The sequence below is a fragment of the Marmota flaviventris genome, chromosome 5, assembly GCF_047511675.1.
Source record: "Marmota flaviventris isolate mMarFla1 chromosome 5, mMarFla1.hap1, whole genome shotgun sequence".
NCBI lineage: Eukaryota > Metazoa > Chordata > Mammalia > Rodentia > Sciuridae > Marmota > Marmota flaviventris.
Window position 1 is genome coordinate 35170671 of NC_092502.1, and position 72089 is coordinate 35242759.

Consider the following 72089-nt stretch of genomic DNA (forward strand, 5'->3'; position numbering starts at 1 on the left):
CATCTTCTCATATCCTATTGGCCAGAACTTAGTTGCAAGTATACACCAAGCTGCAAGGGAGGTTAAGGTAGATTGTATTATTTGCCTGCAATTCTCCCTCCATTCTCCTCTTTTGGCACTTCTTCAAGGTGAAGAATACTTCCTCACCCTACTGGTGTTGGGTTTTGGCCAGTGAAATGTGGACAGCAGTGATAGTATGCCAGCTGTGAGGTGACCCTTAAGAGGCCTGTGTTTCTGCTTGCCCTGCCCCACTGCCACCACTGCCACCCTCCATGAGAAGGGCCTTCACTAAGTTCAGAGCATAAGAGATAAATGGCACAGCCCTAAATTGGTTCAGAGCCTGAAGGAGAGCAATTTTGGTATTTGCTTGCTATGAGCTCAGTCTTAACTGAGGAGTTAGTTTTGCTGTTAAAGAAGGAAGGAATGAACATTTGTGGACTCAAAACATTTTGTAGGTATGAGAGTAGCCCCTCCACCTGCAGGGGACCCTTTAGAAGTTCAGAGCACAGCCTTACCAGCTGAGTTGCATGACGATAACATAAAAAGTATACTCTTCTAGGACTCTGTCATGAGTGTGGGGATGGAGATGGCTTGGCTGTCCTGAGGTCAGCCAGGAGACTGAGAGCAGACCAGGAGCACCTATGCCTGGAGGCCCCATGAGAATGAAGGGCAGGCTGAGAGTGGGAAGAACCATGGTAGTGGAAAGCTGGCTCAAAACAAAACAAAAAATAAAACCAAAACCAAAAACAAAAAACCTAACCCTGGTGCATTAACAAAACATGTTGGGGAAGTTTTTCCAGTGAGTGAAGAGGTGGTGCTAATAATAGAAGCTTGAAATAGCTATACACTTTAGTATATTAAATTGTTAATCCATGTTTGTTGCCAATATAGCTATAGAGAATGATGCTTTCCCAATTTGGGAAATGCATGCAAAAGATAATCAAGGCTTCTACCAGATCTATCAAAATTTACCTCTAGAAAATTATTTCTCCACAGTACATTGGTGTCTCAGTATTTCAGAACTCACTGTCTGTGGGTTGAATACAGCTTTTTAAAGAAACTAGCTCTCTACCTGTTGATGATTCTGCCAACAAGAATTTGGGTGTGAAGAAATGACATCACAGTTTTCCTACCTGGGAGATTGCTAGAGACATGCAAAATGTAAAAAGCTTGAGAGCACAGCAAGTTGGGTGTGAATATACAGTTACAGTGGATGAGTTAGTCCCTGATAAAGTAGTGGCTGCTTACATGAAAGTAGTTGAGGAAAATAAAAGTTTAACATCTTTCTTCAAATACGAATACATTCTAAATTTTACTTGATTTTTCTTGGTATTTATCTTTCTATTTAAAAACAATTTTCTGTAGTTGTACATGGACAGAATGCCTTTAATTTATTTGTTTATTTTTATGTGGTGCTGAGGATTGAACCCAGTGTCTCACACCTAGGCAAGCTCTCTGCCACTAAGCTACAGCCCCAGCTCATATCTTTCTATTTTTTATTATGAAAAATTTTGAACACTTAACAATGTCAAGAGAATAGAACCACAAATGCCTTCCACTTAGAGTCAATGGTGGTTAACGTTTTACCGTATCTTCTCTCCTCTCTCTCTTCACAAACATGTGGCACATACCATTTTTAAAAATAAATTGTCAATATGAAACCATGATACCTAGATGCTTTAGTACAAATCTCCTCAGAATAGACAATCTCCTATATGATCACCATACCCCCATCATACTTAAAAAATTTAACAATAATCCTATAATCACAACTGATATCCAAGTGGTATTTAAAATTTCCTAATAGTCCTCTAAAAAATTTATGTGTAATTTTCCTACATGATGTGATCAAGGTTCATGAGTTCCATCTGGAGGCTAATCTGAAAAATCTACCCCATTTTTACTTCTATGTGGTTTTAATTTATGACATTAACTTTTCAAGAATCTGGGCCAACTTACTGAAAGTTGCACATTCTTGGTTTGTTGATCATTGCCTGATGTTGTCTTTTAACTTCTAGGTTTAAGCCTGTATTTGCCTTAAAATGAAGTCCAGGTTGGAGCTTCTTCATGAGGTTTGGGTTGAACATTATTTGCAAGAATATTACATAGCCATCACATGAGAAGTCTCATATATTTGGTTTTTCCACAAGTAATGCTAAGGGTGACGACTTGGTTGAGAAAGTAACTGCCATATCTCCATGGGAAATCACCTTTGCCTGGAAACAGAGACTGAGGTGGAGTTTACATGATAATGCTTCATGGGTGATATAATCCTATGTAAGCAAGAAAGGGGAAAAAGAGGAATTGAGGCAGAGAAGAAGGGGGAAATGAGAAATGATCCATTGCCAAGTTGGCCATGGTTTCATAAACAGCACGGCTAGTCACTTTGGAGTACTGAGTAGCACCATTTCATCTTAGAAAACCTTTCCATGGAGGAGTGTTCACAGGATATTAATATACCTATTGCTTCTGGGTTGTTATTAGGTGCCTCTGAGCAGCACTGGGAAAGTCATGGTGTTTATGGCTTCTGTTGTGTTGGACTGAACATAGCAGCTGCTGCAGTTTCCATTATGGCAGATAAAATAACAATTTTGCCAAAGGCAGAGTGCCTATCATGGTGGGAATAAAGTGACATTGCTTTTACTCAGGAATCAGGGCAAGTGGGTTCTGAGGGACAGGGAGAGCAAAATGGAAGTAAGGAGTGGGTATAAATTTGATTCAGTACAAAACATTTTTGTCTTTGAAATTACTAAATGATCTGAGGTGTACTTTGCCCCTGTAGGAATAACCTGTTGCCTAGCTACTTTTCATTTGATGGTTTTAACACATTGATTATTCTTGCTTTGTAACAGTTATTACATTTGGAGATACAAGATATGAGGGCCAGTTATGTTTATCACCACTGGGGTGTGTCATCATTGCTTGCAGGCTCTTTAAAGAACACAATTAAATTATATATTTTATTCATACACACATATATACATATATATATATATATAATTTATATGATGAATTAGCATAAGTTCATATTGCTATTAAATTTAACTAATTAAAATTCATTTTTATATCATTTTCTTTTTATACTGAAAATGTCCTGGTTCCCAACAGCATTATGTATAGTCAGAGCATATTCAAGCTACCCCAAATAACTTTTTCTTTCATTGTTGGTTCAGTAATACATTTTATCTTATTTATTTTTTTGTGTAGTGCTAGAGATGGAACCCAGAACCTCACTCATGCTAGGCAATGCTATACATTGAACTGTGCCCCTACTCCGCATGGCTCCAGTGAACAATTTTATATAGAGTTGGGATGAAGTTTGTTTCTTTAAAGGTCCAATTTTAGAGCATTTTACTTTATAATTTACTTTTATTTCTGAATATATAAGATACATGGTTCAAAATCAACACTATAATAAGCTCAATCAAAGAAACGTTGCTCTCATTAATGCCCCTTCAGTCTATCTATAAGGGTAGGTAAAAATTTTCATTAGTTTCTAGTTTCCCCTTTCTTGTATTTCTTTTTGCAAAAATAAGAATATATATATATATATATATATATATATATATATATATATATATATATTTAGTTTCTCCTTTCTAACATAAAATGTGGCATGTCTACTCTGTTGTCTTGCTTTTTTCTCATAAAATATTCCAAAGAACCACTGAATATTAGTTCACCAATACCTTAAATGCTAAAATTCATTAACGTGTGTGTGTGTGTGTGTAAAGTAGACTATGCAAAGACAGAGTTTAAAAAAAAACTCAGTGGCTTTACAGATAAAGGGTTTTTTTTGCTCACATAAAGCCCTTTATGGATCAGGCAACCCTTCTTTGTCTTGTAGCTTCATTCCATAGAATAGGTGTCCTCTGTAGCAGCCTATTAGGCAAAATCCACTTACATGAACCCAGACTAAAAAGGGAAGTTGAAAATTTGATCTCCTGTTCATAAAGAGAAAACTGAAAAATGTAATTTGGTGAATAGTAGCATTGTCTCTGATACACTAGGTTTTACATTAATTATATCAAACTCTACAACAGCTCTGTAAATAAGTTAGCTACTTTCATTATTCCAATTTTATAGCTAAGAACATATATGTCTTTCAAAGTCATGTGTGTTCCTGTGTGTCAGGAGTCATATCATATCCAGGGGTATCTGCCTCCAAAGCCTGAATTTGTTCCAAATTCTGTGGCCACATGGTATTGTCTACCAACAAAGCATGGCAAATCTACTTCATCCATCCATAAATGTAAGATCTCCAACATTGGAGATTAGAGAAATTTATACAAAAAATAAATGTTGAGACTTAAGATTCATATTATGTTGTGTTTCCTAAATACAAAAAAGGGAAAGATAAAATTTAAATAAGTGATCATGAGGTAGTTCAAGAGTAGAGTGCTTACTAGATTGTGAGCCCCTGGGTTCCATCCTCAGTACCGCCAAAATAAATAGATAAACAAAGCACTAGTTGGATGTGGTGGTACACACTTGTAATAATACTAGTTATTTGGGAGACTGAGGCAGGTGAATTTGAAGTTCAAGACCAGCCTGAGCAACTTAGTGAGACCCTGTCTCAAAATCAAAATGATACATAACTGGAAACTCTGATTTAAATGAAACATTTAACACAGTTTTCAAAAATAATGCCTTGCAAATCTCAACATCACAGTAACAACTTCAAACATTTTGGACTGATTGTCCAGTTTATAAATATTGGTAACCAGTGTATAGAGCCACACACAGACACTCTGATCTCCTGTTAGAGTCTGCAAACAAGTCAAAATAACACCTGGCATTTTGCCAGGGGAATGTTAGAGTTTGTAAACAAGTCTGGATGGTGCCTGGCAAAATGCCAGAGGGAGTGGTTTGAGAAGTAACAAAAGCGAGCCATTAAGTGTAGAGATTCCTTATTGGTTGACTGATGTATCTAGTTCATGCTAATTAGATAAGCTCTGTGGAATGTATAAATACTGCTCCTGTCCTGCAATAAACGGCTCCTACTCCTGCTGTATCAACGTACACAAGTTGTTCGTCACCCCCCGGTTATTTTGCTGCAGCCGGACTGCAGCAATCTCCTAACATACCCCATCTCCCCACCTATCCTACTGTATGCTCCTGTACCCAAAATGCTAGCATTTTCTAGGTTCATGACCTATACATTGCAAGCAACTGTTGAAAACTCCTGAGCTACTGCTTATTTAGATTGCAAATCACAACAGCATGTAAAGATTTTTATTTATTTTCTCTTTGTTCCACAGCTCCTAAAGGAAAAAGAGACTCAGTGCTTGGAGAAGGCACTGTCATTGTGAAATAGTGACCAAACCCCAGAGTCTGCTGAGAAATGATGAGGCCCCAGCATTTAAGTGCCATCTTAAAAATGTTGAGATTCAACTTAGCATGTTGTCCTGTCACTGGAATTTCTAGACTTAGCAAAACAAAAACAAAAATCAGGATGCCCAATTAAATTTTAGTTTCAAATAAACCATGAAATAATTTTTAGTATGTTTCATGAAATAACAATTGCTTTTTATCTGAAGTTCAAATTTAAATGAACGTCTTGTATGTTATCTGACAACCCTCTGGGTGGCACAATCTGACCCTTTACTTTGAGGGTCTAAACCTAACTGTGGGCATTGCTGCTGGGAAGAAGGGGATGTCTGACATAGTCTCCTTCTGCTCTCATTGTTATTGTTGGTTACACACCCTTCATGGTTGGGCAGGGTTTCCTCATACAGCTGGCACCCTTTGAAACAGAATATTGGGTTGATAAGGTGGCCCAAACCCTGCCCCTCCTGTGTCCACTTGACCTTTGAGTTCTCCTAGAACCTTGGCATGCCAATCTTTGGGATACAGACTGTTTCACTGTCATCTTTACTCAGAGGCTAAAACCCTATTCTGTTGAACAAACCCCAGACTCTCCTTCCTGCAGGTTCCTGCTCCTACCAGTAATCCTTACTTTGAGGGAGGGCACCTCACAGGCAGGACAGAGAATCACTTCATTTCCCATTCCACTTCTTTAGAACCTACAGCACTAGCCTTCCTTCTACTTCCTCCTTCTTCCAATTGTATACATCCAAAAGACCTTTGTCATTCAGCAAATAATAATTAATTCAATCCCTGTTAAGCAAAAGCATCATTGTGGTTCAGGCTCACAAATCCAATTGTTTAATGGGCATGATTCTCAAAAACATATCAACTTCATTTCAATATTCCCCACAGAATTCACCATTCCCTTTGCCCTACTTGATAATTCTATCCTCCTTCTTCCATTATTACCATGTGGTAAATTATGGAGGTTAATGCAAGGAGTGCCCAGTCATGGCTTTCTCAAGGAAGATTTCTGATCCCCAGGCTAGGTCAGGATCTTTCAGGGTACTTCTAGAAGTTTGCAATTCTACATTACTTATGTATTCATGAGAGGTAGTGGTGATCATAGATGCCATGGTTTGGAGCAGATCTTGAATGTGAGCCTTGATTCTACTATTTACTTACTATGCAACTTTGAACAAGTTATATATATATATATTTTTTGTGATTCAGCTTCCTCATTGTCAATTGTAGTATCTAAATTATAAGGTCGTTGAAGGAATCAAATGAATTACTGTATATAAACCTATTGGGATTTTCTAAATGGCTGAGAACTAGATTACATGTCACATGAATTTAATTTGGAAGGGCACTTGAAGCATTTTGACTGAGCGTAAAGAAGGTAGTTCTCCAGCAAGAAATCAGGGTAAGATTACAAAAATAAAGTGAAAATGATGTGAAGGAGGTTAAAAAGCAACTGTCCCCTTCATTTTGGCAGCAGGGTAGATGATGGCACCATTCACACAGAACTCAGGAAGACAGGATTTTTATAGTGAGTGATGAATTTGTTTTCAAATATGCTATATTTGAGAGAGTTGCCTGAAGAGGCTCCTATGAGTCTGAATCTCAGGGAAAATCATCTTGGCTGGAGATACAGATATGGGATCTTCAGCATATTGGTTGTAGCTGAAGTCATGACAAGGGTAAAATTATGGATGGTCAATTAATAGACTAGGATGAAAACTAGAGTTCTGGAATATTCAAATATGCAAGTAAGAAAACCTGGTAAAGATAGAAAAGTCAAAATGATAGGACAGGAATATTATCTAGCCTTAAGAAGAAAACAAATTATGATATATATATTGCAATGTAGATGAATTTTGAGGACATTATGCCAAGGAAATAAACTAGCAAACCAAAAGATGAATACAGTATGAGGACCCTAGGGTAGAGAGTTTAAAGAATGATGGCTGCCAGTGGCTGGAGACAAAGAGAAATGGGGAGTTATTGTTTAATGGGCCTCATTTCAGTTTGGGAGGAAGAAGAGTTCTGGAAATTGGTTGCATAACAATCTGAATGTACTTGTCACTACTTAACTGTACACCTAAAAATGGTCAAGGTGGTAAATTTTATGTCTTGTGTATTTTACAACAAACATGTTTTTAAAATAATGGGAGAAAACTAGGAGCAATTAATGTCATAAAGTCAAACTAATAGAGAGATTTTAGAGCATAGTGATCTTCAGTGTCCAATGAAGTAGAAAAACCCTGGAAGTTAATAAGCATCGAGATTGGGCACCTACTAAAAACTAGATATTATTATCTCAAGACCCTGAGTCCCTGAGCAGTTCAGGAATACTGACAACTTGATTTATCAAGATAAGTCAATTAATGAAAAGAAGGGCCTATATTGGCTTTTTTTCTTACCATAATGGTTGGATCCAGGTCCTAGAAATGCAGCTCCAAGTGACAGTATGCCACCCCTGATGCAGCATAAAGGCACCAGGAGACCTTGGGCTACTTCTAAGTCTATAGATTAGTGTCTGAAAGCCACATACTTTTGTCATATTCAGGCAATGTGATTTACCTCATACAAACATGAGATTAGATTTGAGACAAATCAGGGCTGAATGTTTTGTAAGTATTTGACATTCCAACAGCTGTGTGAAATAGTTCCTCTTTTGAAAATCTTCATTTTATAGATGAGGAAATGGAGGTTTGGGTCTTATGGCATGTCAGTGGTGAAGTAAAGACCAGAACTCATGTCTTTGAGTCCGGCTTGATGAGAGAGACTCTACCAGAGAACACCAGACAATTTAGGTGATTTGAGTCTTCCCTTGAGCATAACTTTCTGAACTACTCTTCACCCTCTCCCTTCATCCTGGCTAGAGAGATAAATCAAGGAGAGGTTCAAAATGTCTCTTCCCTAAACGGTATCTTCTGGCAAATTGAACCAAGGATGAAAAATTAAGAAGCATGTAGATACTTAGAATGTCTCCTTTATTGCCAGTCCCCTACTGGTCCAGGCACCCCCCGCCCCCACGCCAAAAAGATCCCTGTACTCTTTAATTACCTTAAGTTTTCCCAAAGAAAAATTTTGACTTTCTGTCAAAGCATATTTGTGTGTTATAGTGTGGCCAAGTTAGTTCATGCCCTCAATAATTAGGACCTTTGGGCTGGGGATGTGGCTCAAGCAGTAGCGCACTCGCCTGGTATGCGTGCGGACTGGGTTCGATCCTCAGCACCACATACAAACAAAGATGTTGTGTCCACCGAAAGCTAAAAAATAAATATTAAAAAATTCTCTCTCTTAAAAAAATAATTAGGACCTTTGAACATGTCTCCTCCCCCATCATAAAATCATTTATTGTCTAAAACTGCTCACAAATGAATTATGTGACATGCTTATGAGCTTCTCTGCCTTCCTTCAGTTCAGGAGGTTTCCTAAACCTTTGGCTTAAGGCAAGGATAAATTTCACCTCTTGATTGAGGCTTCTCCAAATATCCCAATACCCAGGTCCTCAGCTCTGGGTTCTGAGTTCTGGGTCCTTGCAGGCCCTCCTCTGAGGTAGTGTTGTGAGGTTGTTGACACGTCTGCTTTTCCAATGGGCTGTGAGTAGCACACATTTATACCCTACTGCCCAGTGTCCAGCATGTGGGCCTAGTGTCAGAACATGAAGCAGTCTTGCTGCAGTTGGACTAGGATATATGTTGGGGTGGATGTTGTAATGTACAGACTATGGTCCTTAGTCCCTCCATTTACTTTGAACAACCTTTTTCAGTAATAGACTTTCTTCCCTCTGACTTCCAAGACTCAGCAAATCATGCTGCCCAGGTCACAATTCTGAGACTTTTTCTCTCTTCATTAACACTTACCCTAGACCGTTGTGCCAGGGCCATCTGGGTCTTCCAAAGTGGCATTAAACAAACACAAAAACACAAAATCACAAAAATTTAGTCATTGCTAATGTATAAACGGTTAAATTTATTGGGATAAATTTAAAATCCTGTATTAAAATCTAACAGCTTTTTATCAAACTCTATTATGTATGCTAATATTGGTAGGGGCATAAAGGATTAAGACACACAAGTTTCTGCATTTAAGAGTGATACTGGAAGACAAACTTTAATAAAATCTACTAGTCTCTTAAAAATAGAGACTAGTAGATTTTATTAAAGAGTTTAAAATAATTAGTAAAACTTCATATAATGATACTACTTCCTCATCTGTGGAATGACAGAGGATTTGACCAGGTTTTCTTCAAATATCCTTATTTGTTCCAAATAAATGACCAAATAGACCTTTCAAATTTTATATAACATGTTATTTACTATGTGCTAGATATTATTCTTAGTAACTCCTCCAATTTTCACAATTCTATGCAGTGGCTATTATAAATTTCTCATTTGGAGAAATGGGCAGAGAGGTTAAAAATTTGCTCAGGGACACACAGTTTTGTAGTGCAGCTGGCATTTGAACCATGACAGCAGGCTCTCAAATGTGCTCTTAACCACCATAGCATCTCTGTGAAGGCCTAAATTCATGCTTTCCTATACTTTTTAAGTGGGAAAACTAATTTTTTCTATTTTGTATTATGTCACAAACTTGGTCCTCTTACTTCAAACTGGTATAATTTACAATAGTTTCTACCATCTTCTTGGCTGCATCTCCTCTTTAGGGATTTTTCTTTTCTTTTTTTTTACTGGAATCAATACATTTCACTCAGATATTAGCAAAGTTCTGCCTCATCCAAGGCATCATAGTCCTTCTCTCCAAAACTTATAGGGTTAAGCCTTTGCCATTTTGTAACTCTCTTTGCTACCCTTCTCTTAATTTTGATTTCACACCCCCACCATCACCCCAAGGATTTCTAGTTTCTCTAAAAACTGAGTTTCTTCCATGGCTGCTCAAACTTTCACTTGAATTCTCTCCAGATACTGCTGTAGTGGGTGAAACTGAGGGACACAGAGAGACCAGGGATGGCTGTATGCAATGAATTTTAATACAAGGCAAGGAAAATTTGGTCCTGTGTACTGAGGTTTTAAGAAGAGAGTAGTATTTGAGCAGATAATACAGTCTGAAGTCTTTTGTGAGTTGGGCAGAGGTGGCACTCCAGGCTAATGGAGGGGAGATGAGTCTGAGGTCTCCACGTCCCATGTCCCTCAAGTCAATCATCCCTCCTGATCTCTTCCCTGAAATGAACTGTGTGTGATGTTCCAGATTTTTTTTTTTTTTTTGTACTAGGGTTTGAACCCAGTGGTACTTAACTATTGTGTCACATCCTCAGCCTCTTTGATTTATTATTTTGAGACAGGGTCTTGCTAAGTTGCTTAGGCTGGCTTTGAACTTGTGATCCTCCTGCCTCAGCCTTCCATGCTACTGGGATTACACACCTGGCTGGTGTTCCAGATCTTGACAAAGTCCAGAAAAACCTATATCAAGACAATATGTTTCTCTACATTGTGGACTGCAATCATTTTATAGATTACATCCATTTCTCTGCTAAAATTCCATTTGTTTTTCATCCACTCAAGAAAACGTATCAGAATGTAAGCGAGCTTAATAGGCCCACAAAATGACTTTGATTTATTTTGCAGGCTTAATCATCTGAAAAGGCCAGTTCTTTGTTGTAACTGTTTTCTCCAATGTACTTTTCAATTGCTCTTTCAGGAGGAGTTGCCTCAGATAGAAGGTGAAGGATCTGGTCAGGGTATATGATGGGTCTCTGGAGACAGAACCCAAATCCAAGCTCCCGACAGCAGATTGCAGATTAGAATCTAAAAAGTATAAACATTTTTTGAGCTTGGTTATATTTGAAGGGTTTATGTCTCCCAAACCAAGAGTGCCTCTTTTCTCTGGTTCCCTTCAAAGCACTGCTGATGAGATATTCCTAATTAATTTTACACCCCTCTAAACATTTCTTTACATCAGCACTTCTGAACTGACTTTGGTTCCCTATTTCTTTATTAATTCTTCAGAATGATTTTCCTTTTCAGTGACCTGCAATGTCCCAAAGGCAAAAAACAGGTCCATTTCTGATTGTTCCATGCACCCTCCTTCCCCACACAAGAGGCCCATATAGGAAAATTCAGTTGCCTGGCATCAGGAGGTTTCAAATATTCACTTGTTATTTGTCGAATAACCTCCACTGATAAAGCTGTTCTAAAAAAAAACACAGCAATTGGCAAATAAATGTAAATTCGGACAAATGGAAGAACCTGGTGATAGCCTGAATTTACATTACATAGCCTGAACAGACTGGCTTTCTCTATGACATAATCAGGAACCCCGGGAAAAGAAAGGGCCAGGTAAGAAATAGGAGCAGCTTCCTTAGGGAAAGGATGCTTAGACATTTCTCTGCTTACAAATGGAGACAGCATTTAGAGTGCACCCCATAAAAGCTCAATACACCGGTACCCTGGCACTTCTGATTGCTATCTGTGAATTTCTAAACGCTACTGATATTTACGTAGTTCTTTCTAGTTTTTAAAGGGGTTCCCACACCCAGGGCTTCATTTGATTCTTATGAATACTTTGCTGGGGTAAAGGACAGGTCTCATTATTCTTGCTGCAGAAGGGAAACCAAATCTCTGGAGCCCACAGAAATCAGAGGAACCAGGATCTGAGCCTGTAAGTAAATATTCATTGAATTGAACCAATATAGAAATATGAGTATTTTAAGGTAAACAGAATGTCTGCCCTTAAAAAGCTCATAATATAGTTGGGAAGAAATGCCCAAATTAAAAATAACAGTATGAGGATTAAATAAGGCAAGACCAAACACAAAACAGTAAATGCATCCTTTATTGTGAAATAAACTAAGAAAATGCTTTGATATTTTCGTGTACTTATATAACTTTCATCTCTTTATTGAACTGAAATTTCCAAGTATTCTCCACTGTCCCCTACTCCTAACCCAAGTTGCAGCTCAGTATTCTGGGTTTTATGTAGATTCACTGCATCTATTGTCTTCAGTTTGATACCTTAGCTATGGATATCTGGGTTTGTCACACTTCTTCAGTTCTATGTTTGCAGAACACAGGAGCTCCTGGTCAAAAAGAGCAAAAAAAAAATGAGACATAAAGGAAGGAATCTCAGGAAAAAATAACTGACCAGGCCAATGGAGAGAGTAAATAAGAAATCAGAACATGCCCAAGGTCAGGACTGTCTCTTCCTGATACTCAGAAGAAACATAAGTCTAATAATTATGTGCATGCTAATAGAGCCTTTAAAATTGGTATTTCCCCAAATCTAGAATGGCACTAGCACTACCAAATTCCCCTAAATGCCTCCTCCTTCATCTGGGGGATTGTGTAGCCTTCCACATAGAGACTGTCTCCTTATTCACTTCAATCAGGGCTATCCCATTGGCAAAAACAGATTCACAGCAGACAGAACCTCACACACGTGCTCATCAATAGATGAATGAGTAAAAAATTGTGGAATATACAAATAATAGAATGTTATTATATCACAGAAAGAAGTGCTGATTCACACTGTAACATAGGTAAATCCTGAAAACTATGTGAATAAGAGAAGCCAGACATATGCAATTCAGTCAAAATATCCAGAACAGAACAAATGATACAGACAGGAAATAAATCAGTAGTTCCTGGGGATAGGGCAGGGAGGAACAGGGAGTGGCTGCTAATAGATATGGTGTTTCTTTGTGAGTGATGAAAATATTCTGGAATTGGTGATGGCTGTACAACTCTAGGAATATATTAAAAACCACTAAGTGGTTAAAAAAAAAAGTGGACAATGTTAGAGTTTTACTTTGAATTTAAGGAGAGAACTGAATTATATTATTTATTTCCTTGGACAGGAAACATAGCTTCATACATGTGTGACAAGTGCTCAGAAATCAGAGGAACCAGGATATGAGCCTATAAGTAAATATTCATTGAATTGAACCAATATAGATATATGAGTATTTTAAGGTAAACAGAACGTCAGCCCTTAAAAACTCATAATATAGTTGGGAAGAAATGTCCAAATTAAAAATAACAGTATGAGGATTAAATAAGGCAAGACCAAACACAAAACATTAAATGCATCCTTTATTGTGAAATAAACTAAGAAAATGTTTTGATATTTCAGTGTACTTATATAACTTTTAGTTATATAAGCCACTGAGCCACAACTCCAGCCTGCATTATCTCATTTAAGGTTCACAATAATTGAATTAGTTTAAGGATTATCATGATCCTTACTGCACTCACAACAAAACTGAGTAATTAGCCAAAGAAAATACTTCAGTGAGTGGCAGAACTGGAATGAAAGAATCTTCAGATTTAAAGGGAAATGTATCCAGGAAAAATCAAATAATTAAGTCATTCTGGTACAGTTTACCGAAATTCAAAGATAAAGGGAGGAAGAGATCCAAGAGAACTAGAGGGAGGCTGTATTCCTTGTTGCTCTGTGACTTGGGATACAAGCAGATGAAATACTGTTTCTCTGAGAGACAGCCCTTGCTGCCCACTGATCCCCTGCTGTTTGCCCCTACTTTGTCCGCCAGCCCCTTTTCCAGTATATCACATGCCTTTTGGGTGCTGATCAGTGGCTACTTCCACTGACTGCCCGCTGGCTGCCCGTTTGCCTGCCTTTTACCTGCTCATCTATGCCTTTAGCCAGCCAAATGCCCACCCTTTGCTGGCAGACTGCCGGGCCCATTGCTGCCCAGAAGTCCATTGTCAGGGTACCTGCAGGTTAAGTTAGACGTGATTGCAGCCATCTTGGGAAACTGGCCAGGGCCTGGGAGTCTAGGGCCAAGGGGCCTGAAGGTTTGCTACTGCCACCACTGCATCTCAGGGCTGGCTGCCTCAGTCTGGAGATACTAGTCAGGTCCTAGAGATATATCATCAGGATACCTGTAGGTCTGGATGCACTTGCTGAGTGTGCTAGTAGCCGTGATCTGGCTGCCTCTTTGCAGGGTGGCTCCTTTGTGTGAGCACATCCCTGGTAGTCTTTCTGATAGTTGGAATAGCATTGAGATCTTGGGACTGCAGCAAGGCAGAGCCTGGGGAATCTGAAGCCCAGGTCCATCAGATTGCAGATGGGTCTGTGTGGGCCAGTCTGGGCCTGGCAAGCCTGTGGAAAGCCAGAGTCTTGGGGCAGTTCCCTGGGGTGGGGAGCACACAGGTTGGAGAAACTGGAAAGAACCAGGAATCCTGAAGTGCCCTGGGACAGAAGGGCCTAGCTACAAGTGCAAAGGTTAGAAGAGGGTATGAGGGCATCCTGCTATCAGACTGGGGAGCTACCATCAAACTTTAGAAAATCCCACCTATTGGCGGAAAAGAAAAGCTGAGAAAATTTTTGAAAGCCAATGGAAGCAACTGTTCAACTTTCCATAGAGACTTTCCTTTTTTTTTTCTTTCTTTTTCCCTTTTTCTCACATCTCTACCATGTATGAATTCAAATATTTTTCATGCATCAGTTTATTGAGGAGTGGGATGTCTGACTAGTATATCAAAGTTTGGTTTTGTATTCTTAAATTTTTACTTTAAAAAAAAAATCTATATTTTTTTCTTTCACTTCTGTCTCCCTGGATTCTCTTTCTCACTTCTCTCATGCTAAACAGCCAACCTCTACTAATTCCTTCTTTGCTCTTACTATAAATTTTTACCTCTATCTTCTCTCCTCCCTCATAAACATCACATCCTCCACTACTTCTGTTCCTTCTGTCCAGCATTTGAAATAGTAAACCCTTTTAGCAAACTTACTGTTTATATTGTAGACAATAATTGAACACATCATTTCTGTTTACTGAGACAAAACTGTAGCTCCTTAATAGGAGCTATTTGGTTTAAGGTTGTATATTGCTTGCATTGGGTGCTGTTAATATTGGTCTCCCCCTCAAAGGTGAGGTACTAGAAGCCTGCAGGGACACTATAAGAAACTGTACTGCCTCAGATTCATACCGCTAGATGGACACAAAAACAACTTGAAAAAACAAGAGAACAAAGCACCTCAATCAAACCAAGATGTTCCAGCAACAGAATCCATAGACAACATAGTAGAAGAAATGCCAGAGAAGAAGTTTAGAAAGTACATAGTTAGACTGATCTTTGAAATAAAGGATGGTATCAGAGAGAAAATACAGGAAGTAAAAGATCACTTCAATAAAGGGGCAGATATTATAAAAAGGAACCAAGCAGAAATCCTCAAAATGAAGAAAACAATAAATCAAATTAAAAATTCAATGGAAAGCATCACCAAGAAACTAGTTGGTCCACTGAAAAAATAAATAAAATTGATAAACCTGTAGCCACGCTAACAAAGAGAACAATGCAAGCGTGGCTATGAGTTTAATTCAAATTACTAAAATTCATGATAGAAATATCAGGACAGACACTACTGAAAAACAAAGGATAATTAAAAACTATTTTGAGAATCTATACTCCAATAAAACAGAAAATCTTGAAGACATTGACAAATTTCTAGAGACATATGATCTACCCTAACTGAATCAGGAGGACATACCAATTTAAACAGATTAATTTCAAGCAATGAATTAGAAGATGTCTTCAAAAGCCTGCCTACTAAGAAAAGCCTAGGACCAGAAGGATTCTCAGCTGAGTTCTACAAGACTTTCAAAGAAGAATTAACACCAGTACTCTTCAAATTATTCCATGAAACAGAATAGGAGGGAACCCTTTCAAACTCAATTCTATAAAGCTAGTATCACCCTGATATCAAAACCAGACAAAGACACATCAAGGAAAGAAAACTTCAGACCGATATCCCTGATGAGCATAGATGCAAAAATTCTCAATAAAATTCTGGAAAATTGCATACAAAAACATCTTTAAAAGACAGTGAAACATGATCAAGTGGGGTTCACCCCAAGGATGCAAGGTTGGTTCAACATATGGAAATCAATAAATGTAATTCATCACACCAACAGACTTAAAGATAAGATATGATCATCTCAATAGATGCACAAAAAGCATTAGACAAAACACGGCACCTCTTCATGTTCAAAACACTAGAAAAACTAGGGATAGCAGGAACATACCTCAACATCGTAAAAGCTATCTATGTAAGCATGAGGCAAACATCATTCTAAAAGGAGAAAAACCAAAAGCATTCCCCATAAAAACTGTAACAAGACGGGGATGCCTGCTCTCACTACTTTTATTCAACATAGTCCTTGAAACTCTTGCTCTCACAAAAGAAATTAAAGGGATACGAACAGGAAAAGAAGAACTCAAACCATCACTATTTGCTGGCGACATGATTCTATACTTGGAGGATCCGAAAAATTCTACCAGAAAACTTCTGGAACTAATAAATGAATTCAGCGAAGTAGCAGGCTATAAAATCAATACTCATAAATCAAATGCATTCTTATACATCAATGAGGAATCCACTGAAAGAGAAATTAGGAAAACTACCCCATTCACAATATCCTCAAAAAAAAAAAAGAAAAAAAAACCCATCTGGGAATCAATCTAACAAAAGAAATGAAAGACCTCTACAATGAAAACTACAGAACACTAAAGAAAGAAATTGAAGAAGACCTTATAAGATGGAAAGATCTCCCATGCTCTTGGGTAGGCGGAATTAATATTGTCAAACAAGGCCATACTACCACAAGTGTTACATTTAATGCAATTCCTATTAGAATCTCAATGTCATTCTTCACAGAAATAGAAAAAGCAATCATGAAATTCATTTGGAAAAATTAGAGACCCAGAATAGCCAAAGCAAACCTTAGCAAAAAGAATGAAGAAGGAGACATGATCATAATGCCAAACCTAAAATGACACTACAGAGCTATAGAAGCAAAAACAGCATGGTATTGGCACCAAAACAGACATGTAAACCAATGGTACAGAAGACACAGAGATAAACCCACCTAAGTAAGATTATCTCACACTAGACAAAGGCACCAAAAACATACATTGGGGGGAAAGATAGCCCATTCAACAAATGATTCTAGGAAAACTGGAAATCCATATGTTGGAAAATGAAATTAAACCTCTCTTACCCTACACAAAAATCAACTCAAAGTTGATCAAAGACTTAGGCACTTGAACACAGACCCTGCGCCTAATAGAAGAAAAAAGTAGGACCAAATCTCCACCATGTCGGCCTAGGAACTGATTTTCTTTACAAGGCTCCTAAAGTGCAAGAAGTAGAATCAAGAATCAATAAATGGATTCAAACTAAAAAGCTGCTTCTCAGCAAAAGAGACAATTAATAACAAAAAGAGAAGGCCTACAGAATGGGAGAAAATCTTTAGCACATGCACCTCAGATAGAGCATTAATCTCCGGGATATATAAAGAATTCAAAAACTTAACACCCCAAACCAACCAAACTAACAACTAAAAAACCCCTCAAATAACCCAATCAATAAATGAGCTAAGGAACTGAACAGACACTTCTCAGAAGAAGATATACACTCAAATTAACAAACATGAAAAAAAATGTTTATCATCTCTACTAATTAGAGAAATCCAAGTCAAAACTACTTTAAGATTCCTTCTAATTCCCATCAGAATGGCAATTATCAAGAATACAAACAACAATAAATGTTAGTGAGGATGTAGGGAAAAAGGTATACTTACACATTAATAGCGGGACTGCAAATTGGTGCAACCCACTCTGGAAAGCAGTGTGGATATTCCTCAGAAAACTTGGAATGGAACCACAATTTGACACAGTTATCCCACTCCTTGTTTTATAACCAAATAATAAGCAGCATACTACAGTGACACAGCCTTATCAATGTTTGTAGCAGCTCAACTCACTATAGCTAGCAACTTTGGAATCAACGTAGATGCCCTACAACAGATAAATGTGGTACATATTCACATTCTTAAAGAGGGAGCTGGAGAATATCATGCTAAGCGAAATAAGCCAAACCCCAAAACCAAAGGCTGAATGTTTTCTCTGATAAGCAGATGCTAATCCATAATGGGGGGGGGGGGAGGTTAGGGAAGAATAAAGGAACTTTGGATTATGCAGAGGGGAGTGCTGGAAGGGGAGGGAGTGTGGGATGGAAGGATGGTGGAATGAGATGGATATTATTACCCTATATACATGTATGATTACACTATTGGTGTGACTCTGCACCATGTTCAGTCAGAGGAAGATAAATTGTGCTCTATTTGTGTACAGTGTGTCAAATACATTCTACTGTAATGTATAATTAATTAAAAAAATTAAATAAAAGATAAAGGGAAACTTACATGATCATTCTAACTGGAAAATTCAAGTTTCTCCCAAGGGAAGAAAAACAAAAGATCAACTTGACTTCAGATTTCTCCTCGGTATCAACTGGTGTTAAAGATCAGAAGGGCAATAAATCCTAAGGAAGAGAGGGCCCAAGACTTTCATGGTTGGCCTGTTGTCCTTCAAGAAGAAAGGTTGATACTGCTTTCACTTGTGCTTCAGGTTTGTCACCTAAGAAGCTTTCCAATGGTTCAGCAAATCGCAGGAAGGTCCTGGTCAGCAAGGCTTGGGTCTTGTGACACTCAATTTCCAGGATCTGGGCATGAGATGCCCAAACATCCCAGCTTGAGAAGAGACAGAGAGGCTTATCATGATCATGGAATAACTGGAAGGAACTTCATGAAAGTTTTTGTGATTGATTGAATATGGGAAGTTTATGGAAAACCACTGGGTTTCTGCCACAGCAACTGGCTGTATAACTAAGCCACTTCTTGGGAGAGGTCATGGATGGAACAGTCATAAGTTTAGCTTTGGGCACTTGAATTAGAGGTTTAAGGGGATCAGTGAGGAAACTAAGCTGAGATGTCCAGCAGGCAGGTGGATCAATGGGCCTGGAGGATAGAGGAAAAGGGTCTGGGAATGTGTATCTGGGTTTATTGGACACAAGTTGACAATGGAAGCCAGATGACTTCAGTGGGATCACCTGAAAAGAAAAGTATAAAATGAGAACTGAGTGACCAGAAAGAGCACAGGAAATCTCAGCATTTAAATGTCAGGCATAGGAAAAGAGGGAGAAGCTAGTTAGGAAGCAAGAAAGGAGTAGCCAGAGAGTAAGAAGGAAACTGAGGAGAAGTGTGATGGTATGCAAGTCAGGGGAGAAGCGTGTCAGAAGGAGAAGAGAATAGCTGAGTATGCTGAAGTTGCAAAGAGGCACAATAGGATGAAGAGATGAAATGAGTGTGGGTGTTTCCTTATGGGTCCAAATTTTAAAGATATTCCAGAATAAAAGAACAAATAGCAAATGTACATGCTGACTTCTGTACTTACAGAGTTCAGACTTAAACCTGTACAAAGAATACTACCCAGGTTAAGGAGAAGCCCAGGAAACTACAAGAGTACCTAGTTTCTCTAAACCAATACTATCTGAAAATCGCATGTCTGAAAAAAATATGTGTGAAAATATTCAAGAAAATATTTAAAAAATGAAAAGGTCAATGAAGAAAGGCTCTTAGTGCTTACTATTAGCTACACAGACAGAAATAGGTATCAGAACAGATAACAAACTGAAATGGAAAGTCCCCAATACATTAAATTGGTGGGCCATTTGGATGAGCCTCTTAGTCTCTGATTAACTTCTTTCTAGTTGGAGAGGTAGGAAATCTGGTTCCTTTGCAATTAGATTCAGCTTATTAGGTGTCCTTGAGTTAAATTTTGGAAGGCAGAAGAAAGGTGGGAGCCATTTTCCTACTGCTTCTGACAGAAACATGAAGCATCCACAGGAAGGAGGAACCCACTTGGTATAAACAGTCCTTTAGCCATGTTCTGCAGATATTCAATCCCTTTTGGCCACCCCAATCTAAATGATAACCTAGGAGATCCTGCCTTTTGAGACTTTGCCAACTGGTCCTTCAGGTGAAATAACTAATACACAAATTTCTAGCTTACTCTTAGGAGTTTATCCTAAAGGCAGAGCATAGTCAGACTTCTGCCCCAGCTGGTGTTGACTTTTTTTTATCTTCCCTAAAGCAAAGGGGGATAGTAAAACACCATGTCCCTGAAAGCTCCTTTTCTGTTCCCCAAAACCTCAGCAAATTAAGGGAACTGTCCTTTGTCCTTTAATATAATATGTATCTATACTTTCCATCCCATTTCTATTTCTGGGATGGAAAGTCTAGATACATATTATCTTAAAGGACAAAGGCTTTCTCTTAGGCACACTGGAAACAAGATAAGTTAATGTTATCTGTAGAAAGCTACTTTATTGCAAGTACCTTAGGACAGATGCTCCTGCAATGCTGGTCAGACAAGCAAACTAAGCAAGCCAATACTTATGATGTTACTGCTTGTGCAGCCTAATATATAAAACTGCTCTCTGGGTGAGTGCTGAATTGAGGGCACCATGGAAAGGATACACTAGAGTACTTACAAGCATAAGCTTGCAGAAAAACTTCAGGCTTAGTGTTATCTGGTAATATCCAGAGCACATAAACAAAAGGCAAATGACAAACTGGGAAAATAGCTGCAACACAGGTAACAAAAGGTTGATATTCTAGAAAGAGTTCTTGCAAATCAACAACAACAACAACAAAAAGATAAGCCCAAGTGGGTAAAAGATATGAGTAAGCAACTTTCAAATGCTTCAAAAATAAAAAAGTTGTACTTTACTAGTAATTAATAAAATAAATTTAAAACTACACTGCAAAACCATTTTTCTTAAAACTACACTGCAAAACCATTTTTCTATCTGATTAGAAAAGACAAAAAAGAAAAAAAAAACAACAAAACAGTGCTGGCAGGATGTGGAAAGAAGCTGGTGTCAAAGCAGTGCCACCTCTCTGTAGATATTTTGATAACATGCATCAAGAGCTTTCAACAATAATCACACCTTTTGACACTAGTTCCAGAACTTTATCTTCAAGATGTAATTAAGGATGTGTACAGAGACTTAGCTACAATTAATTTTATAAATGTGAAAAGCTGGAAATAACCCCAATGTATAAAAAGAAGGGAAATAATTATGCTACATCTGTAATAATGAGAAACCAGAGTCATTAAATGGCATGCAAAATGGAAAAATGTTCACCACATATATTAAGCTATACAAGCCAGTTGCAGTATAATTCCAAATATGCACAAATATGAACAGAATAAATGGGAAGGCTTGTTTATTTCTGGTTGCTGTGTTTACTATTTTTTCCATTTTGTTTATGGTTCACTAATTTTCCTCAATGAATGTACATTTCATTTATTATAATTAAAAAAACTCTAGCAATTATATGAAGGTAAAAAGGAAAGAAAGGGCATTAGTAAAATTTGAATTGACTGAAGTAAAACTGTAACAGATCACTAATCAGTAAATAAACAAATCATTAAGTATTAACATTTCTTTTGAATTAACTAGATTTAGTTTTTCTAGCATTAAAGGGAATAAGACCTCAAATATAAATTGACCTGAGGTACAGAAAATAAAATCACAATACAGGTATACCTATCTTTGAACTGTAAAACTGCTACCAGTTATGTATGTATGTGTGAATGTCTAAATATTTTAAAGGACATCCAATAAGTTGAAAACTGTGATTCCCTTTAGTAAGGTGGAATTAGAGGAGAAAGAAGAGATAAGTTTTCTTCACACAACTCCATGTATTTTGACTTGGTATAACAGGTATGCAAAAATCTAAGTAAAAAGTGCAGTTAAGATAAAAAAATGATGTTTATATACTTATGAAAATACTTAGAAACATGAAGTATGGTATGATGATTAAAATCATTAGCAATATACAGCAGGGAATCAAATATGCTTCCCCTCACGGAATTTAAATTCCAGTAGGGTGAGACAAACAATAAATAGTTAGAGTATGTTAGGAGGCCAAAGTGCTAAAAAAAAAAAAAAAGGAACTGCATAAGGGAAACTGTCAGTGTTGTGGGAAAGGAGCAAATTTATACAAGTTGGTTAGGGAAGGACTCACTGATAAAGTCTGAAAAAAAATCGAGGGTTGAGGTTGTGAGTGATGATGAATATCTAGAAGAGCTTCACAGAGAGGATAGAAAAAAAGGTAGGCCCAAAGAACTGTAATGAGGGCAGTGTGGTTGAGACAAGAGTAATTCAGAAGAGAGCAAGCCTGTCAGAAAGGTAAGAAAACCATTGAAAATGAGTTCTATAAGACACTGTAAGAACTTTGCCTCTACATATCAAGCAAAATAGGGATCTCCTATTGTGATTTTAAGCAGAGATATACCAGGATACCACTGGCTGCTGTGTGGAAACCTGGCTATGAGGTAAGGCAAAGACTCCTGGTTGTCTTGGTGAAGGGTGAAGGTAGCTGTGGAGATACTGTTGGGTCCTAGACATAATTTGAAGGTAAATCCAACAAAATTTCCAATCAGACTGGAAGCGAGATAATAAGAGGATGACTTTTTGGGTTTTGAGTAAATAGAGTTGTCATTAATTCAGACAGGAAAGATGGATGACTTAAGTAGGTCTGGAGTTGAGGGTAGAAAAGAAACTTATTTGTGGACTTGTTATTCTTGAGTGTAAGCAGTATATATTTTAAAAAATAATGTTCTTAATATTATGATGACATCTCTCCAAATACAAAATTCATTTCAGCACTCCTGGCCCAGCAACTATTAAATTTCCAGTGTGGAACACTTTCAAGTTAGTAACTTCCTGATCTAGAAAAATCACATGGATAGAAAATATGCAGAAGCTGGGAGCCTACCTTCTGTTCCAGTTTTCAAAAAGTGGGAAAAAGTAGAGGCTGCAAATACATCCACAATCTTGGCAAGACTCTAGAGCACGCTGCTGACAACATACAAGCTCCAAAAATTATTGGTGGCTGTCCATGGATTCAACTTGAAATCAAGAAAAAAAAAAAAAAAAAAAAAAGCAACAGGGCGATTTTGGAACTTGTAAATCCAGTATTTGAAGGAACATGTTTAAGGAACAGGTGGCACCTGATAATGGCAATACTGTGTATAGTGTTGTTACATAGGAGGTCAGCAATCCAGACTGTAAGGTTCAAGCACAGCATCTGTCCTGCAACCTTGGGCATAACTCTCGTTCTGGTGACGGTATTTGGAGTCCTGATCTCTGGGTATTCAGTCACTACTTGTAAAGAGCTCAGCACAGTGAGTGTACAGCGAAGGGCTATGAGAAGGGGGCTTCCTACTTTTTCTCTTTTTGTTAAGTATTCACACCCTTTCTCTTTCTAGACAAGGAAGATCCTGCCTAATGCAGAGATGCAGCGAGAAAAAAAAACAACGATAAGCAAAACAACTTTCCTCCGGTATTGCTACAGAGTTCTCAGCACAGGAATAGGTAAATACAGAACTCGCCAAGACAGACTGCATTCAGAAAGCCGAGCTGCACAAGGGGTTAGAAGCCAGGTCAGGCGAGCCGTTGCCAGGCAAAGTTAGGACGGAAGAATAGCGACAGGGTTACACAGCAGAAGCTCCGCCCCCGCTTCCGTGCACTCCGCCGCATCCCTTTCCCGCCCAAGTCCCGCCCACCAGGCAGTCAGAGCGTCAACGCTCGCGACAGGGTCCGCGACGCATGCGTTTTTGGTCTCGATCGGCTTGGCGTGACGCTCGCTCCTACTCTCGGCCAAAGTCTCTGCCCTGCCCCCTCTTGTACGACCGCTACCCTGAGCCCCAGCTTCGTTCTCACCCAGATCTGGCTCTGCCCAAACCTCGACTTCAATCCTGTGAACAGTGACTGTAGAACAACCTCCAGCACTGCAGACCCACGTCCCGCGCTCCCGTAGTGGCGGTGGTGATGGGCGGGGGTGGGGTGGGATAGAATAGGCGGGACGTGGGAAGGCAGCGGTTGCCTTGGGCCCACTTCCGGAGGACGGGCGGAAGTGGCTGCGGTGGATGGTGGGAGGGGGAAAGGAGCGCAAGGGGAGGGCCGGGCCGCCGGGGGTCGAGGGGGTGGGGCCTGGGCCCGCGGTGGGGACCAGGCCCAGGGCCCGGACTTCGACCCCGGGCGGGCCATGGTTTCCGGCCGACACAGGGTGGGCGGGATCCAGGTAACGACTCTACGCGCTAGAGAGAGGGTCGTCCTTGCGGCGGATCAATAGGGTTCGGACTATAGAGAGGGTTAGAGTGTCACCCCCTTGCCCCGTGAACACTGAACACGGGATTCTGAAGAGAAGGGTGGGAGGAGTTAAATTCCTGGTGGGGGGAGGGGAGGTTATGTGGATGCCACGCCCCTACAGGAAGGAAGTGTGTGTGTGTGTGTGTGTGTGTGTGTGTGTATGTGTGTGTGTGTGTTTAGGAGTAAACTTACGAGGGGGCAAAAAGGATGGGCTCTTGGAAGGTTTGGGCTTGGAGTCAGGCCTAAAACATTCCAGGAGAGTGCTTTCGGGAGTGGCCCTGTGAAAGAGTTTGATGGAGATTGGGAATTACATCCCTGACACAGTTTTGGAAGCAGAGGGGGAGGTGAGGGTTGAAGAAAAGAGAGCAAGGAGTGCATGTAGAAGGTACCTACATCTCGGAATGGAAATGATTTAGTTCAGTTGCAGAGAGCTGGCAGATTAAAACACTGAATACCCTAAGAAGCTTGAGAGATCCGATTAATATGTGGTACCTTAAATGAGTGGAGGACGTTCTTTTCTGCATTCCTTAGAAGACAGTTTCCCCCATTCAGTACTTTTGCTTACTTTTTTTGTACTGAGAATAGGTATGACTCTTATTCTGAGCCACATCTATGTGCCCATATTGATTAGGTGACTGTTTTGGGGTACAGTATGTGAATGAAGTAGATATTAAGGTATTTCTTAGTACCTTAAGGGATCTCAGTGGTGGAGCACTGAATGCACAAGGCCTTGGTTCAATCCCTAGCACCACAAAAAAACAACAAAACAAAACAAAAATAAAAGCCTTCTATAATCTTGTGTGGAGTATTTAAGGAAGGGTTTTTAATGATATACTAATGGAATATAATTCAGAAATGGAGGGGGAACTAGAAAGTCTTAGGAATCTATCCAGTATGGACTAGATTAGAGAGCATCTTAATGTTTAAATGTTCTGCAGGTTAATACAGATATCAACGGCCCGGGCCATGCAGGTTTTAAGGCCTGTTTCTTCTCATGAGTTCCAGCAGAAGACAGACGGAGGAGTCCTCAGGGTGGATGACTTTCCTTTCCTGAGCAAGAGATGCAATAATACTTGGAGTCTGTCCATCACTAGGCTCTGAGCTTAGTAAACCAGCTGAATGAAGGCATGTAACAGACCCCTGGGAGGGACATTGAAATCTGCAGTGGGGGGGGAGGGGCTTGGACACACCCCTTCCCCCCAGACTCCTCCTCCTCCTCAGAGTCCATTCAGCCATGGACTTTGGACCTGGATAAGAGGAAAAAGCTGCACTTTGTTTGGTGGATCTGATTTGGATTCTCGGTTTTGAAAATGGAGTGTTGGATGGGCATTTCATGATCTCCAGGGGAGCAACTGAGAAAAGAAAGGTAAGGTTCCTGTCTCATATCCCACTTAGTGTTTTGGTGCTCCTGTGCAGAAATGTTTGAATGGAAAACACTGGGGATTGGAGTCATTCAGGAAGTCAGGGCACCACCTGTGCCCTGGTGAGAATCCTTATCCTAATGAACTTCACCTCTCCTTTACTTTCCCCATTTGCAAACTTGTAGCCATCCTTTCCTTTCTGAGACCAGAGGGATACCTGGTAAAGAAGGTATTGTGAATAATTAGGATTGTGAAGTTAGGTATGCGGTTAGGCCAAGAACATGAAAAGAATCAGGCTTCTGAAGGGATATTGGATTAAATTACCTTTAAAGGTCTTTCCACCAGTGAGATAATAAATAGGATTTCAAGTCCATTTGGGGTAAGACTCTGAAATGTGTTGCCTAGACAGAGGCAGGCTGCTCTTTTTGGGGAGCTAACTAAATAAGGCAACTAGGTGCAATGGTGTATGCCTGAAATCCCAGCCATTTGGGAGGTTGGTAGGAGGATCTCAAGTTCAAGGCCAGCCTCAGCAATTTATTGGCCCTAAGCAACTTAGTGAGACCCTGTCTCAAAACAAATAAAAAAAGGGCTGGGGATTTAAGTGGTAAATTTCCACTGGGTTAAATCTGCAGTTACCTCTTCCCCCCAAAATAGGACAGTGAGGAGGGGCTAGAGGTAGGAAAGATAAATTGTTTCTTCCTCCTTCCTCTATAAGGGAATTTGGGACATGAAACCTCATAGAAAAAATAGAAAACCACCTACCTAAATTTGAGAATCAGTAGGTTTTGTGTTCTAGCTCTGACTTTCTGAGTCAATGTTCAACCCTACATATATTGATCAACTTCTGTTGTTTTCTTCACTTGAAAAATGTTGATAACTATCATGACAGGTCCCTCACAAGATTTACCAGAAGGAAATGAAATAATGATACATTTTGACAAGTACCAAGGCCATGACATATAAAACAGTAACATTGGCGTTCCTTGACATACCTGTTCGTTACAGTGAGAAAAATCTCTAATTAGGTGTTCTTTCTTATATTAAATTACCTTACTGGCAAAAGCCTTAGAAGACATCCTTAATTAAAAGCCTGCCCTGAATTTGTCTGTCTTACTGCTGTTAATACCTGGTACCATCATATTGTAGAAAAGGTGAATGGATTAAGGACTTAAATTTGAGCGATTATGTCAGCTACTGCACTGCCATAATGGTTCTCCATTTATTTCTACCGAGTACCTCTTTTTGGGGTAGAAAATTGAAGAGGGGTAGAGGGAAGTTTGCTGGGTTTCTGTTCGTGACTAAAAGGCTCAGGGGTCACTCCAGGAAAACTGGGTTGACTGGGCTACGCAAAATAACCACACAAGAGACACAAATACCTTTTTCTTTGAGGTCCCTGTGATGGCTCCTCTGACCTTAAGGGTCCACAGGAAGAGAGAGAGAGAGAGAACACACACACACACACACACACACACACACACAAGCTGACCCCTTTTATTGAGGAGAAGCTATTCAAATGAGGCAAGGGGTCAGGTTTCAGGGGGCTGAGTTCAGCTTCATGATGTCTGCTGTTAGCAGGTTGACTGACATCTAGGTAGGCCACACCCAAGGGCACAGTAAGAGAAGGGGACACACACAAGGCACTTCCATGGAACATTCTATCCTAAACAGGGCAAGGGGTAATATTACAAAGGAACAGGAGATCATAGCTCCACCCATGGGGCTGTAGGAAGACATGCTCAGGCACAAAGACACAGTCACTTGGAAGAGCCAAGAAGAGCTGGGCAGACTAGCAGCATGGGTGCCTGACTGCCACATCGCCCAGCAGGGGAGTTAACTCAGTCAAGGTTGGTCTCCCACAGAAGTTTAAATCTCAAGGGCCAAGTGTCTGTTTGGGAGATAGAGCTCTATTTCTTGGGGTGAATGCTGGTTCTTTCCTTCTTATGCCATATCCCTAGTCTTCTACTCTTTACAATGATAGGTTTTTTCAGACTGAATCTCTTAGCCATGTGTATTTCTGCAGACTGTCTCACTTAAAGCAAACCTGTTCATAGTAATCTTATCACTTCTTGCCCACACCTTCCTTGAACTCTGTTTACTTATGCCAAGTCTGCTAAGAAATAGTGACAACAAATAGTGGAAAGGAGAGGTGGCACATAGTGCTGGGAATTTTGAGATGGTAGAGAGAATGGTGGTCTGGGTCAGTATGGTGGTCTGGGCCAGGAAGTTTGTCTTCTGGAATTTCTTTGCTTCTTACTTACTGAGTAACAGCTGGGACTCACATTCAGTGGGGACTGGTAATAATAACTGAAAATCCAGTATTTATGCCTTACTTTCTTTATTAGATTTCTTTCTTTTTGCCCACTTTTCGCATTCTTCCTTGCCATAGGAATCCCTGCCTCCTCCCAGTGGCCTGAGGGCTGGGCAGGCCTGAGTGCCCGGATCACTGACCCTGAGGTGTTCTTCCTTTTCTGGATGTCTGGAGCATAGCCCCTTTGACACCAGCCTGCTATGTGGGAGGATATGTCACCTTTCACCAGCTTCACACAGCAAATTCCTGGTGCCAGTCTTTGCTTAGGCAGAGGGGATCACAGTGATCCTTTGGTTAGCCCCGGATGCTTTCTCAACTGTCTCTGGGGTTCATGCTGTGTAAGAAGGGTCCTCATTTTCCTACCTTAGAGTCTCTACTATCCTGTGAGTGCTTGTGAGCACCTCCAACCACTTGAAGTAACAAGAAGTATTGTATTTGTATAGTGTTGATGTCATGTGAAGAGTCCAAGCTGTTGTGTCAGTATTCCCTCACTGCTTTGTTGTGATGAAGACAGAGTGGCGATTATTTCTGCGTTTGAGGGGAAGCTACAGAAGCCCTTAAGCTGGAAGGGCTTGCCTGAGGGTGGAGTGGCGGACATTGAAATTGCCTGTGCAGTGCAGAGCTGCTTTTACAACATCTGATCTGACAAGGGCGGCTTAGTCTTGCTGCAAACTTCCAGGGAGAGAAACTCTGTGCCCTGTCTGACAGCCTTCCTGGTAAGACATTTCCTCCTTAGGGTAAACCAAAATTCCTCTCCTTTGTCAGAGCAATAGCTCTGCCCTCTACCCAACTCCTGCACAAGATGTTTCTCTCAAGACAACCATCCACCTTATTGCAGGGCCATCAGGATGCCAGGGCCTGGCACTCATGGGGACCAGTGATAGATGGTGTGTTTTTATGTATACCCTTCTTTATTTACAAAGGAATTGTAGATGGCTAACTAAAAGTTAGATTTCACAGGCATTGCTCATTGATTATTGTGTTAATCTCTTCTCTTTTCTTTGACTTTATAAGCTGGGTTTCTGTGCCTCTCTGGGGAGACATTTGCACGTAATCCAATCCCAGGCATATCTGCAGAATCCAGATACCTGGTCCCTTGTTTCTGCCCTTCTTTTCATGATAGCTTCTTCCCATGCAACCTCTATCAAGAGCCCAAGGGGTGTGTGTGTGTGTGTGTGTGTAGGATACTAGGTATTTTTAAAAAATTATTTATTTTTTAGTTGTAGTTGGACACAATACCTTTATTTTATTCATTTATTTTTATGTGGTGCTGAGGATCGAATCCAGGGTCTCGAACGTGAGAGGCGAGTACTCTACCGCTGAGCCCCAGCCCCAGCCTGCCCTTTTTATTTTCTATTTTTAAGGGGCATGGGATTGGATTATGTGCAAATGGAATAGGAGGATCTGGTTATAGAATAAGATAGAATGAATAGGGGCAATATATTCTCTTGACCACCCCACCCTACTACCACCAAAAGAGAGCTAGACAAACAGAGAAAGAATAAAAAGAAAATTGTTCTAAGTTGCTAAGGCTGGCAACTTGTGATCTTCCAGCCTCAGCTTCCTCAGGCCTGTGCCATTACTTCTGGCCCAAGGCCTCCTTTTCCCAGGTCATTTTGGCACTCATTTTCCTGGCTTCTTACCTCTCGGACCAAATGTTTCCCTTTTTTTTTTTTCTCATTCAAGAATTTATTTCATTCTCAAATGAAGGACTCCAGAGAGTGGGGGAGTTATGCAAATATAGCACAGCCCTCCTTTATCTCTAGCCATCTTGTTTCCCATCCACCTGCCTTACATGGAGGAGTATTATGATTAGAGGTGGGAATGACAAGATGTGGGCTATTCAGTCTTCCCCAACCTTTCAGCACCTGATTATGTCTGTCCATTCTCCTGGAACGTGGTTTTAGTTTCTTAATCTACAGATCAGTTTACCAACCTTTAACACGTTTAGGAACTTCATTGTTTTCCTTCATACTTTTGACACTGAGTGTGATGTGTAGGGCCCCTGTGTCCCTTAATTCCCTTCATAAGGAAAGTGTAGAGAGAGGGCAGAGGTACAGAGATGCTGGCCTCTGCCTGGCACATGAGCCTGGTCTTGAGTTTCCTGTCACAGTCCAGACTGTCAGCTAAACCAGAGATCATAGATACACACATATCCACACATAGTCAAGCCTCATTGATGTGTCAGCTCTTCTCTTATTGTACTCCTTCAGGGCAGGACTCCAGCTGCTACAATGGAGATTTCTCTGGCACCCCATTGTGTTCCTGTCATGCTGGGCACACAGCCATCTCAGAGAACAGTAGCACTAAGCATGCATGAGGGGAGAGAATGAGTGCTAGGTTTGGAGGCAGGAATGCCTGGGTCTAAAATCTGGCCATGGTGCTCACTAAGGGTTGTGACCTCCAGCAAGTTAGTGCTTACCCTAAGCCTCAATCTCCTATCTGTAGAATAGAGATTATGTTGTATACTCTGAAGAGCTGCTAGAAGAGTTAGGAGAGGCCGAGGGAGAGGTCTTGCCTGTGGAGGCCTTTATGCCTGGTGATTCCTTATAGTTTTGTTTTAGCTCTTCACTTACATGCAGGGGCCATTAAGATAAGTCCATCCTTTTGGTTCTTCAGAACTCTGCATTATTCTTGGCTTCATATAGAAACAACTTATCGAACACACACTGGAGTTCTAGGCTGCCTTGTGCTCTAGATCACCTTGGAGAAACATGTAGGCAGGGGAGGGTCTGATGTCATTGGAGTGTGTCCTGGTGACATAACGGTGGTCCTTCTCTGGAAAGTTACCCACAGAGCAGCTAGTAGTTAGTTATCAGCTCCCCACTCTCACTTCTTAGGGTGAGGGGTGGGTGGTGGTGAACTGAGGCCTCTGCAAAGGGTCACCCAGGGAAGGTTGTTGGTGGAAGGGAGTCAGGCTTATGTTGTGGACAGAGCAGGGACTCCCAGACACCTCTAAATTACAGAATGGCTCATTGTGGTGCCTGGCTTTTACTGGAGTGGCCTGTCATTGAATCCAGTACTCAGGCTTTAGATAAATTCTCTCTCTGCTCTGGATCCACTGCTGACTCCTCAGTAAGCCCTGCAAACTCTGGTCTTCATCTTTTCTCCACCCTTGTGACTCAAGTCACAGTTATTTGTTACTGAATTTCCTTCCTTTGATTGGCCTGAGTCCTGAATCCCTCCTTCACCTTCCCTTTAGGTTTCTTCTGAAATATCAAAGGGACACTGACTTTTAGGCTTTTCTGGGGGTACTTTCCATATCTTTTTTACATGGCAACCACAAAAGCCTGTGCCTGTGATTTATTCCTTCTCTTCTTAGGTCTGATGGTCCCAGCAGGCAAGCCTGTGTCTCTGCTTTTTCACTCAGAACTAACCACTTTCAGTCTCCATCCCCCAAAGGAAAAAAAAAACAAGAAAGAAACAACAACTGGCTCTCACAGTGCCTTTGGCAGCAGGTGTTTCCTCCCTGACTTCCTTTTGACACCCGGGTTCCTGTATCACCAGCCCCTCTTGTTTTTCCAACCTAGACTCTGAAGCCTCTCTGGAGTTGTGGGTAGAGCTGGCTTCCAAATCCTTGGGCTTTGTTTGGCGAATGCCCTGTTTGGGGTGCTCTGCTTACCTGGGGCACACCCTTTGAAACCTTATAACACCAGTTTTGCTGTTTCTCCAAACTCCACAAAGCTCTGGACACTAGAGCAGTTGAGGAAGAGACACCAGCGGAAGTCTGGAGTACAGGGATCTTTTAAGTGTGGATGAGGTCAGGTATCAGCTCTTGAGGAGTTGCGACTGCAAGTAGGGAAAGGCTTAAAAGTAAGTTATTTTTATGTCCACCCCTGAAATTGGGGACCTAGGAAAAGGTGATGTGCAGATCTTGCGGGTGATTGGAAAGTCTGGTAGAGGAGGAGGGCCCAGGAAGGCAGGGTCAGGGCGGGCCCTCTCGAGGCGGGGCGGAGAGCAGCGGCTGGCCCCGCCCTCCCTGGGGAAGGGCCACGTTGCCCGCCCGGGAGTCCGGCCCCGGCGCGCAGCAGGAAGGGCTGGTGAGGCGAAAGGGGACGTCAGCTGCGCGAGCGCCTGGGACGCGCCGGGGCACCGGGCTCGCTCCCCGCGTCCCGGGCGGGCCAAGTTTAAGGCTAGGAAGTTGGTAAGTAAGAGTGTGGGAACGCCGGCGTCCTTCAGTTCTAAGGCTTATCCTAGGGAGGGAACTGAGGAAGGCCCTGCGGGCGTAGAGGGACTCTCCAAGGGAGCGAACTCCGGGTGTTGCCCAAAGTCCGGGTAGTGCTGAGAGCCCCTGCGAGAGGGGCTTGCCTCGGGACTTGTCTGGGCCGACTTAAGTGCTGGCTGTGCTTCAGTCTCCCCTGAGCCGGGAAGTCGAACTCTGTTCAGCTTTTGGAATCCCGGGGCCTCCAGCTGTTGGAGGGAGGGCAGAGTGGGGAGGCTGTTGTGAAATTCCGCCGCCGGGCGACCGTGGGTGCGGGGCTGGGCGGAGGTGGGATCGCTGCCGTGGGTTTGGGGAACAGGAAGTGACCTTCTCCCACTCCCCCCCAAAACACCCCAAACGTCCTTTCCACAAGTTTCTACCGGTGGTTTTTGCTCAGCCAGAAGGAAAAATTGAACCAATGTTGAAATATGTTAGAAAACTTTTTTCTACTTGCTTGCTAATGTGTGTGAATTAGGGACCTCCTGCCTTACAGAGCTTGGAGCAGAGGGATTGTAGCTGGCCGGATCAGTGTCCCCTTAGAAGCATGAACCCAAGGGTGAAGCTTTACTTGGATTAACCTTTGCTTCTGTAATGTGTTTAGTCTTTACTTTGAATATCACTGGCAGATAATGTTCAGCTTTATTTTCTGTCATTTAAAATGCTTCTCAGATGCTGGCATCCTCCAGGGTCTTCCTCCCGTCTCAAATCACTGCTGCCTCATTTCTTCACATTAAGGAAAACCTTATTCGGTGTCCTGTTCTCACAGAAAGTGAGAGTACTGTAGTATGCCCAGCCTTGGTGGAATGCAAAGGTTAAACTTATTTCCTGTTTGAGGGATTGGGGAAATTGTCACTCATCATCTTCTAGTCAGTCATGAAGGACCTTGGAGATGACCAGCTCAACCCTGAACTTTACAGATGAGGGACAAGTAACTTGCCCAAGAGGCAACTTACCTGGCCTGTTGGTGCTCGATTGCCTGAGTCCCAGACCTTCGTGCCTTTTGCCATACTAGCATTGTATTTCCTCTACCCCTTTTTTCCTAAGATGAATAACTTGTATGCCATCCCTCCTAGGTCTTCTTTTCTAAACCCTTGAATTATTTAGTGTATCTTCTGACTCCCTTTCACTTTTTCCATCCTTCTGAAATTATGGAGCCCAGTACATGATACAACAATAAAATAATGAACAAGAAAAATAGTGATTCACGTTGATCTCCATTATCTGTGATGTGTCCTATATGTTCTAAACTTTTTAAGCAGTGCTTTTAACACAGCAAGCAAGGCAAATGGAAGGGATAGTCTGTAGACATTCCTTCTACTCTGTGTTTAATTTTAAAGCTAGACAGTAATTTTTCCCCAATTGCTTATAATTAGAAGTTGACTTATTTGGTGTTTACTTGTTGTTTGAGAAACATTTTTACCAGACAGAGGGGACAAACATGGAATCAAGAGTGTTAGAATGGAATCTGCTTTTAGGCAGTCCTTCAGAGGAAAAAAACTTAAGTCCTGTAGGGATTGGTAGGTCCTGCCCACAGTCACCTGGGTTTTGGTGGAAGGTTTTACTAAAAAAAACCCTCAATTTTCTCCTGCCATTATGCTGATTATGTCTTTAAACTTTGTGGTATAGATTGGCTATTTCATTTTCCTAAAGGAGTTCTTAAAAAACTCAAGAAAGTTAAAATCAATCTTGAGTTGGGCCTTGCTGGCAAATCTTATGAATAATATTAGGAACTCAGGTCAGGATGACATATAGTTACTTTTGTTGTTGTTGTTTGTTTTGTTTTGTTTAGTTGTTGTTGTTTTGTACTGGGGATTGAACCCAGGGGCATTTTACCACTGAGCTGCATCCCCAGACCTTTTTAACTTTTTATTTTATTTTGAGAGAGTCTCACTGAGTTGTATAGGGCCTTGCTAAGTTGCTGAGGCTGGCCTTGAACTTGAGATCCTCTTGCCTCAACTTCAGGAGGTACTGGGATTACAGGTGTGTACCACTTTGCTGGGCAGTTGTTCTATTTTTAAAAAAGAACGTTTGTTTTTTGTTTTTTTTTTTTCCCAAAATGACTTTACCCATAAATATTACATTTCATTCCATACCATATGTGTTACAATATGACATTGTCCTTTTCCCTCCCAAAGGTGGAGTTTGTGGTTTTCTTCCCTTGAATGTGGGAAGGGACCAGTGATTCCCTTGACCAGTGAGTAAGGCAGAAGTGAACCAAGGTTGGATCAGGAAAAGAATACAGCTTCAACTAGCTTTTACTTTTTCTTGGGACACTTACCTTTGGAACTTAGCCATCATCTTCATAGGAAGCCCAGACCATGTGGAGAGACCACTTGGAGGTGTTCCAGCACTCCAGTTAATGTCTCATCCAACGCCAACCTTAACCTACAGATGTGAGAGAATGAGTGTAGGTGAGTCTAGCCTTCAGCTTTTGAGTCATTCAGCCTGGGTTCCAGACATAGTAGAACAGAGACAGGTCATCCCCTCTGTGCCCCACTTTCCAAGTTCTTGAGCTATAGAAATTGTGAGAGGAAATAAATGATTGCTATAATTTTAAGTGACCAAATTTTGAGGTAATTTGTCATTTAGCAATAGGATATTTAATAAGGAAGGGGATGTGAGTAGAAACAGGGCCTCTGAATTTGGACTTGGGGCCAGACTACAAAGGGCAGGGAGAAAAGCATTTGCTCTGCTTGGCAGAGTTACTTAGATTCTATTTTACTCACTATTGCAAGTGCTTCTTTCTCCTTAAGGAGTCACCACAAAACTTAGTGGCTTGAAAAAATGGTTTCAGCTATTTCATTCTTGTGGTCTTTCATGCAGTTGCAGTCAGAAGTGGCTGAGGCTGGGATCATCTGGAAGGCTTCCTACCATGTTTAGTGATTGATACTGGCTGTCAGCTGGGACTGAAGTTGAGGTTGTCAGCTGGAATACCTTTCAGTGTTCTGCCCATGTGGTAGGGTTCTAAAAGCAAGTATCTTTAGTGCACCAGATAGAATCTGTCTTGCCTTTGTGAACTTCTCTTGCAGGTCACATAACCTTACTTCTTCCAGAGTCAAAGGGAGGAAATGTGAACCCTCATCTGTGGAGGGAAGAGTGTCACTGTCATTTTATAAGAAGAGCATGTCGGATAGGATATGTAGTGGTCATCTTTGGGAAATGTAATCCTTCACTTTCTTGCTGCTTTTGGTCTTTTTTTCCCCCTCCCCGCTATAGTTAATAATGCAAGCATTATGTAGCCACTTGAACTTTACACTTGTGCCAAGCACTGTGGTAGATGCAGAGAGCATAGAGCTTTTTTTCCCTAAGGAGTAAGGTGAGAGCCAGTAAGGCCACAGATTCTGTTACCGTGTGAGAGAGTGCTATGCAAGTATAGTCATGGTAGGCCTGGCTCTGGGATATTATGGAAGAAGTCACCTGAATTGGAACTTAAGGAATATGTGGGTGGCTTGCAGGTGAACTGTGGGTAACATTTCAGGATGAAGGAGCAGCTGGAGCGAAGACATAGCAGTGTATAGCAATGTGAAAGTATATTTATTGGAGAAATAGTAGCCTTTTGAGTTCAAAGTATGGAGCTTGTGGGGTTTATGGTTAGAGATAAAGTTGTAAAAGGATGTGAGTCCCTTTGTTGTGAAGGTCCAAGTGTGTCATATTTTAAAATTTAGAATTTTGTCTTTGCGGAAATGATCTGTTGTATCTATTATGTTATGAGATCTGAAACAGTATATCACAGTTCACCATGTTTATTTCTGTAACAAAATATATAAGTGGGATAAATAAAGACTATACATAACCTCACCAGATCAGATCAGATTTCACCAAATGAGGTTGGGTGAGATTTTACTGCCAAATGAATTTAGAAAACTAGTTTTTCAGTGGTTTTTTTTTGATTTGTGAATTGCAATTGAGGGATTGTGGATGTGTGGGACATCCACATTGAAGCCAGTTTTTAGATCATGGGCACATTGGCAAATACTGAGGGTTCTACCTAGCATAGCATTGTGGAGAATCCCTGTTCTTATGCAACCTTCAGCTGAAAGGGTTGAAATATGAGCAAGTGGTCATTCTAGTGCTCATTGTCATGCAGGGGATATGGACTTGCATGATCTGAAGACACCAAGGAATATGTTCTGGCAGATGTGAATCAGGGTTATCAAGATCGGGATGAGCAGATTAGGCATCCACAAGCTTGCAAAGACCCTGAGGGTAGGGTTGAATGTTAGGGGGCCTGTAGTGAATCTAGTAAAGTGTGGAAGAAAGAAAACGAGTGACTGGCAAGAATTTATGTTATCACGCATCTGTCTGGCACTGTTCTGAATATCGGACATGGGTTATCTCATCGAATTCTTACAGAACCCAGTGAGGTGTTCTATTATGATTTCCATCTTAAAGGTGAAAAAATTAAGTCTCGGTGGGAAAACAGAGGGTGACCACTAGGCATTGTCTCTGGGCTTTCAGGCTTGCCTTTGTTAAGGCCCTGCCCTCCCAATGGTGGCCTGAGCAGCACTCAGAGGAGTGGTTCAGCTCTTCTGGCCAGGGTCTCAATTTAGGCATCACTCTGCACACAATCAGCTAGCTGCTGGAGAGTGCAATGCACTCATGGTCTGTGTGTTTTTACATACTGTTAACTTCCAGATAGAAGTGAGCTTCCTGTCTTAGAGAATATATGGATAAGCAAGGACCATGGGGTGGAGAAAAAAACATTGGGGGCAGAGACAGGACTGGGCTGGGGTAGATTTTCCTGTGGGCTCTTCATTTACTCTAGATGCTTGTGGACTTGCTAAGATCAGTCCACTGAGGAGGTGGTTGAAGACTACATTGATCTGCATGGCTTAGAAGGGTGGATAAGGAGGTTGTATTCCACTGCTTAGAGAATAATGAAAAGTAATCCAAAGGGTACAGAATTCATCTGAAGGATTGAGACCCCAAGGATATAGTCTCTTGAGGTTTTGTCATCAGTCTGAGAACTTGCAGGTCTGAGGAGGCTCATTGATAAATCAGGGACAATCTGTTCTCTGAGTCCCAAGGAAGCACATCAGTTAATGGAGTTCAGCCTCTTTTATTTTCCCCCCATCCTTTATTTAAAGACTTTCTTGCTTAGTCGCTTAGGACACAGGAAGTTAAGGATAGGGAATTCTGGCTATTAGTTCCAACATTGACCACATCCTGAAAGGGAGTGAAGAAACTGGAAATCTGTGCATTTTTCTATTCTTTATACTGTAGTATGTGAGCCTTAATAAATAGGTATGTAATTACACAGTTAAATGGAAAAAGACTTAAGGTTTCTTAGAAGACTAGTGTTCTAGAATTGTAAGGGTAGCTGGTTTCTGGGAGGGATACCAAGTGGTGGTAGATGGAAGCAGGGACTGGGAGAGTTTCTTCACAAGGGAGACAGACTCCAAGTCTCTTTAGAGATCTTTCAGGATCAGTTCTTTGATACCAGATCTGTTGAGACCCCATAGCTGCAGAGATGAGGTATAGGACCCAGGCTTTTGGCTAGGATAGAGTACTGGGTTGTGAGGCACAGGGTTACTGGCAGAGCAGTTGGCACAAGGACATACATGCTTGAAGCCTTGGGGTATGAAGGGTTGAGACCAGAGGCAGGAATGCCATTGAGTTAATTGGTTTGGAATGGCAGCTGTTTGAGAATTTAGAGTGTTTCAGATCTTTCAAGAAATGGGGTCTGATAGAGTATAGAGGGTTGGTTGGGGCCTTGTCTTTTTCTTCTTGGCTGTATGTTTTTCCAAGAGCCTGGCAGAGAGCAGATATGTGATACATGTTGTGAGGTGATTGAGCAATTCTGGGCAAGCATATTGTCTCAGTTTGCCTTGTTGAATGTGCCCAGCTGTGGACATGTTAGTGGATGAAGCTATTCAGATTTGTAGCCATGTTCCCATATCTTATTTAAAAAAAAAAAAAAACTATTTGTAAATAGTTTAAAACAAAAATATTGCAAGAATAAAAATGGTATGACATCATATTCCCTTTACCTGGAATTACGTGTAGTTAACATTTTACTCCATTTGTTCCCCCCCCCCCCACCCCTGTGTGTGTGTGTGTGTGTGTGTGTGTGTGTATACATGTATAGTTTAAACCTTTTGAGGGCATCTGTCAGGGCCCTCTACCTCTAAATACTTGAGGGTATATTCCCTAGGAGTTGTGATATCCTCTTGCTTAACTCAGTAGTTAGCAGTCATTTAATATGAATACTCTAGTTTGTATTCAGTTTTGTCATTTTAGTCAATTTTTTTAATAAAACATTTTTGAGGTATAATGGACATACAGTAAACTGCATGTTTTGAGGTACAGTTTAAGTTTTAACATGTATATACTTATGCAGTTATTGCCACAATCAAGATAATAAACTTATCTGTGCTTCCAAATGTTTTCTAATATCCTTTTGAAATACCCCCAAACACTGCCCCTGTCCCCAGGCAACCAGTGATCTGTTTAGTTGTATTTTATTGAGTTTTATGTAAATAAAATTTAGTGTATTGTACTTTTGCATCTTGCAAAATTATTTTGAGATTCAGCCATATGTTGTGTGTATCAGTAGCTTATTCTTTATTGCTGAATATTACTCCATTGTTTTGGTAAGTCACATTTGTTTTTACATATTCCCCTGTTTATGGTCCTTTGGGTTATTTCCAATCTTGAGTGGTTTACGAATAAAGCTGCTTTAAACATTCTCATAGGTTTTTGTGTGGATATCTGTTTTCATTATTCTGGGTAAACCATGTATACCTAGGAGTGGTCTTGCTGGGTCATATGGTAACTGTTTTTATCATTTTGACAAATAGCCAAACTGCTATAAAAGGACTTTGAATTTATATCTCATGGCATACAAAAAATTAACTCAAAATTAATCATAAGCCTAAATGTAAAACCTTAAAACAGTAAAATTTACAGAAGAAAACATAGGGAAAAATCTTCATGACCTGGGATTAGGTCTCTTAGTTATGATGCCAAAAGTGTAATACATATTAAAAGGAAACCCTGGCTAATTGGACACTACCAATTTTTTTTTTTTTTTTTTTTTTTTTTGGTGGTGGTACTGGGGATTGAACTTGGAAATTCCTTACATATGCTAGGCAAGTGCGCTACCAATGAGTTTGTCCCCCTAGCCCAAAATTAAGAACGTCTGTTCTTCATTTACATTAAAAGGACAATAATTTTGTCAGTCTTATGGGTGGGAAATGTTAGGATAGTTTTGTTATGAGTGTAGTTGAATATATTTTTGGTACGTCTAAGGACCATTTTTGTATATTTTCTTTTGAGTTACCCATTTTGAAGTGGTCCACTTTCTATGGAATTTTTGGCCTTTTCTTTCCCTCAAAAATAATTTTTTTTTTTTGTACTGGGAATTGAATCCATTTGAACCCACGGGTCCTCTTGTACATCTGTAGACCTTTTTATTTTGAGACAAGGTCCTGTGAAGAAGCTGCTTATGGCCTTGTTATTGCTCAGGCTACCTTCAAACTTGAGATTCTCCTGCTTTAGCCTCCCCAGTTGCTGGAATTATAGGCATGTGCTACCATGTCTTTCCATCAGTTTTTTTTTTTGTTGTTGTTGTTATTGGGGATTAAACCTGGGGTGCTTAACCACTAGACCGCATCCCCAACCCTTTTTTACTTTAGAGACAGGGTCTCACTGAGTTGCTAAGTGCCTTGCTAAGTTTGCTGAGGCTGGCTTAGAACTAGTGATCCTCCTTGTCTTTGCCTCCTGAGTCACTGGAATTACAAGCATGCGCCATCACTCCCAGCTTCCCCTCAATTTTTAAAAGGCCACGTCCCTGACCTTTTTTATTTTTTATTTATTTTTATTTTTTATTTACACAGGGTTACATTAAGTTGCTTAAGGCCTTTCTAAGTTGCTGAGACTCATTTTGAATTTAGGATCCTCCTGTTTCAGCACTCCTTTCCTCCCAGCTGCTGGGAGTACAGGTGTGTGCCAACATGCCCAAGAAAAGTTCCTTCTTTATTTAAAGTATTACACTGATTTGTCCTTTATGTTGCCAAAATTCTCTCCCACTTTTTCATTTGTCTTTTGACTTTCTTATGATGTTTTTATCCACACAAATGTGTTCCAATTAATAAAATATATAAATCTTTTACTGCATCAGGATTTTGAGTGATACTTAGAAAACCTTCCACTGCACTCAGATTCTAGAGGAATTTATTCAGGTTTCTTCTAGCATGTTTATAATTTTATTTTTTATATTTAGATTTCTGATCCACTTGTAAGTTATCCTTATATTCAGGTCAAATTTTACATTTTTTGAATTGATTATAATTATTATAACCCTGTTAACAATACTGTTATTTCTCTAGAAGTTGAAAATATCACCTTTGTTATATACATAGCTTTCTTTGTGTCTAATTCTGCTTCACTGCATGGTCTGTTATTTGTACCTGTAGCACAGTTTTAATTATAGAGGCTTTGTAGTATGTAGTATTTTAATATCTGGTAGGGGCAAGTCCTTCACAACTCATTTTTATTATTTGCCTTGATATTCTTGTGTGTTTAGTTTTTCATGTTGGATTTATGTCAGTTGAGCTATCTCCATAAAAGTATTTTTATTGGGATTTCTTTTTTTTTAAGTATTTTTTAAGATATATTTTTAGTTGGTGATAGACCTTTATTTTATTTATTTATATGCAGTACTGAGAATTGAACCCAGTACCCCACACACTCTCTACCACTGAGCCCTCTTATTGGAATTTCTGATGGTGCTGCAATGTCTTAACTGAGGAAAAGGGAGATTCAAGTCTTCTTTTGTGTTTTTCAGGAGGTTTCTTGTTAAAATTATTTCTCGTATTTTATAATTTTCTTGGTTTTTCTAAATAGGATTTTCTCATCCACTTTTTCTTCTAATGAATTAATATGTGTAGATATGACAGCTATTGATTTTTTTGTATGTTTTTATATCTACTCTCTTGCTTTGTTCTTTATTTGGTTTTATTTTATCATCTAGTGTCTTAGGGTTTTCTAGGCACATTCTTGCAGCATCAACAAATAGAGATAATTTTACTTTCCCATTTCTGCCTGTTTTCTGTAGTACAGTTGTATTGGCCAGTACTTCTTCGAATGTTAATAGCCGTGGAGATCATGGGCAATGTGGCTTTACTCCTGAATTTATGGGAATGCCTCTTGTGTTTCCTTATTAGGTTATCATGTAATACATGATTTTTTAAATCAATAATCTTAGGACAGTTTGATTTGAGGAATGGGAAGAAGAAGATCTCACCTTTTACTTCTTCCTCCCTTAATCTCCGCATGGAAGATGGGAAATGAAATTTGTCAGATAAAGAAGGGGGAGTTGGTGTTCTTTTGTTCTCTCTCTTCCACTGTGTCATTTTCTACCTCCCCTGAAAGCATGTATTGCTTTTCTGAGAACTCATTAGCTCATTTTGGAGGTTGGAGCATGGTACCCTAATCCTAGTTTAGGCAAAGGGCAACTCTTTTCTAAGAGAATCTGGAGTGAGCCTCCTAGCTTCCCTTCTTCACATTTTCACCTGTTCTGCACCTCACATTCTTCCACCCCATAGGGTTGTGGGGCTATGTGTCTTTATGGTGATGGTTGGTTTTTCTCTCTCCTCTCTTTAGGTGCATGGCTGCTTCCTAGTCCCATATTCTGGAGGAAACAATCCTAGAACCGTGGGCCAGTGAGCCAGGCAACCAGGCAGCCTTAAGCCCTCTCTTTGCCCGCCCTCCCCTGTGGGGGCCAGGATGCTGAAGAAGCAGTCTGCAGGGCTTGTGCTGTGGGGCGCTATCCTCTTTGTAGCCTGGAACGCCCTGCTGCTCCTCTTCTTCTGGACACGCCCAGCACCTGGCAGGCCGCCCTCAGACAGTGCTTTTGATGATGACCCTGCCAGCCTTACCCGGGAGGTGACCCGCCTGGCCCAGGATGCTGAGGTGGAGTTGGAGCGTCAGCGGTGGCTGTTGCAGCAAATCAGAGAGCATCATGCTCTATGGAGCCAGCGGTGGAGGGTGCCTACTGTGGCACCTCCTGCCCGGCCTCGTGTGCCTGTGACCTCACCGCCAGATGTGATCCCCATCCTGGTCATTGCCTGTGACCGCAGCACTGTTCGGCGCTGTTTGGACAAGTTGCTGCATTATCGGCCCTCAGCTGAGCACTTCCCCATTATTGTCAGCCAGGACTGTGGGCATGAGGAGACAGCCCGGGTCATTGCTTCTTATGGCAACGCAGTCACACACATCCAACAGCCTGACCTAAGCAACATTGCTGTGCAACCAGACCATCGCAAGTTCCAGGGCTACTATAAGATTGCCAGGCACTACCGCTGGGCACTGGGACAGATTTTCCATGAGTTCAAGTTCCCAGCAGCTGTGGTGGTGGAGGATGATCTAGAGGTGGCACCAGACTTCTTCGAATACTTCCAAGCCACTTATCCACTGCTGAGGGATGACCCCTCCCTCTGGTGTGTATCTGCTTGGAATGACAATGGTAAGGAACAGATGGTGGACTCAAGCAAGCCTGAGCTGCTGTATCGCACAGACTTTTTCCCTGGCCTGGGCTGGCTACTGTTGGCTGAGTTGTGGGATGAGTTAGAGCCCAAGTGGCCTAAGGCCTTCTGGGATGACTGGATGCGTCGGCCTGAGCAGCGGAAGGGCCGAGCCTGTGTGCGCCCTGAAATCTCAAGAACGATGACCTTTGGCCGTAAGGGTGTAAGCCACGGGCAGTTTTTTGACCAGCATCTTAAGTTTATCAAATTGAACCAGCAGTTTGTGCCCTTTACACAGCTGGACCTGTCATACCTGCAGCAGGAAGCCTATGACCGGGATTTCCTTGCCCGTGTCTACGGTGCTCCTCAGCTACAGGTGGAGAAAGTGAGGACCAATGATCGGAAGGAGCTGGGGGAGGTGCGAGTACAGTACACAGGCAGGGACAGCTTCAAGGCCTTTGCCAAGGCCCTGGGTGTCATGGATGATCTCAAGTCAGGTGTTCCCAGGGCTGGCTACAGGGGTATTGTCACCTTCCAGTTTCGGGGCCGCCGTGTCCACCTGGCACCCCCACAGACCTGGGATGGCTATGATCCTAGCTGGAATTAGCAGTACCTGCCTGTCCCTTTTGGGTCCCTTTCTTGCCATACCATGAGCTGAGGTAGGATAGCAGTCCCTGGGCTGCATCATCCTGTTTTCCTCTTGGGTCCATTTTATCATCATCTTTTTTTTTTGTTTGTTTGTTTTGAGTGGCATTCAAGTGCACAAATGATAAGGTGAGGGTTTATTCTCCCGTTTTCAAGGGAGTCAGAAGGGGAACCATTCTGGGGTATGTTGGGGTGGAGTATTAAGCAAGAAACCACTGTGTGGTAGCGGGAGACTTGGGCTTGTTGGGACTGGGAATGTCTATGTCCTGAGTTTTCTCCAAGTCATCTGTAGAGAGGTTGGCAACTAACTCTTGACCAAGCCTCCTCTTTCAGCCAGGGCCCTGTACTACTCTTCTTCTTCACCTACTATGTGGGGCTGGATTATGTGAGAAGGGAACATTTGGGGCCAAAAGGAGACTAACCAAAAGGGTTTCACCATGAGGGGTTGGGTAGAGTTGTTCCCCAGGCTTTACTGCCTCCAGTTCTTCCTTCTTACCCTGACTTCCTCTCAGGTCTTCATTCTCTGCGGCCTAGCAGTGTGTGGTTTCTAAGATGAAAAGTGGAAGAGGGAAAAGCAAAACCCCTTCTCAGCTCATGTCAGGGCAAAGATAGTAGGGGGAAAGCCTGTGTGGGACTACCTTCCCTCTTTTTGCCTCAAAGAGACCTTGTTCTCCCCCCCCCCCCCTTTCTAAAAATAAGTCCCTTCCCTGTTGCTTTAGGAAGGTTCCACACTGACTTTGGTGGGAAATAAATGAGCTCTTTGTGTCCTTTTGCCCCTGGGGTTTGGTCACCTCCCCCTCCCCAGGAGGCTTTGGCTTCTGGTGGCTCTCCGCATATGAGTTAATGTAACTGAAACCAGGACAGCCCTGTCCATGCATCAGGTCCTGCCCAGCCTCCCCCAAACGTTGCCATGTCCTTACAGACCAGGATGCAGATGGCAGGTTGGAGAGGAATTTGTATGTTTTTGTTTCTTGCTTGACCTCGGTTTCATGGAAGAAAGTGGAATCTACAGAATTATTTTCAAAAATAAAGTAAAGGCTGAACTGTCTGCAAAATGTGTGTGTGTGTGTATATATATCTTTGGAGAGGAGGTGAAGAGTAGGGGAGCAAAAGTAAAAAAAGGGAAGAATGAGCAGCAAGGGAAGGAGGGGAGGGTAGGGGGTGGATAAGTTGAAGGAAGGAAAGCAGATGATTATAATTGGAAAAACAGGAAGGAGAAAGTCATCCAACAGCTGAGGAAGGACCAGCTGGGAAAGAAAGGCCAAGCTTGAGGGTGTAGAGAGCCCCCAGGCTCCACTCCTACTGTTAATCTCTAGATGTGGGCTATGTTACCCTCAGCAGGAGGTTTGGAAGCTAGCTTCTCAGCCTTGGTCTGAGAGAGAACCAGGGCATCTAAACCCTTTAGGTAGCTGTTTTGGGTTGTGTGCTTTCTGCTGACTTGGGTAGCTCCCTCTCCCCATAGGGCAGTGAGCTCCAGGATACATAGTGGATACCAGGGTCAGCTATGCAGTGACACTTTAGTGACCCTAGTGAAAATTTTTTTTTTATACTAACACCCAGAACATACACACATACACATACCAGACGGTTCCTAAAATTATCCATATCATATGTAATGCATTCTGAGAATTTTTATTCTCTGCTAATTTTTTTTTTAAATGCTGCTTGTGACCCCATCAACTTGATTTCATTAGTGGGTTTGAAAAATCCTGGGGCTAACTGACTTCATTGACAGAAACCACTTTTGGGCTTTATACCAGATGTGTATGGCAGAGGTGTCTGGATGGGTTCTGCATAGAAGGGATGGGCACTGGGGAAACAGCTTCAGGACAGCTATTTTTACCTTCCATATGGCCTTCCCTCCATAAGTCTTGGCTTTTGCCCTTCTCTTATCTTGGTCACTCTGGTAGGATTGCATTCATTGAGTTGAGTGAGTCATCCCCAAATGTGTTGTGTGAAGTCTCTGCCCAGGCCTTCCTGAGTCTTTAGTGGATTTTGTAGTAGAACCCTGTCAGGGTTGGGTTGCCAGAGGACAGGCCAGGAGGGTGGGAGGTGGAGGACAGTTAATGTTAGATAAAACCACCACTTTTAAAATTCACTTTTTTTTTTTTTCTTAATACATGTTTCTATACTCTTCCACATCTTTCTTTATACCTTGGTTATATACGTACCAGATTTCTTACATATATAAACAGATAAAATATTTATAGTTGTGATTTAGATATGAGGTCTCCCTCAAAAAGCTCATGTGAAACAATGCATGAATTTTCAGAATTGAAATATTTAGATTATGAGAGTTGTAACCCTAGTAAGTGGATTAATCTTCCGGTATGGATTAACTGGACAGTAACTGTAGGCAAGTAGGGTGGGGCTGGAGGAGGTAAGTCACTAGGGGTGTGCCTTTGGTGTTTTGGGTTTTTTTGTCCCTGGTGAGGCTCTTTCTGCATCCTTATTGCCATGGCCTGGGCTGCTTTCCTCTTCATGTATTTCCACCATCATGTTCTGCATTACCTTGGGCCCAGAGCTGTGGAGTCAGCTGACCATAGACAGAGCCTCTGAAATTGTGAGCCAAAATAAACTCTCCATTGTTCTTGTCAGGTCTTTTGTTCACAAAAAGACTAAAAGCTGACTAAAACATTTATCAATAAACCCACATAGTAATGTAAATATTTAACGTATATAGCTTTCTGTAACATACAAATTTTATAGTACAAGTTTACTGTATTTATTAAATATCTTTAGCAAATGGGATTTCAAACTTCCTGACAGGATCTATGTAGAGGTAAGTGGTTTGCCACTGGAGGGGCCCTTGAACTTCCATCTGTTCTCCCACTCATCTATTGTCTAACCTGGGCAAGTCACAGGGAATTTATAATTGGGAGCAGAGGTCAGAGAACCTTGCTGGTGGGGGCCAAGTGCTACATCTCCTTTTCTGAGGCATAGAGAACAGGTCTGGTAGCAAAAGTCATGGTGGTGATGTACCTGGGTCCACTACCTACATGTCTGACTTTGGATCAGCCATTTGTCCTGCCAGAGCCTCTTTCTGTGGGGCCAGAACAGTAGTGCCTCCTGGGGTGATTATGAAGAGTAGTATGTGTGGAAGCAATGTAAACAAAGTCCCATAGAAATCCCTGTCTCCATTACTCTCCTTTTCCTCCTTTTCTTGGTGGTCATTTTGGTCCCCCCTACTAATGTTCCCTGATCTCACATGTGTCTGGAGGGAGCAGAGTGGCAGCCATGAAGTTTGAGAAGGAAGGGGGCCAGGTAGTACTAAGGTTGTTAAACTTTCCCCTACTGGCTCCCTTGGCTTATTTGAAGTCTGTGTCTTTTTTCTAATATAAGACTGTCAGACTTAGATTCAGATGCATATAGCAAGAAACCCAGAATACTGTGCCTTACGACAGTGAGAGGGTAGGGTTGGCATAGTGGTTCCTGATGCAATCAGGGCCCCAAACACCCTACATCTTTGTCTTACTCTACTTAGGCTTTCATCCTAGATATCACTTCTTGGCTGCAGTAGCTCTATCCATCACACTTCCATTTCAGGTAGGAAGAAAGAAGAAGGAAGAAGGTGGTAAAAGGTGGATGCCCATTGCTGTCTTCCTTTCCGAAAGTCCACAGTGCCTTATCCCAGCTCCCTGGTCAGAACTGGATCATACAGAGCACCTATCAACAAAAGAGACTGGGAAAAATAATTTTTCAACTGAATTGATTCTTATTCAGAACAAGATTCCTATTACTGAGGAAGAAGGGAGTAATTTTGTGGGCAACTAAAGAAACCTGTACCACACATGAGTCCTGGAAGACCAAACTTGGGGGGATTTGGAGTGGGCAGTATGATGGGGAGATTGAGGGAAGTGCATTAGGAACCATAATCTGGTGAAGGGCAGAATTAAATCTCCTCAGGTCCCTAACCCTATAGTTGTGTGAGAAACATGTCCAGCAGTGCTCAAGGGGGTTTGTGCTAGGCTTTCCCAGGGTCACACATGTCAACTGAAATCCTTCAAGGCCACATACAATAATAGAAATGCTGATTGACAAGGACAGATGGACCAAGGGACTGGTCATCTATTTTATCTTTCTACCATCTTCAGTACATGGCACGTAGCTCACAGTCCAAGATGGTGCCTTCATTCCAGCCACCAGGAGGAAGGAAAAGGAAAAGGAGAACAAACTTCCTTCTTTACAGAATGAAATCAGTGTACATAGCACATTCCCTCATATTTCATTCACCAGAATTTAAACAGAATTTAATCTAGTTCTCTTAGTTGCAGGGGAAGTGAGAAATGGAGTCTTAGCTTAGCAGCCATGTGTTCAAAAAACTAAATCTTCTTTTACCACATATGTAAGAAAGGAAGCATGGTTAATGAGAGGCAGCTTTCTCTTTCTCTCTCTCTCTCTCTCTCTCTCTCTCTCTCTCTCTTTTTTTAAGTACTGGGGACAGAACCCAGGGGCACAATACTGCTAAGAATAGCAGAGTCCTGTTTATTTTTTGTTTTGAGACAGGATCTTATTAAGTTGCCTAAGCTGGCCTTGAACTTTTTATCCTCCTGCCTCAGCCTTCTGAGTAGATGGGATTATAGGCATGTGCCACCATGCCTAAGAGGCAGCAGCATTCTCTTGAGTACAGGTAATAAGGCAAAATCTGTCAAAAACCTTCCTTGGAAATAATGTTGTTTACTTTTAAAAATTTCTACTTAGAAAGGGAAAAACCCTTCAGAATCAGGGGTGAGTGGTGATGAGATCTCACCAAGGGCCCTCCATACTTTCCCTGAGGAAGGCAACAAGAACACACCACCATGGGAATGGTTGCCTTGGTCCTACATGAAACCATGCCATGCAAATGAGAATGTGAATCTAAAAGTTAAGGTGTATTAGTCACCTGTCACTGTAACAAAATACCAGACACAGGCTATTTGTGAAGTAAAGAGAGGTTTTTTTGTTTTGTTTTGTTTTTGTTTTGGCTCACAGTTCTGGAGATTCAAAGTTAAAGATTGGAGTGCATGTCAGGATGAGTGTTCACATCTCTAACCTCGCAGCCGAGAATGGGCAGGAATCCTACAATCATCTTTGGGAAGTATACCCCCAGTGACCTAAGACCTTCTCTACAAGGTCACAAGGCCTTGGGTTTCTTAACTTCCTAATAATAACACCCAGGGACCAAGTCTTTAACATGGGCCTTTGGAGGACATTCAACATCCAACTATAACAAGGGGTTGTGACTTCTGATCCTAGTTTGTTGAAACATTCAGCTTAAGGCCTTGAGTGCAGGCGCTGCCATGTAAGAAATCTGACTAAGCTGGCAACAGTGACACTTGCCTGTAATTCCAGTGATTTGGGAAGCTGAGGTAGGAGGATTGCAAGTTCAATGCTAGCCTCAGCAATTTAGGGAGTCCCTAAGCAACTTAATGAGATACTGTTTCAAAGTAAAAAAAAAATAAAAACAACCTGGAAGGTAACTCAGTAGTAACGCACCGCTGGGTTCAATCCCCAGTACAAAAACAAAACAAAAATAAACATCCAAAGAAGCCTGACTACTGTGAGACCACTTCACTGGAGAAACCAGATGAACTGGTTGGTAGTTAGCATCATCTACTGTCATGTGAGTGAGCCATGTTGGATACGCAGTCCTGTACAGCCTTTCGATGTTTGCAGCCCTGGCCAACTTTGAACTGAAACTGCACAGGACACCCTGTGCAGCAATTGCCTAGCAAAATCCCTTGATAATTTCTGACCCACAAGTTGCAAGAAAAAGTTGTTTTTAGCTGAAATAATTTAAAAGTGAAAGTATAACTAGAAGATCTTATGTAACCAGAATGGAATGTTTAGACAAATATTTTAAAAATTAGAATTTTTAAGCATTTACTCATTAATATCCAGGGGTGAGAATATTGTTATATAGGAGACTATTTCTATTATTTGGGTAGAAGTTGTTTTTGAATTAAAGCATGTGAATATCTTTTTATTCTCCCAAAATGTTTTTTTTTTTTCAATTTTTTATTTAAAGTATTATCCAAGTTGTTATTATGGAAGTTTTCTAATCCATAGGGAAACTGAAAGAATTTGCCAAGAATACTCATATTATTTCCACTGAGACAATCACAGTAATTAATATTTTACCATATATAGACTCATACACACATTTATTTTGCTTTCTACCATTCAATAAAAGGTCGCAGGCCAAATTTTTAAAATAACATTTTTTTTAATAATCATGTAAGTAGTATGTGTTCACTGTGTAACTATTAGAGGTTTTGTTTTGTTTTTTAAATTGAAATAATTTACCATAACCCTACTGTCCAGATTAACTACCTTTAATTCTTGGCTTGCTGAATAAGTTTCTAATCCGACTTTGGTCTTCATTAGGTACTAGTGCCCTCTACTGATGACTGGGTGAATTGTTTGGTAGTGAGATTTTTATTTGCATAGTCTGTTATGAGTTTTTGGTTGAATTGATTCCCCAGATTACTTACTTACGGATGAAGCAAGAAAGTTAGTTTTCTGAAACTGCAAAACAGAACTTGATGACCCATATCTAGGGGTTTTATTAAAAAGTCTCGGGCAAGACCTCACTTATAAAGGCCAGTCTGACTTAACCTGTCATTGCCATGTTGTTTCTTGAATTGGACCCTGTAGGGATGGACATCCATGTCCAATCCATGACCTGGCACCCTAGTTAGGTGGCACAGACATTGTTGTTCTAACTCCTCTCTTCCACAGCTGAACTGATATCCCTGATTTTTTCTAGATTCTTTTTCTTTCTCCTCCTTCAACTCATCTTTCTTATCCTTTTCTCTTCTATTGTAAATACCTTGTAAATAATACACCTTATATTGTTTACACTTTCCACCTTAGACCTCTCATGTAATATACTTCACTCTTGAAAATTTTCAACTTATCAACTTAGTTCTCATTGCAAATTAGTATATTCAAGGATCCAAATTATAGCACATCTATAATATTTATGAAAACAGTATACTTTCTTTTTTTCTCTCTCACCAGATTATAGTCAATGAAGAAGATCTCAATCATATCTCTTGGAAGCTATGGTTCAAACAGACATGAGACAGGAAGTCACAATCCTCTGGAAGTGCTATTCTGACTCCTTCAGAATCATATTGACCTCATGTTGAATGGCTTGTTGTCTGCCTCCATTCAGTGGCACCGAGGAACTAAATCAATTTTATCCTTAAGATAAATGGATACAGTTATTGTAATCTAGAAATTTCAAGGTTAACAGGAAAAGAGGAAATGTTTTTGGGGAAAGCATGTGGTGAGCCAGAGTGGAAGAAATAAAAAGGTGTTTGAACATTTCAAAAAGTGGAAGCATCAATCTAGAGTGGGCTGAAGTCCAGTGAAGACACAGAACGGAATCACTCTTTTTTGGTTAACAGTCTTCTTGCCTCCCTTTGACTGACCTCAGACAACTCCTTCCCATGGGGTGCCAGAACTTTAAGCTATGGACTGTGAAACAGTCTCAAATATTCTTGTTTGGCACTTTCAGAGAACCATGATGGGACATGTAGAATCATGATGTGCCATTCCCACTAAAATTAGTAATAAGATCACTTCCTACCAAAGTGCAGTCATGGTAGTCAGCAGAATTCATTAGGGTGGTGGTAGGATAGTGTTGGGTTAAGTAAAAATTTCAGTGAAAAAAGTTTGATTAAAGTACATTAGGCATTTTATCTGTGTAAAGGAACTGGGTATGTATCTGCTATGTTTATTTATAATATACCCATGTCTAGATCTAAATGGCAAATGGATTCGTAAGGAATAATAATAAAGAGGAGACAGAGACAAGGTGCAAAGGCAGGGAAGATGGCAGAGTGGCTCTTTGTCCAAGCAGCCACATTTATTTATACCAATAGGTCACATTAGGTCATTAGTACCATAACTACATTATTGTTTAGAGTATCAGTAAGGTTGCTTCTTTTGCAGTTACATTTCATAGTTACAATATGCAATGTTACGAGCTTTGTGCAGTTCTCAAGAAAGTCCATTGTCTGAAGTTACTGTTAGCAAGGCAGCTCCAAGAGCACCAGACATTGGTGAAAGATTGTAGTTATCTAGCAAACAAGTTCTTCTACTCCCAGGAGGTATGTGCCTGCAATCAAGTTTGAGGCTTGATGAGGCTCTAACACAGAGGCATCTCAAGGCATTGCTGTACCAACTAGACATTGGACATACATTAGCTATATTACTAGATCCTAAAAGAGATTACAGGATATTCTAAGTGGAAAACAGGGTGCCTATTACCCTCCGGGAGTTTTCTCACCAGGGGAACACTTCCCTGTACATTTCTATGGTCAGAATCCCTATATGGGTTAACACTTTGAAAATCTTCCCACGAAACTCATGGCAACAATATATTAAATAATAAAAGAAATATAAGGACACATCAAATTAGTTAAGTGTAAGATAAATATATCTGGAACATATACACAAGATAATGAGTGAGACCATAGATGATGGTGTTAGGTAAGTCAGTATTATGGTCTTTATATGAGGTGTCCCCCAAAGCTCCTGTTAATGCAGGAATATTCAGAGGTAAAATGATTATGACAGCTATAACTAATCAGTCTATTCTACTTTGAATGGACGGGGCAGTGACTATAGGCAGGTGGGGTGTGGCTGGAGAAGGTGGGTCACTAGGGGAGTGCCCTGGAAGGATTATTCTTCCTGAGGTCCCCTCCCCTCCCCCACCTTCTCTCTGCCTCCAAACTCCACCATGAAATGAGCAGCTTCTTCTGTTGGGCCCTTCCTCCATGTTGCACTGTCTCACTTTGGGTGCAGATCAATGGAGTCAGCTATCTGTGGACTGAGACCTCTGAAACCATGAGCTATAAATAAACTTTTGCTCCTCTAAGTTGTGCTTGTCAGGTATTTTGGTCACAATGACAAAAAGCTAACTAAAATACTTAGTTAGCTATGAACAGGTAGGTAGGGGGAAAGTTACAATATGCAATGTTAGGAGCTTTGTGCAGTTCTCAAGAAAGTCCATTATCCATAGGACAGAAGGCATATGCTATAAGAAAAATCCAGAAGTCATAAAACTGAAACCACAGGGAACCTTATTGAAACAGGCAACAAGTGTTTGGGGAAGGTGAGCTGGGATGCTTAAACTTCCTCAAGCTATAGATAATTATAAATCCCTTGAGGGAACTATTACTTAAAATCATGGGAAACTCTAATCAAAACAGTCTAGTTTGGGGTCTAGTACGTCAAAACCTCTTCCAGCAATAGATAATTATAACACCTCAGAGGAAAGAACTTTTTCCAGATCAGGCCCTTATCATCAACACTGTTTCACAACTTCACAATCATCCTGGAAATCAGAACATCAAGACCCTCACAAAGAAAGTTTGCTGAGGACTATCCAAATAGCAATAAACTGGTTAAGGATCAAGAGAATTGAGGCAAGAACAGGTGAACTCAATTTTTTTAAACATTCCAGCTCTGTGAGCACCACATTGTCTTGTTTTTGAGATATCACAGAGAAAACTTTTTTTTTTTTTTTCTGTGCTATACCATTGCTTCTCATGCTCTCTGTTAAACTTCTGCTTGCTACTCTGTGTTTCAATTGAATTCTTTCCCACAGAGTCACTAGAACCAGTACCAGAGAACCACCACAGTTGCCCAGGTTCTGGGGTGGACACTTGCCAGGTAACACTGGCATGTGATATGTTTTCCTCATGTATGGACTGGTCATCATAATATTGGTCTTTGTAGGGTAAAAGGGTCCTAAATACTATGATTATATATCTCAAATATCTGACATAATTTATTTCTACCATCCATCATAAATACCAATTCTGGATTGGTAGAGGCAACCAAAACTCTGATAGGCAAGAGATAAACTGGAGGGGGAGCATGAAGAGAGGGGAAAGAAGAATCAAAAGAAAAATAACAAAGAAAACAAAAACTTCAAATGAATGTGTCAACCAATATTCTAAACCAGAAAAAGAAATCTAATGCTAAGATAACCAACAAACTAAATAATAAGAACATGGACTTTAAAAAGGCTACTAATACTTAAAAAGCAAATAAAGATACTTTTTAAAATGTAAAGGATCATCACAGAGAAACTTTTTTTTTTTTTTTTTGGTAGTGTGGATTGAACCCACTGAGCCACATCCCCAGCTATTTTTATTTTTGATTTTGAAACAGAATCTCACTAAATTGCCTAGGTCTCACTAAGTTGCTGAGGTTAACCTGGAACTTGTGATCTTCTGACTCAGTCTCCAGAGTCTCTAGGATTACTGATGTGTGCCTCCATGCCTGGCACCACAGAGAAAACTTGGAGAGAGATATCATCAAAGTGGTAAAGTACAAATGGTTGGACTTTGCTTTTTTTTTTTTTTCATAGAAAACCAATCACAAAGCCTAGAGCAGAGATGTCCATCTTTAATTCCAGTGACTTGGGAGGCTGAGGCAGGAGGATCTCAAGGTTCAAGCCAGTCTCAGCAATTTAGTGAGGCCCTCAGCAACTTAGCAAGAACCTGTCTCAAAAGGTAAAAAGGACTGGGGATGTAGCTCATTGGTAAAATACCTCTGGATTCAACCCCCAGTTCAAAAACAGGAAACAAACAAACAAACAAATCCAATTATAACTTTGAACTTTGCAGTGGTAAAATTACCAGCCAGAATATCCCAGAACTAAAGACTGAGGATATGATGATCCCTTGGACCAGAAGGAAGTGAAAAATCATGAGCAGCTGGTAAGAAAAACTGATCTCTAACCATGACCCCTGCTCCCCAAAGCTTACAGGTGGTATGTAGAAAAAAAACCCATTGAATTTGCAGTTTTGAAACTGGAAAAAGTAAGACTGAGGTGGGCACCAGTTTCCTCACCATCCTGGATTTTATCACAGGAAAAACTTTCTGCCTCAGCCCAAAGGGAGCATCTCCAGTGCTTGAAGGACTAAAAATTCTGAAGGCAGCTAAAAACAAAGAATGAGGTGGGGCTAGTGATGCTTGGTGCTAGTGATGTTCAGTGTGCAGAGCGCTGACTGCTTCCTGTTTTGCCAGACAAGAAGCCTAATCAGAGAGGCTGTACAGAGATGTCATGCTGCAGGAGACATGTTCCACAGGTCCTTTGGGCAGGAGTCCCTAACTGGCCTTTACATACTCTTAGGTTACTCCCTTGGGGTTCCTTATTATTTTTGAGATGATAAATTTTGTTACCACAATTATAATCTTAATTTTATTAGCAATAACCTTATCTGCTTTATGGAAGAGAAGAGTAGACAAGATTAGACTGAGACATTCTGACACTTATATAACAGAAATTTCAGAAGATAATTGAAGGAATGAAGAAGGAATATTTAGAAAGAAAATTATTGCAATTATCCTGAATTATAGAAAAACAAGTGTAACAGTTCAACTGATAGTGGATCTTTTATCTATAGCAAGTTTCCAGAAGATGGGAGACTATTATTTTCAAAAGGTTAGGAGAATTAGCCGTCCTTTAAAAATTTTATATTCAGTTCAATTTTTGTGTAAGATAAAAGTACATTTAAAGATAAACATATGTAAAAAATGTTCAACATCTCTAGAAAATATAGAAATGCAAATCAAAACTACTCTAAGATTTCATCTCATGCCAGTCAAAATGGCAGTTATTAAGAATACAGACAACAATAAATGTCTGCGAGGATGTGGGGGAAATGGCACACTCATACATTGCTGGTGTGACTCCAAATTGGAGCAACCAATCTGGAAAGCAGTATGGAGATTCTTTAGAAAACTTGGAATGGAACCACCATTTGACCCACCTATTCCACTCCTCAGTCTTTACCCAAAGGACTTTAAATCAGCATACTATAGTAACACAGCCACATCAATGTTCATAGCATCTCAATTCACAATAGCTAAACTGTGGAAGCAACCTAGATGCCTTTCAATAGATGAATGGATAAAGAAACTGTGGTATATATATACAATGAAATATTACTCAGCAATAAAATAATAAAATAATGGCATTTTCAGGTAAATGGATGGAGTTGGAGAATATCATTCTAAGTGAAATAATTCAATCCCCAAAACCCAAATGCAGAATGTTCTCTCTGATAAGTGGATGCTGATCCATAACAGGGAGTGGGGAGGCATGGGAAAAATGGAGGAACTTTGACTGGACAAAGGGGAGAGAGGGTAGGGGAGGGTGCATGGGGAAAGGAAAGATGGTGGAATGAGATGAACATCATTACCCTAGGGACATGTATGACTTGCACATATGGTGTGATGCTACATCGTGTACAATTATAGACATGTAAAATTGTGTTGTAATTGTGTACAATGAATCAAAATGCATTCTGCTGGCATATATACCTAATTAAAATAAATGAATTAATTTAAAACTAAAAGAATACAAATAACAAGAAACGCTGGTGAGGATGTGGGAGAAGAAAGAATTCTTATGCACTAATCTTGGGAATTATTAAAACCACTATAGAAATGAGTATGAAGAGTCTTCAAAAGCCTACACATAAAAATACCATATTATAAAAAAATGATGAGAACAGTTAGTTATTCATAAGCTGAGTAAATTTAATTATCTAATGTATACAAAATTCCTGATTGTGTTTAAATAATAAGTGAAATGGGTTTGGGATGTAGTCCAGTGTTAGAACATTTGTCTAGCATGGGCAAGCCTCTGGGTTTGATCCCCAGTAAAACACACACACACACACACACACACACACACACACTGAAGTTAATAAGAATAAACAAGATTGAGAAATGATTGTTGAATGCATAATGTGAACTAAGTTGTCTATGAGGAAGATAATAAAAAACTTTGTTAGAAAAATAATACATACATACATACACACATACATCTAGGTTGAGAATTCCTAACCTGAAAATCCAAAATCTGAAAATATTCCAAAATCTGAAATGTTTTCACCATCAATATGACACTGAAAATGGAAAATTCTACCCCTGACCTCATATCACCAAAACTCAGATACACTAAAAATGTTATGTTGTATAAACTACTTTCAGCTTATGTGTATAAAGTATAAATAAAATATAAATGAATTTTGTGTTTAGACTTTGGTCCCATCCCAAGGTCTATATGAAAATATTATAAAATCCCAAAATTCTGAAATTTAAATCACTTCAGGTTCAAGTATTTAAAAATAATACTTGAAATATTATATTTATAATAATATTATTTTAAATAATAATACTTGTTATTTAAAATAATACTCAAGCTAGATCAGGAAGAGGTTGGTGCAGACTGCAGACTGAGGAGTGGGGAAACTGGGCTGCAGATATCAGGTGACTTGTGCTTTGAACTGTGGTTTGTATCTTTGCTCCTTATTTCACATTTCCTGTATCCGTCTTGGTTGAGACTATAGACTGCCACCTTTAGCCCATGGAGTAGAAGAAGAGCACCAGGAGGATAGCAAATTGGATTAGCTGTTGGGCAAAGACCACACCAAGTTGGTATTTCCAAAATCCTAGGGCAGAGGCCTGATCTCAGGTTTCCCAACAAACCAAGTCTGGCCACTTGCACCAAAAAACAAACAAAAAAGGTAATGGTAAAAAGCAGGAAAGAAATTTTTAATCAACATGTACATAATGGGAAAGCAAAATAAGACCAAACATCTCATCCCTATCCTTGGGGTACTAACATGAGCTGGTTTAAATAGAGGAAGAATTGGGGTAGGGATTGAGAGTAATGTATAATTAAGCAATCTTGGTCAAACTGTGGTCTGGTTGATTATTATTTAAGTTCTGCAAGGTAGCTCTGGTGAAGCCCTTATCACAAAGACAGTCTCATTGTGGGGTGATGTGCCTGTTAGGCTCCACTATGGAGACAGTGACTGAAGACTTTTAGACACTACACCAGGATCTGAAATAGGATTCTGCAAATCTTGCCTCAATCTTGAAGGGAGATAAGAAATGCTAGGTAAACTTAGGGCTAATAAATGTTGTATTACCAGTTTTTAGATGAACATTCCTTAAAAGATGAACATGTCAATGTGCAGAGCTGAGCAGGTCAGAGTTTAAGATAATAAGCAAGATAATAATAAAATGAAGGCAAAGATGCCAAGATTTAGTTTGCTTTTAGTTACTCATTTGGCATCTGCAGGCCTAGGTAAAGAGTGTTTTTAACAAAAGCAGCTTCTCTAAGCTCTTGTTATAATCGAGCCTTAAAGACTTGCTGAGATTTCCCCTTATAGCTGTTTTGAACAGAAACCATGCAGAGAAGAATTAATAAAGGACACTGGGTCTATGGTCCTGCTGTGTGGGCCATGACTGATCCTTCTACCATTTCCACCCACCCCAGTACCCACATCTAAATTTCTTTGCTGCATATCCTGGCCCCTTCAGCATCCTAGGGCACTTGGCTGCTCCTTCATGGCCAGACTGACACAGCATCAGCTTTAGGGCCATCATTTTTTACCCCTATTCTTCTTCCTTTCTCCTCCCACCATTTTCCCTATCTAGAGTTCATCTAATCTTCCCATGCTACCCCTCTCAACCCCATTATGAATCAGCCTCCTTATATCAGAAAAAACATTTAGCATTTGGGTTTTAGGGATTGGCTAACTTCACTTAGCATTGTATTCTCCAACTCCATCCATTTACCTGCAAATGCTATTATTTTATTCTCTTTCATTGCTAAGTAACATTCCACTGTGTATATATACCATAGGTTTTTTTTATCCATTCATCTACTGAAGGGCATCTAGGTAGGTTCCACAGTTTAGCTATTTTGAATTGTGTTGCTATAAACATTGATGTGGCTGTGTCCCTGTAGTATGCTGTTTTTAAGTCCTTTGGGTATAGACTGAGGAGAGGGATAGCTGGGTCAAATGGTGGTTCCATTCCCAGCTTTCCAGGGAATCTCATTACTGCTTTCCATATTGGTTTCATCAATTTGCAGTCCCACAAGCAATGTATGAGTGTGCCTTTCCCCCCAATTCTCACCAACACTTAATAACTGCCATTCTGGCTGGAGAGAAATGAAATCTTAGAGTAGTTTTGATTTGCATTTCTCTAATTGCTAGATGTTGAACATTTTTTCATATGTTTGTTGATTTATTGTATATCATCTTCTGAGAGGCATCTGTGCAATTCCTTTGCCCATTTATTAATTGGGTTTTTGTTTGATTGATGTTTATAGCTTTTTGAGTTCTTTGTATACCCTAGATATTAGTTCGCTGATGTGCGAGTAGTAAAAATTTGCTCCCATTCTGTAGGCTCTCTATTCACCTCACTGATTGTTTTGTTTGCTGAGAAGAAGCTTTGTAGTTTGAATCCATCCCATTTTTTGATTCTTGATTTTAATTCTTGTGCTATAGGAGTCTTCTTAAGGAAGTCGGGGTCTAATTCAACATGATGGAGATTTGGGCCCACTTTTTCTTCTAATAGACACAGTGTCTCTGATTTAATTACTAGGTCCTTGATCCACTTTGAGTTGAGTTTTGTGCATGGTGAGAGATAGGGGCTTAATTTCATTTTGCTGCATATGAATTTCCAGTTTTCCCAGCACCATTTGTTGAAGAGGCTGTTTTTTCTCCAATGTATGTTTTTGGTGCCTCTGTCTAATATAAGATAATTGTAATTATGTGGGTTAGTTTCTGTGTCCTCTATTCTGTACCATTGGTCTACATGTCTATTTTGGTGCCAATACGATGCTGTTTTCGTTACTATTGCTCTGTGTATAGTTTAAGGTCTGATATAGTGATGCCACCTACTTCACTCTTCTTGCTAAGGATTACTTTAGCTATTCTGGGTCTCTTATTTCATGATTGATTTTTCTATTTCTATCAGGAATGTCATTGGGATTTTGATTGGAATTGCATTAAATCTGTATAGTGCTTTTGGTAGTATGGTCATTTTGACAGTATGGTCATTTTGACAATATTAATTCTGCCTATTCAAGAACAAGGAAGATCTTTCCATCTTCTAATGTCTTCTTTAATTTCTTTCTTTAGCATTCTGTAGTTTTCATTGTAGAGGTTTTTCACCTCTTTTGTTAGGTTGATTTCCAAGTTTTTTTTTTTTTTGAGGTTATTGTAAATGGGATAGTTTTCTTTGTTTCCCTTTCAGAGGATTTGTCACTGATATTACAGAAATGCCTTTGATTTATGGGTGTTGATTTTATATCCTGCTATTTTCTTAATTCACTTAGTAGTTCTATAAGTTTTCTGGTGGAATTTTTTTGGTCTTCTAGGTGTAAAATCATATCATCGGTAAATAGTGCTAATTTGAGTTCTTCTTTTCCTATCCATATCCCTTTAGGTCTCTGTAATTGCTCTGACCAGTGTTTCAAGAACTATGTTAAATAGAAGTGGTTAATGAGGGCATCCCTGTCTTGTTCCAGTTTTTAGAGGGGATGCTTTCAATTTTTCTCCATCTAGAATGATGTTGGTCTGGTGCTTAACATAGATAGCTTTTATGATGTTGTGATTTTTTATGATGTTTCTGTTATCCCTAGTTTTTCTAGTGCTTTGAACATGAATCTGTGCTGCATTTTCTCAAGTGCTTTTTCTGCATCTATTGAGATGATCATATGATTTATTCTAGTGTGATCTGATAGAATGCAGGGTAGTATCTCTATATTTTTATATTTGTCAAGAGTTGCTTTGTGGTATAATGTATGGTTTATTTTAGAGAAGGATCCATGTGCTGCTGAGAAGAAAGTGTATTTGCTCATTGAAGGATGAAATATTCTATATGTGTCCATTAAGTATAAGTTATTGATTATATTATTGAGTTCTATAGTTTCTTTGTTCAGCTTTTGTTTGGAAGATCTATCCAATGATGAAAGAGGTCTGTTAGAGTCTCCCAGAATTATTGTGTTGTGGTCTATTTGACTCTTGAACTTGAGAAGAGTTTGTTTGATAAACAAAGATGCTCCATTGTTTGGGACATATATATTTATAATTGTTATGTCTTGTTGGGGTATGGTTGCCTTGAGCAGTGTGAAGTGTCCTTCTTTATCTCTTTTGATTAACTTTAGCTGATATGAGGATGAAAACCCCTGCTTGCTTCCACAGTCCATGTGCGTGGTATGATTTTTCCCAACTTTTCACCTTCAGTCTGTGGATGTCTTGTCTAATGAGATGAGTCTCTTGGAGAGAGACTCAGCATATTGTTGGGTGTTGGTTTTTTTTTTTTTTTGATCAAATCAGCTAGCCTATGTCTTTTGATTGGTGAGTTTAGGCCATTAGCATTCAGGGTTATTATTGAAATGTCATGTATTCCAAGCCATTTTTGTTATTTAACTTGACTTGATTTCACCTTTGATTAGTTTTTCTTTTAGTGTAATACCTCTCTGCTGATTTTCATTGTTGTTTTTCATTTCCTCTTCATAGACTATTTTGCCAAAGATGTTCTGTAGTGCAGGTTTTCTAATTGTAAATTCTTTGAACTTTTGTTTATCATGGAAGGTTTTTATTTCATCATCAAATCTAAAGCTTGATTTTGCTGGATACAAGATTCTTGGTTGGCATTTATTTTCTCAAAGCTTGATTTTGTTCCAGGATCTTCTAGCTATCAGGGTCTTGGTTAAAAAATTTGTCCACAACCTAAATGGTTTCCTTGTATATGCAATCTGAGTATTTTCTCTTGTGGATTTTAATACTCTCTCCTTATTTGGTATGTTAGGCATTTTTCATTATAATGTGCCTTGGTGTGGATCTCTTGTGATTTTGTACATTTGGCATCCTATAAGCCTCTTGGATTTGGTTTTCCAATTCATTCTTCATGTTTAGAATTTTTTATGATATTATTTCATTGAATAGATTGTTCATTCCTTTGGTTTGGAACTCTATACCTTCCTCTATCCCAATAACTCTTAAATTTGGTCTTTTTATACTATTCCATATTTCTTGAATGTTCTACTCATTTTTTTAAAACCATTTTCACTGTGTGGTCTACATTCTTTTCAAGATTATATATTTGGTCTTCATTGTCTGAGGTCCTGTCTTCCAAGTGGTCTAATCTGTTGATGATGCTTTCAATTGAACTTTTAATTTGATTTATTATTTCTTTCATGTCAAGGATTTCTGTTTGGTATTTCTTTAGAACCTCTATCTCCCTATTTAAGTAATCTTTTGCTTCTTGTATTTGTTTATTTAGTTCTTTGTTGAAATGATTTTTTGCTGCCTGTGTTTGCACTCTTATATCATACTTTAATTCACAGAGTATTTTAATTATGTATATCCTAAACTCCTTCTCTCTCATTTCATCTGCTGTGCTGGCCATGGATTCTAATAATGTGGTATCTTTATTTGTTTGGAGCACTTTCCTCCCTTGTCTTTTCATGTTGCTCATGTGTCTTCCCTTCTAGCATTGTGGATCCAAGGCATTACCATTTGTACCCTATAGGCTTATAGTGCCCCTGTAGGGTTCCAATATCTCTCATTTGAGGAGTAGGACAATGTTAACAGATCCCAATATAAATAATATACCACATAAAACAACTTGTTGTCAATAGACATTTACAGTTTAGTCACAAGGTACAGAGATGGTGAATTCATTTATTAGCTAGAATATTATCAGTAGGTTTGTAAAAGGGTTTACAGTTTCTGATGGTGGACAAAGACTGGGGGTGAGGTGTAGGAAGATATTCTGAGGAGGTAGGAGGTGAAGATATAGAGTTATTATATATTAGGAAGTGTGCGAGAGAAATCTAAAGAAGAAAGTCAGTAGCAGGAGAATAGAAAGAAAGTAATTTTGTGTAGACAAGTAAGAGGGAAGACAGTAGAGTGCATAAAACAAACACATATGTACAAAGAAAAATAAAAAATGTTAAAATTGTAAAAATTGGAGGAAAAGAAACAAAAATAAAAGAATATACAACACAACTCTAATATACTATTCAGTTGTCTCAGACCTCAATATCCTAATTCATGCAAAGTACTTGGTTTCACATATGTTGGGGATGTGAGGGCGGGAGAATAGAAAGGGAGAAGAAAGAAAAAAAGAAAAAAATCTTGAAGGAAGAAACAAGGATTGTTTGGGTTGGAGATCAGTATTTTTCCTGCTTTCCTTCTATTCAATAGGTGGGGTCATCTGTTGTTAGCTGGTATCTGCACCCTCATGATAGAGGGTTGGTCCTGGGTGGAGGGCACCTGGAAGTGGGGTGTGGCACCCACCAGTCCCTGAAGGGAGGCTGCACCTCAGGGATCTCTTTTTGGGCCTTCTCCTGTGATGTGAGCACATGGTCTTATCTCCTTATCTCACCCGAAGACCTCTCAGTTCCTGGTCTCAGTCTCTAAACTGTATCACACTCACCCTCTCCCTTAGTGCTTCCTAATAAGGGATCATTCTCTCCAGGGCTCTTGTGTGTGGTGCTTTGGGCATGCTCCACACCTGCCCCACTGAGAGCTGTTTTTTTTTTTGTTGTTGTTGTTGTTGGGCAGTTACATGGGCTCTCTCTCATCCAGCGAGGAGGTCCATTGAACAGGGTAGAGGAGAGTGTGGCTGTGGAGTTGCTAATCAAGACCTCTGGAGACCAAGCAGGAAGCAGGTCTGATTTTATTGGGAAGTTACTATGTATATATACTCAGGCAGTAGCTAAGCAGATTACAGGCAGCCACCAATGCAATTTCTGGCCAACTGTCCTTGCAGTGACCAATCAAGGAGTGCGCCATGGAGCGAGCACAGGGACTGCAACATGTGGCCTTATGCCCAGGGCTGTGCCTATGGAGTAAGTGGTTTGCTGCTCACATGCCTAGCATGGGGGAATGGTTTGTAACTCAGATGCCCTTAACTTATTCCATGTATGCAGTACTCCATGCACTTGTCCCCACATCTCCCCACTCTGACTATGCTGCAAGGATTTCAGCCAGCATTTCTGTTTTTCAGTAGGTGGCCTTTATGTGGTTACATGAGCATCTCACAACACAAGAAAAAATTGTCACTATTATAAACAGTAGGGCCAAGGTAATAGCATTATAAGGATTATAATATATAATTATATTGGCTATCAGGTTTTTCCAATGTTCAGTTAATCCCTGGAAGAAGGAAGAGGTTGTCAAGATAGACACCTTCATCTCATTGATTTTGATAATTGCCTTAGTAAGGTTATGCATAGTCATAACATAGTTAGCATCCCAAGTGCCTTTAGTATACTGAGAAAAATTGGAGAAGTGTAAGGTTACATTGTCAGATACAACATATTAAGTGACACAAATACTATGAAATTCAGGGTTACAAGTGAGCCTTTGAAACATAAACAGAATATCTAGTTGTTCCTGGTGGAGGTCTAGTTATTGCTGAATGACTAAAGTAGTGGCTCAAGACAGTTTATTTAAGTTATTTTAAAGGGCAAAGGCTTCTGCCATGGCAGTAGAGAAGTTGTTTACAGTCTGAGCAGTCTGGATACTCTGAGTGAGTGAAGCGGCCACAGTGGCTGTGATGGTGATGGCAGCTACCAGGGCAATAATTCTAGTGATGATGAGGCTAATTGCATGCCTTGTCCAGTGTAGGATTTCATTCATAAGATTTTTCATCTCTATGTCCCATGGACTCCTCCACTCTCTGGACAGGTTCACTGGAAGCCACATTGCTAAGGGCACTCTGAAGATAAATATAAGTTCAGCTGTCATAGCAGGGGTTAGACAATTTGTGAGCCAGCAGGATGTATTGACTGACAAGGGATCTCTGTATGAATGATATTTATGCCATCAGTATCATTGATTATTAACATGGCAGAGGGTGGTATAACATAAACTTGTGCATAGTGGGTATGTGTATAATTTGGCACAAAGGCAAATCCATGGTCAGGGTCTGGACTCAATATAGACCCATTCATCCATCTGGCTGCTGCCCATTTGATGGTCCTATAAGCCAGCAATATTAGTGAGATATTCATTATGCCATACTGATTTCCTGCATACCGGTTGGTAACAGCTTGTCCCATGTTACTGCAGTTACTGCAGTAACCCATATGGTTTTGGGGTACATCAGTTGCATTCCAGGGAGCTACACCTGCCCAGGTGCTTAGTTGTTGTTCTTCTCCAGAGAAATTCCTCTTATCAAGGAGATAAGGTACATCAGTGACATATTGATTCTATGGGATGCTATCATTATCCCAGAGGGGGTTTCCAAAAAGCGTTGTTGGACATGTTGGTATTCAATTGCCATGGGGGATATCTATGGCTATAGGTATCATTAACTATAACTCTAAGGTCAGTGAGAGATAGCCCAACATATGACTTATTATAGTTATCTACAATAGTTTCATTGTCAAGAACAAAACAGAGGGGACTGCCTGGATTATAGTTCTCATTACTATAATTTACTATGGAGAAACAAATAGGCAGAGTGGGTATGAAAATGTTGTTATTCCAGGGTACAGTTACCTCTTGGATGGATAACTCAGGATCAATAAGGTTGGAAATATTGGAAAAGAGCTTAGGTAAAGCCCCTTCCCAATTAGCAATAGCCAGAAGGTGTAGTCTAGTGATCAGGGCCCAATTTACCTGGGCCATGGTACTGTTGGTGGTTAGAGCTGTGCATAAGAATAGAAAGAAGACCTGTCCAGGAGGATTAGGACCATGACCCTGGCTTTCTCCAATATTACTGGCCTGCTGTATTAGCCCTTTTACATCACCCCATGTGACCCCGTGATGGGGTCTCCTCTGGTGTCCTCTTGCCTTCTTGCATTTTTGCTTCTTCTCTTCTTGGTGCATGCAGTGGGTCATCATTGCCGGTAGGTGTCCAGGGTTTGACATGCCAGGCTGGAATCCAGATAGGCTGGGAAGACACAAGCAAAACCCCTACCCAACACCAGAAACAGCGAAGGCTTCGACCACTGATTGGTTAAAGAATCTTTTTACTGCACTAGGCGTAAGTAGGATGGCCCCATCAAGGGGGCCCAATGCTTAAAGGCAGGTGTACAATCATCACCCTTATGCACAGTTAAAAAATTTAAAGTAAAGAGGATAGCATTAAGAATATTATGGGGAGACCATGGGGAGGCTCTGTCTCTCCCTTTTGCTTTAAAATGGCAGACTTTAGCTCTTTGTGGGCTCTTTCCACCAGCCCTTGTCCCCGGGGGTTGTAAGGAATACCAGTGGTATGTTTAACCTTCCACTTGGATCAGAACTCCTTAAAGGTTATACTTGTATACTCGGGGCCATTGTCTGTTTTTATCTCTTATGGTCCTCCCATGTTGTAAAACAGCACAAGAGGTGAGAAAAGACATGTTTGGATTGTTCTCCTGGGGCCGCTGTTGCCAGAAAGAGCCCCGAGTAAGTGTCTATGCATACATGCATATATTTTAAATGCCCAAAGGATGGCACGTGAGTGATATCCATTTGCCACAGGGCATTGAACTTTAGACCTCTAGGATTAACACCTTTCGGTTGTAAAGGTCCTATGGGCAAGAAGGGAACATATTTAGTGCACTATCTAGTAATTAGCTTGGAATTTTTCTTTGTTAATTGAGGGAACAGTTTGTGCAAGCTATGGGCTGATTGATGGAACTTGCTGTGCAGCCTGATTGCCTACTCAGGCAAGGAGGCTTCATAGGCTCCATGGGTCCGGTTATCAGCCTCCTTATTTAGTGTGACAAAGGCCCGGGCAACTGTAAAGAGGGTTAGCCCTTCCTTCTAGGAGGGTTTGAATAGATTCTAGGAGCAGGGTAACCACATTGGTATCATTTTTTATGGAAGCAAAAGGCAGTTTAGGAATATCCATGGCACAATATTGACTATAAGTCACAGCATTAATAAGTTCAGGGAATTGTTGCAAGACCAAGTTTATATCTGATAATTCTAGTACTTGGGGAGACCTAGGGGAGTAATTATATTAGAAGGCCCTTTTTATCCTGGTATCAGGGTGGAAATAGATTATGCCAATTTTTCCTATAGAGCTGGCATCCATGAACACCAAGGGCACACCAGGAACAGACTGGCCCACTATTATCTTTGGTTGCTTGAGAGGCACAAGGGAAATGGTTTGTAGGATTCTTGACAGAGGCATATGATAGTCAAGGACCCCAGTGAAATTAGCCATGGCCACTTGGAAATTAGGGCTAAGCATAATGAGATTATTCACCTCTGAAGTTGTGAGAGGAATTATGAGCCTATCTGGTTTTTCCTCCAGTGCTTGCAGTAGGAACCTTCTCAATGAGGCAATCATTTGTGAGATGCCTTCCACTTGACTTTGGACTTTCTTTTGCACCCATGATATGATATTGTCTGGCTCCTGCCAGATGACTCCAGTAGGAATCCCAAGAATTAGGCATACTATTGCTCAGACATCCTTCTTAGGGTCATAGCTTTTTACCTCCATGTTGCTTAGGGATGTATTAACCAATTCCAAAGCCTCAAGAGCTTCTGGGGTAACCTGTTGGGGGGAGTTTAAATGTGGGTCTCCCTTTAGCAAATTAAATAAGGGCCTCATTTGTTGAGTAGTGATCTTTAAAGAAGGTCTAAGCCAATTCAGATGCCCCAGGATAGTCTGCAATTGGTTCAAGGTAGGCTTTTCAGGAAAAGTGATATGAGGAACCATATGCATAACTGCTCTTGGCAGGATGCAATGTCCTAAAAATTTAAAAGGGGTTCCTTTTGGATCTTTTCCAGGGCAATAGTCAATCCTAATTCATTGAGGTTGTCAATCGAAGCTGTGAAAGCCTGTTGTAATATAGCCTCTTTCTCATGTTCTAAGAAAAGATCATCCATGTAGTATACCACAACAAGACCTTTGTATTGTTCAAGGCCTCTGACAAATAGTGGGGCTGTTTTTCATTCCTTATCCACTGAAAATGTTGTGCAGGCACCGAGTTGCTAATGACAGGTACCATAAACACAAAATGTTGTCTATCAGATGGATGCAGTGGAATGGAGAAGAAACAGTCCTTTATGTCTGCTATGCAAATTTTATAGCCTTTTAGAACACATTGGGTCAATGGATGCCGGAGCTGAGTGGTGCCCATCTTTTGCATAGTCTCATTTATGGCCCATAAATCCTGAAGTAATCTCCATTTGCCTTTTGCCTTTTTTTTTTAATATAAAAGATGAGGGCATTCCATGGACTATTAGAGAGCTCAATATGCCCAAAAGCCAATTCTCTTTTTACCAATTCCTGGATATGCTGTAACTTTTCTTGGCAAAGTGGCCACTGTTCAACTCATACTGGTCCATCAGAGAGCCATTGCAAACATATGGGGAAAGGTGCTATAATATAAACAGTGGCCTTTAATATTGGGGGGCATGTGAAATCCCCCTCTTAAGTTTGGATCTTTTAAATCTGTGTCCATTATGTTATCATAGAAGGCCTGGTCATCAGTAGTGAGCACTGCTCCCACAGAGCCCAAGATCTCTGCCAAATAGGTTGTTAGGTATTCCTTCTACCACTAGAGGGCAGACGGTCCCTTGGTTGCCATCCCTGTCTTCCCATGTCCAGCCCTGCTCTGCCTGCCAAGAGGAGGTTAGTCCTCCAATACCTGTAACATTGGACCCTGGTTTAGTGGCCCATGACTTGGTACCTCCTCTAACCTCAGCAACAATAAGTCAGCCCCTGTGTCCATCAACCTCTTGAAAATGTTCTATTTATCTTTAGCATTGCCCTGAGTTTGTTGTTCTCACTAATAGGAATTGTGCACCATATTCCAGGACACCTTATATCCATTTGATTAGTTGTTTGTCTTTGTTTTTGTTTCCTTCTGTTTGGACCCTCCCTTGGTCATGGGGCTAGGGGTTGCCCCAAGAGGCATTTAAAGGCTTGCCTGCACAGTCTTGGCTTGACGGACCAGTCTCTAGCCCAGTGCCATTTCTTCTTACACTGTGGGCAGAGACCCGGTTTGTCCCCTCCTTTCTGAGAAGGGCAATCTCAAGAGAGATGCCTTTTTCCTCCACAGCTCCACCACCCATCTGCTCTATTTTGGTGATTCATGGATAGAGCTGAGAATACCAAGGGCATTAACATGGCCTGTTGGCCTTGTGTCCCTAAATCTTGAGCGGCCCAAATCCAGTCATCCAGTGTGCCGTTGTGTACTGGCACCACTGCTGCTCTATGTTCCTTATTTAGTCTGTCCCAGATCAACTCCTTGGCTAAGGCAGCCCTAGCTTGTTCATGAGACACCTTCCCTTCTACCACCTTGTTTACTCTGTCAATAAACTGTGGCATGTCCTCAGTGGCTTTTTGCCTTAAGCCCTGTATAGAAACTGTACTTCTCCAGCTGGTAACTTCCTCCAGGCTCTCAGAGCACAGAGCCACACTTGATAAAAATAATTTGATGGACCTGTAGCCTGTACCACAGGGGAACTGTAGATTCCCTCTCCCTGCAAGCATGCATCTGGGAGGTTAATATTTGTGGTGTGGTTAGGATCCCTCTACTGTTCACATTCATCATAGAAGAATGCCTTCCACTTCAAAAATGTCACACTCAATAGTTGCTCTGGCTAGGTCTTTCCAGTCTTGGGGGCAATTAAGCTCCAGACTGAGTGATTCGAGCATTTGCTCTGCAAATGGCCTCTGGGTCCCATCCTCTTTTACTGCCTTCTTTAACTCTTTCAGGGTACCCAATGTGTGTGGATACCAAATAGCAAGGCTCTGTGGTGTGGGGCCATGTTGACTAGGAAGGCTTTCACTCCCTTACCCCACTTCTCATCTCTTATCTTACATAGATCTTCAAAAGGATCTCTGGCCTTCTGGAATGGGTTTCTGGGAGACCATGGCTTGGGCCTGTCTGGTGGCCTGGTCATTTCTAAGCTGTCATAGTCCCTTGATAGCTTTGGTGTTGCCTCATGAGGAGGCAGTTGCCATTGACTTAAGGAAGGATATAATCTTTGCCTGTCAGTAGAAGGCACACTTGTGCCATTTGTGGTCACCTCTTCCTGCACTATGAAGGCTAATGGTACCAGTACCATTTCCTGCCTCTCTTCCTCCTGCACCTGTGTGGTTGCTTGCTTTGGAGTAGATTCTCGCCCTTGCTTTCCTGTGCCTGCTGCGGTTGCTTGCTTTGAGGTAGATTGTCAACCCAATTTTTTCCTTTGCCTGTCTTTCACAGTCTAATCTTCCTTCAGGGCCATCATTATATGAGAAGGGTCTGTTGCAAGGCCCCCTAAACTTTGCTGAATGACTGTCACAATAGAAAAAAAAATGTAGTGGTAAAGTATAACCCTGTTTCACTTCAGCTTGCCATGTATTTGCCATTATCTTGTCCCATGACCTAGGTTCAAAAACATCAGCGGCACTTATCCATGGACTGGCATTAATCATAACATCCCAGAACTTCTGAGCTTCTCTCTTATTCAGGGTTAAACCTCTAGTATCTAAGAGAGTGTACAGCACTTGCAGCTGCGAGTCTTTGGTGGAACTAGGCAGGTTCCCCATTTCCCCTTCCTCACTACTCTGTGATAGGGCCACGCCCTGTCTCATAGGCTTACCTCAGGTCCCTGTTTGGGACCTTCTGGGGGTGCCAGCTTCATGGGCTCTCTCTCATCCAGCGAGGAGGTCCATGGAACAGGGTAGAGGAGAGTGTGGCTGTGGAATTGCTAATCAAGACCTCTGGAGACCAAGCAGGAAGCAGGTCTGATTTTATTGAGCAGTTACCATGTATATATACTCAGGCAGTAGCTAAGCAGATTACAGGCAGCCACCAATGCAATTTCTGCTAACTGTCCTCCCAGCGACCAATCGAGGAGTGGGCCATGGAGCAAGTCCAGACACTGCAACACATGGCCTCATGCCCAGGGCTGTGCCTATGGGGTAAGTGGTTTGCTGTTCACACACCTAGCATGGGGGAGTGGTTTGCCACTCAGATGCCCTTAGGTTATTCCATGTATGCAATACTCCATAAACTTGTCCCCACAGGCAGTCACTGTGTGGGGTTAGCAGCTGCTGGGGACAGGTGTGGTTAGAAACTGGGTACCTGGCCTTCCGGAGTTCCAAACTAGAAGTTGCCCTCACTAAAGATGGTGATGAACGTGACTCAAGATGGAGGGATTTGCTTTTAGCAATGAAGTGTCTGATTGGGTGGGGGGAGCCGGGCAATGGCATTGGATTATAAGTTCAGAGACTGGGTCTGTGGAGTGTAGTGTATGATTTTGGTTGTCTTCCCAGCCTGTGTGAAGTTCCTCGGTGCCATGGTGTGTAGGGGACTATCTTCTTTATTGCAAAGTCCCAAGATGGGGGCAACAGGAGAGCCCCACATTGGTTGATGGGGGTCCACACAGTAGTGGCAGCTGGAGATCTTGCACATAGGGAGCTGCATGTAGGATTTCTGCTTGGATGTGTGGTCAAAAGTTTTGTGCAGGTGCTGATGGTCCCCACTCAGGTACCCGGTGGTTCTGTGTGGGCGAATAGTTGGGAGACCAACTCTGAAGCTGAGGCCTGGAGCCCTGCACAGGCATGGTGACCACGATTCCTGTGCAGAAGCAGGAATATCGCTTGCAGAGAAGCAGAATTCTCACTTCTTGAGTCCCAGGTCACAGAGTGACACAGAATGCTGCCTCACCTCTGGCCTGCCATGTTGGATCCTTTCTACAAATCTTTTAGGAAAGTATAAGTATCCTAATAAAATAGAAAATATATAAGCAGATAAGTCCAGAAGGAAATTGGAAATCATGTGGAAAAATGCTTTACCTTACTTATAGTCAATGAAGTGTAAATTAAAATGGCAGGGAGGTATAGTTTTATACCTATCTAATAAGTAAGCATCTAAAAGCTGTTGTTTTCTTTTTTCTAAGGACAGAAACAAGATAAATTCCTGCAATTCAGAATATCTTTTATGTTGAAGATGCTCATCCCTCTGACCATGTGTGATGGACTGTATAGAGAAATTCCTGCACATGGGATTTAGAGCTATGTATAAATATGTTCACTGGCACATTGTTCAAAGTGGCAAAACATTAGAAACACCCAGAGTGGTTTACTCTTCAAGAGCAATGATTAAACAGAGTTATGTTATGTCATGAAATTCTATATAGCAACTGAAATGAATAAATTCCTCAAGCTTTCCCCCCCACCCCAGGGGAGATAAATCTTAGGAAAAGAGTGACAGCCATTTTCACTTATTTTGCCTGGATTTCTGTTTATCTTCTTTGCCATATACTTTTATTTATTTATTAAAAAAGTTTTGCAGTGCTGGGAATCTAATTCCAGGTTTCACCTAGGCAAATGCTCTACCACTGAGCTACATTCCAAGCCCGTATATATAGGCTTGGATTTTCACCATTGGAATCAAAGACATTTTGTTTTAATTATAGTTTTCCAACTCTGCTACTTTTTTGTTCATGTACAATTTTTTAAATTATTCTGTTTGTAGTCTTTAAGTGACAATGAGACTTTTATATATCTGTAAATGATGTGCAAGTTTCATCCAAGGCAAAAGAAAGGATTACATCCTTTGGGTAGTCCTCCTTTTTATTACCATTATCTTTTTGTTATAATTTTCAGTCATATTAATTATATGGTGGGTTTCTCAGTGACATTTCCACATATGAACATATCATGCATAGAATGTATCTACCCTCCCTGCTACCATTTATTGCACTCCCCTCTTCAGTTGAGTTTAGAGGGATAGTGATAAAGAAAAACTTGTTATAATGATTACAGTCTATGAGTACCATTTAATCACTATCCTCATTACCAATAGATTTTCAGTCTAAGTGTTATGAAAATTATAGGGAGTAAAATCACCTGTAGAAAATATCAAAATTTTTTCCCAGGATTTTGACATGTATGGTTAACATCTTTATTTCCACCATATTAAAATATTTGATTTCATTTTGATGTTTCTTGAAATTACAGAAATCAAAATGTGCACAAAAAGCTCACATGTGAATGTTTCATAGTAGTATAATTCTGATAGCCAAAAA

The 72089-nt window shown here is 40.6% G+C and overlaps 1 protein-coding gene and 1 long non-coding RNA gene across 6 annotated transcripts; one reads left to right on the top strand and one right to left on the bottom strand.

Moving 5' to 3' along the window:
* Positions 1 to 12095: 12095 nt before the first annotated feature.
* Positions 12096 to 24060, bottom strand: LOC114107601 (uncharacterized). Of its 2 annotated transcripts, XR_003585348.3 has the most exons (4): positions 23881 to 24060; positions 22934 to 23066; positions 18509 to 19194; positions 12096 to 12358 (listed from the first exon to the last, which is right to left on the bottom strand). It is a non-coding gene; the product is annotated as an uncharacterized lncRNA (long non-coding RNA). The 2 variants fall into 2 exon arrangements; XR_003585347.3 differs by lacking the exon at positions 22934 to 23066.
* An 83-nt stretch (positions 24061 to 24143) lies between these two features.
* On the top strand, positions 24144 to 44345 carry Mgat1 (alpha-1,3-mannosyl-glycoprotein 2-beta-N-acetylglucosaminyltransferase). Of its 4 annotated transcripts, XM_071612137.1 has the most exons (3): positions 24144 to 24241; positions 25248 to 25675; positions 41786 to 44345. In XM_071612137.1, exon 3 carries the CDS (start codon positions 41909 to 41911, stop codon positions 43250 to 43252), a length of 1344 nt encoding a protein of 447 aa, XP_071468238.1. In that variant the 5' UTR covers positions 24144 to 24241; positions 25248 to 25675; positions 41786 to 41908; the 3' UTR covers positions 43253 to 44345. The 4 variants fall into 4 exon arrangements, with proteins under 4 accessions (XP_071468238.1, XP_027810822.1, XP_027810824.1 ...); XM_027955021.3 differs by lacking the exon at positions 24144 to 24241 and having other exon boundaries at positions 24282 to 25675; XM_027955023.3 differs by lacking the exons at positions 24144 to 24241; positions 25248 to 25675 and adding an exon at positions 31522 to 31791.
* The last annotated feature ends 27744 nt before the right edge of the window (positions 44346 to 72089 follow it).

Excerpts from the sequence above, each read along its gene's own strand:
- Mgat1 (XM_071612137.1), top strand. The coding sequence starts at position 41,909 with ATGCTGAAGAAGCAGTCTGCAGGGCTTGTGCTGTGGGGCGCTATCCTC.